Source organism: Lepisma saccharinum, chromosome 6, assembly GCF_977018435.1.
Source record: "Lepisma saccharinum chromosome 6, izLepSacc3.1, whole genome shotgun sequence".
NCBI lineage: Eukaryota > Metazoa > Arthropoda > Insecta > Zygentoma > Lepismatidae > Lepisma > Lepisma saccharinum.
Window position 1 is genome coordinate 15,201,843 of NC_139234.1, and position 72,089 is coordinate 15,273,931.

The following is a 72,089-nucleotide window of genomic DNA, read 5'->3' on the forward strand; positions in this document are numbered from 1 at the left end:
GTTCGGAGGAAAAGATTGTAATTCGTAACTTTCGATTTGCTCCATGATGTGTATGGTTATTTATTATACGTTGATCTCCACGATGGCAGTGGTCGTTGCACCTGCGAAATCCACCACCTCTCCTTTCTCGTTCGTCACCACCAACTCTATGTCGTCTATGCGGTTGCGACATACTGGAAAATAGATCGGCGAAGAGGGTGTGTAGATGATCGGTTCCATGAACTCGGAATTTGGCTTGAAAGTGGCTATGATTCCCGTCTGTTTGTGACTTCCCAGCAACCCCTCCCCGTCCGAAGATTTCGTGATCATTCCTTCCGCCACGTTGCAGTGTACGTTCAGAGTCTCTATGGCTAGAAATTTAGGAATGTTGGTTGCCGTGTGCTTGATGCCAGCTTCGAGTTTCGTGTCGTTCTCGAAACCTAAAAGTTCTCCCATGGTGCCCAGGTCCACCGTCTCCGTCGCCGATAGGATTTCCACTCTGTGCGTGACCGAATTTTGAGAAAGGTACGTGCCTTTGGGTAACTGAGCTTGCAAAGTGGAAAGATTATATTGGCCCGGCGTGACGACGATGTGTTCGCTTCCGACGCTAATTTTGTTGTTGTGCTGCGTGACGTTAGGTATGAGGTACATGCTGTAGAATGCACGCAGAGCTACGGATTTAGGATAGACGATGTCGTCGTGCAGCGTGAGTTTCAAGATCGAAGATTCGCTCGTGAGATGGAACACGCCCATCGTGTTTCAGGTTCCACAATGCTTTCTGGAAATCTTCGATCGTAGGCTTATTTATTTTAGAGAGAAACGCGAGCATGGAGAGACAGAGATGACCGCAGTTCTCGTCTCCGAAATTTTGAATGCGTTCGTCGTTGTAGTATATAGAAGTTTTGTTTGTTTTCAGATAATGGACTAAATTTGTAGGTGGAACGCCTCCGAAAGAATCGAAAACGAATGCTTTGTTATTGTCATCGTTTTTGTGGTAACATATCCAATGCGTGCCTGGATTTTCTTGACTGTCCAAGTTGACTACTCCACATTCTCTACTTTTAACGGTTGAAGGTAACGAGTCGGACATGAAAACTCCTCTGAAGTTTTTGATTCGTAACGGTTCGATCAGAGATTCAATGTCTCGGTTGGTGAGTGCTGCTGTTTCTTTTTTTTAAACTTTTTCATCACGCCCTTCCCTTTCTTCTCCATGGCCAGATTATGACGTTTCTGTTCTTCCAATTCCGCCTTGTTTTTCTTCGAGTCGATGACGGTTTTCGCGATGGCGGCGCTACCGCCGGCCAAACTTGCAACGGCCCCCAATGCTGCCAGGATCGCCGGGATGCTGAATATGAAACCTCCGATCTTTTGCTGTTTCCGCGAACGCTGCAAGCGTCTCAATTGTGGAGTGCTGAGAAGTAATTTCATTCCGTGTCCTTTCGTCAAGCAAGAACGCTTCTTCTCGCGTTGTTTCTTGGTGAGTAACCCATCGAGGGCACCTAGATTTTTTAGATTGGAGTATGGTATCTGGTACACAACACCCTTGGGCTTCATGTTTCTTTTTTTTTTCACGGTATGTTATTTATATATATAAATGTTCCGAGATTTTTTTGATTCGTGTAATTTTTTTTCAAGGTATGTTATTTATATATATATGTATGTTCCGAGATTTTTTTTGTTTCGTGTAATTTTTTTTTTCAAGGATATATACTCCGCGCAGCATCGTTAAACAAATTCTATTACGTGCTTCGTTTTCTTACCAAGAAGTTCCTTTGTACCCTTGTACACGATTCGAGTTTTGTTCTCGATTAAAATAGCTAGCTTCTCGTCGGATAACATGTTAGCGTATCGATCTGGTAAAAATAGACTGTATTGTGCGTTGAGCAACAGACGTACCTTGGGACCATACTGGGTAGAAACGATTGAACCGGAAGTTATCGTGTAAGGTTTGTCGACTTCCAATTCCTGAATTTTTACATATTCGACTGACAAATTTAGCATTTGTTTCAATGCTTGGAGATCACTCATGTTTTTTTCACTCATATCGAAGAGAAATTTTAGTGTGTTATAGAAATTTAATTTTTCACAATGTGTGTTATTTATATATACCGAAGATTATTATTTTTTTCACGATGTGTGTTATTTATATATCAAGTTTTCGACAGAGGAAGAAAGTTCGTGCTTCGGAAAACGCGATGATGTGCGTGATAATATCTTCCGTCTCTTGTTTAGATCTACGCCCATCATCCGTGTATCGTCTTCTTCCCTGCCTCGCCTCGTGCAGTTCGTCCATCCTCTCGTTTAATTTTTCCCCTGCAGCCGAAAGAAGAGTGTCGAGATCACCGCACCTCATGCCACTGATCTCCCGAAGACGGTCCTTGACAGCCATTTCACAAGGGATGCGAAAATCCGGCGTTGATCTCGCTATGATTAAAAGTTTATTAACATCTCCGTTTACTGCGTGTTTAAAAATTTTACACAACAGTTCGTGTGGCAAATTAGTTATACGAGACATGATGTTTTTTTACTGTATGTTATTTATTTACACACCCCACCCAAATTTTTGTTTCGTGTTCATGGCGATGGTGGTGCCCAGTGCTGCAACTCGTTCACCCAACGAAGCGTCTCTGCTGACGAATCTTTCGAAAGCTGCGCGCTCTAACTTTCTGTCTGCTTCGTGACGTGCATCCAGATCCGTGCGAGTGGTGTTGTAAGCGATGTCGTGATCTTTGCATGCGGCGTCCAACGGATTCACACCCTTGTCTCCTCTCTCCAATCTTTTCTCGAGTTTGGTACCCGGTCCGCAGTACTGGTAGCCAGGTAAATGCATCTCGAAAGGTAACTTGTTGATGATGTCGTTCACGAGTCCCTTTCCTTCGACCACGTTCCAGAATCTCGGAGGCAGCGTGTTGATAATTTTAATGAGGTACCCTATGCCCTTGTTGTCGTTCACGATGAAGTTGGAAAGTTTGGCACTGATCATGTCCACGATGCCAACCTTCTCGTTGTAGAAATTACGATTGCCTGCATTCTCCTCTCCTGCAATAACCAACAACCTGTCTATGATTTTTCTCACGTCGTCCACCCACACAAATTCTTTGGGTAACGTGTTGTAGAGTTTGACGCCGCTGCCTGTTTTGACCTGGTTCCATATCGGTTTGATGAGATTCCTGTACTTCTCGCCGCTGCTCGATTTCACCCTATTCTGCGAGGCGTCGTTGTTTTGGTACAAGGCATCCGTCATGATCAAAATTTCCTTGTAACTCTGGTAATCTTCGTCGGTGTAATCCTTCGGCTGCTTTTTGGCAACGAGTTCCCACAGTCCCACCGTACCCGGATACCTGTTCCAGCTATCCCTATCGCCTAAATTGACTTTAATGTCGTTGCCTTCGAAGGTCACCTTCGATTTCCCAATCTTCCACACCACACCCTCGTTGGTTTCCATGCTCGGATACAATCCGAACACTTCATCCTTGTCGAATTTCCCCGTGCTCAGGTAGTCTCGTGCCAAAGGCCCCAACTCGATTTTATCCGAAGACGTGCTGCTTATGGCTCGACGTCGTGGTACTTCCTTCAGTTCGAACGGCGTCGAAGGAATGCTCGAAATGGGCGTGGGTACGGTGTAACTTTTAGCTGCGAGTGGCACGAGTTCGTTGATCAAATTTTTATTTTGTTCCGTGACGCTTTTAATTTCTTTACCTAGACCGCTGATGGCATCGATCACAGGTTGATCTTGACGTTTCTTCTCTTCGTAGAATCCGCGATTCTCGGATTTCCAACCTTTGAAGCGTTTCGCGAGGTAATCGCGAAGCTTAAGATTTTCGTCTTCGATTTTTCGTTTCGTCATAACGTTATTTATACACGTCGTTTCTCACAACGTTGCAACGTTTAGAAAGTCGTTGATTTTGTTTCTGTATTTTCCGTCGTTGGGTTTCCTCGTCATGTCGATCGTCGCGAATCCGAAATCGTCACTGTTCCAACAGTGGGAGCAGCGTTCCGAAAATTGATTGTAGTTCATGTCTCCGCCTACGTAGTCATCCTAGGCGTGCTTGAGGTTGGTGTGATCTTGACGAAACAAACATATGAAATTAGCGTTGTCGCGTACTAACTGTTTTGGAATTTTGGAAAACGTTTGAGCTAGGTAAAAGCAATCCATTCCTTTGTGACGACCTTGCGTGAAAAAGTTGGGAATTTCATTTTGATTTTCCAGGATGACGTCGTCGAACACAACGACTGAATTTTCACGGCAATCGTCGAGTGGAATGATTTCAGATGCGAACGTTGCAATGTCCAGACCATCGTACAGTTTCATCAGTTGCTGGTATTTGGATTGCTCCAAACTTTTCGAGAACACGTACAGGTGCCTGTTCTTCCAATCTAACCAATTCGGTGCGAGGAGAAAATTGTCCACGAGCAGTGTCGTTTTCCCACACCCCGAAGAACCTACGATTAGACATCGGATGTTGTCGGGAAGCAACCCGCCGTTCTTTTTTTTCGTTTGACTTTCCGAATCCGGTAGACGCTTCACCACGTTCCACGTACTCACAAGATCACTTCGTTCGCGTCGATCCAACTCTTTTCCGGAAGTCCCAGCCATTTGACAAACAGTTTGTCACCTTTCCTACGCAATACTTTCTCGATGAGGTACGTGTTAGGATGTTTCGTTTTAGAGAGTTCCTCTTCATAAAATCTTCCTTTCAAAATCTCGCCGCTACTATCTTTTATTATATATGTGTGTCGGTTTCCGGGTAAAACTCGAACCACCGTAAAAAGTTCCGTGCTCCAATTTTTTGTGAATCCCTTCTCGAAGGTGCGTTTGAATTTGCTGATCCTCACCTGGTCTCCAATTTTGAATTTTGATTTCTTGGTAGTCGTGGGAGTGTACTTTGGACAGTAAACTGTAGAAATTAAACGTTGCTCGTCAGATTTCGTAACGTCAGCCGGCTTCATGCCTATCGTTCTGTGTACCGTATCATTATAGGTATCGACGAGTTCCGGCAGAATGTCGACCCATTTGTAATTTCCCCGAAGCGTGAATCGTTTCCACATGTGTGTTTTCAAGGTTCGATTAAATCTTTCCACGATGCTGGCTTTGATGTGACTGAAAGTCGAATAATGTCGAATGTCATGTTTTTTAATAAACTTTTGGAATACGGCGTTGTAAAATTCTTTACCGTTGTCCGTTTGCAAAAACCGTGGTCGTCTGTTGCTTTCGCGAAAAATTAATTTGAATGCTTCCGTGACGCATGTTCCCGTTTTGGCTTTCAACGGCAGAGCCCATGCGAATTTCGAAAATGTGTCTATGACGGTGAGGAGGTACTTGTTGCCCTTGTTCAATTTATGTACGTTTTTCAAATTGCCGCTACTCATCTCCACGAGGTCACTTTGCCAGAGGTCATCGATGCCCTTGGTTACCACCGCCAAACGTTCGTAGTTGCGGCGTGCAGGTTTATGCAATTCTTCGACGATGGCTTGCCTAGACATTTTTTAGAGCTTACGTTTGAAGAGAAGCACGAGCGTGATGGGATTCAAAGAAGGTGGCACCTCGCTCGTGTTTTGAATGATCAGCTTATCGCCGGCACTCACGTCGAAAACGGTAAGATCTTCGTCTTCGTGTATTTCATATATGTTGCGCGTTTCGTTCCAACGTGCCAGAGGAATGTTTCCTGCTTTCTGGACACCACGATTCGATATCAAGGTCATGGTGGGAACGCTAGCTTTTCTGCCGTGAGACCAGTACGAAAATTCGTTTATCTGAATCGTGCCATCGAGGAGAAACTTGTAGTACGGATGATAAGGATGTAACATGTACAGTTTGTTACCTTCGACGAACGTGGAGATTCTCTGTTGATTGGGTACGCTGTTGATTTCGATGGCTTGCAGAGAATGCAGTTTAGCGAATTTAGTATCGACGCTAACGAGGTTGCTGTGAAGCTGTCCCAGTGTATTTTGTACGGGCAACAAATGCTCGACTATGGTATCCGTTACGGTAGAAAATGACGGTTTGATTTTCACTTCCACGTTCAACTGCTTGTAGTTTTCGTTGAGTTCTTGCAGCTTGGCACCGAAAGAGGCCAGCGTCGATTCCTGCGTGGATTCCAGCACTCCAATTTGATCTCTGATGTTGACGACAATACTCTGAAGGTTCTCAACTTGATTCAATTTCGAATTCTTCTCGGTAAGATCGTTCACGATGCTTCGCATCTCGGTAAACTGCGTGTGAAGATCCGCGACGCTCTGCGAAGTGGGCAACGTCGACACCAGCGAACTGATTTCGTCTCGAATCTGTTCCACGTTCGCCGTTTCCGTTTCCAGTCGTTTCAGCATTCGAGATATGTTTCTTTTCAAAGCGTGTAATTCTTTTGAGGTGGGGAGATTGGCCACCCTACTCTCGAGATCGCTCAACGAACTTTTGATGTCGCTCGATTCGGATAGTGCCGTCACCGCCGTTTTCAATTTTTCCAAATCTTCGCTCGAAGGTACGCTCGTCCGTAACGATTCCAAGTCACCCTGTATGTTGTCGAGGACGTGATGAAAATGAGCAAGATTCGTTTCGACGTTCAAATTTTCTAAATATTCAATCTTCTGCTGAACCGTGCTTAACGTGTCTTGAATGCTCGTCAACGCACTCGCTTCAGCATAAATATTTTTAATCTCTTCGTTGATCAACTCCAGAGACGCTTGAAGCGTAGCGATGGTGGTTTGAATGTGTTCGAAATCTTGATAGGCCTCGAATTGAATTTTTATGTTCGCGACGCTTTTGCCGATGACCTGCAGTTCGTCCGACGATGGTAGGTTCGTCATTGTATCTTCCAAAGTCTGTAACTTGGATTTAATTTCTTCCAACGTGCCGGTGAATTCTTCTTGTAATTTGGAAACGACGACGTGCAAGCGTTCCGCATCAATATCGTTCACGACGGTTTGAAGTTCAGAGAAATTCTTTTCTATTGCGGAAGTTCGTTCTTCGATTTCGAGTTTCAATTTTTCCAAATCTTCATTTTTCGATTGAAATTGCTGTAATTTGGCCAAATCATTTTGAAGCGAATCTACGCTCAACTGTATATTTTGAACGCTGTCGTAAGAAGGTACGTCAACATAATTTTTTATGAGCGTTTTCAGTTCGGAATTGATTTTCAGAATGGGGTCGAGACATTGCGTTTGGAGCGTAGCGATTTCCGACTCTAAACTTTTGTTTAAGGTCGCCTGCAAAGCGATCAAATCGCTCCTCAACTTTTTAATTCGGACGTCCAACATGAGAATCTCTTCTGCGTGGTCTACACGCTTGGTGTTGCCGAAAATGTCGTTAGGCATTTTTGGTTAACGGTTATTTATAATAGGATAGACGATACGTAATTCTACGAAGAGAGGAATGAGTTTGTCGTAATCTCCTAGGAGTTGAACGTAAAGATAATCTCCTGCAGAAACATTGTACGTAATGTTAGAAAGCATCTTGTCGTGCTTGATTCGAAAAATGTTCTTGCCGGTAGATATTTTGATTTCGCCTACGTTTTCCGGATTCACGGTGATTTGAAGTTTCCCGTCGATCGGAATCTCGTAGAAATGTAAATTGTTATTGAAGACGTAAAACATCTTGCCGATTTCATCATCCAATTTCGTCCATATACTGTTGAGGTGAACAATTAGTAGACCATTAAGTTTAGATAACACGGAAGGTAGGAGGTTATTGGAATTTGTTGGTGCAGTTTCCATGATGGTTTGTTTACGGAAACCAAAGAGATTCATTGTCCCTGTTAGTTATTTAAATTTTCTATATGAGGTGCCCCTTCGTAGATCGAATGAAGAAAAGAGAAGATTTTATCTGCGGCGGTCCGCAATTCAAAAGGCTCGAGAACATGTAATTATGTCATTATATTACGAGGAAGAAGAAAAAAAGTAAGAGTTGAATTTAATGAGCCTCGTGTTTAGAGCGAGCCTTAACGACATAATAACGAGTTCCAACTTTTCATCGTCTGAGGGTCCCTCTTTTCCTCCGTATGTTTTTTGAAGAATGGCAAAAGACACAGCGGACTTCATGGCTATGCGGTTACAGTTTGACACACACGTCACATTTATCGCTTCCATTGCAGTGGCCCCACTCTCTCGTATGTATTTGACAATCGAGAACACATAACTTGTTGTCTCTGGCATCCAATGCTACTTTGGTTACGCGCGTCGTGTACAGCTCGTGTAATTTATTCGCAATGCGATGATCTGTGCTGAGTTTTCTTTCACCTTGAAACAGACATTCTTTGTAGTCTTCCATGCTAAATTTAGCAGTACTTGTTCTTCCTACCCCTTTCGCTTTCTTGATCTCTTTCTTATCTGCAATCTTGACGCAGTACATTTTGGCACGAAGCCCCGCAAATTCGCTAATGTAATTACCAGCCGCTTCGTCTTTGAACTTTCCTATGGTCATTTTATTTTCCGCCGAATGCAAGTGATGGCCTGATGGTAAGTTACTGAAATCAAAAAGATGCTTCATCTTAGTCAGATCATGTTCGAGGCTGGGTGTTTGGATTAGAAAAATGAAGCTATCCGTGTCAATGTAACATATTTGGATGTTATCTCCGTAAAAAGGTTGAAACTGATCGTAATAGAATTGGTACATGTGCAATTTTGATAGTTCAAGGACGGTGGCACCTATGGCAATCGGCTTGTTGAGCATCACTTGCTTCTTGTTCTTCTCGACGAATACCAGATTCTCGTCGAAAATGGTGAAGTTTTTGAAGTAGGGTGACGCGACAATCTTTTCGAATTTCTTTTCGTCCGTGACCAACGTTGCGTCGATGTAATTACGCACGTTCTCCATCGTCTTGCCGTAGATGGCGTTATTGAACAGTTTGTACAGATCCTTGTCCGCAGGCGATGCCGATTGCGCTCTGCGTCGTGTGTTCTCGGCTATGTAGGGTTCCAGCCACCTGCTCTGTCGGAACTTCAATCCTCTATGTACTTTCTTCAGCTGCAAGCCGTGACTCACGTAGAATTGGAGGAGTCGGTAGTGCAGAACGTAATTCCTCTTGTTCTCCACGCTTAGTATGAGTTTTGGCTCCGATGATCCTCCAGGTGGCTTCATTTTGGTGGGGGCCAGGGCCAATCCGTGATGTTTCTCGTGAAGCGTTTCGGGATAATCGAGATCCACTTCCAAGAAACAGCCCCATTCGTTATCTTCGCTCCAGTTGAGAAAAAAATCCTCGCAGGAGAGTTCCTCTTCGGTCATCCACGCGTAGTCGCTGATGGGAAGACACTGGGACATGGAGTGGCCATACAGGTTGTTGACATCCCAGTAGACGATGTAGGTGTTGGGCTTCGATGCATCGTAACCAGGCGTATGAGGATTGTTTGCCTGAGCATGGCGTCGGGGACATTGGACGATGCCACCGCGTATCGCACTCTCCATGAAGGCATACTGTTCCTTCTCTGCGATGAGTCCCAGTTCCACGTTGGTGTATTTCAGCATGGATTCCCAAGTCAATCCCGGCGTCGTGAAGAAATACGCAGGATCCAACTTGTAGATCGAAATGCATCTCTTACGAAACGACTCGAAAATGTCCATGAGGAGAGTCACGTCCAATTTCAAATACAGGTCGTGATAATCACGAAAAGTTTGGCAATTGAAGACCGTCCACACACTACGAGCGTGTTCGTAGTCCTCTTCGGAACAGACGTCCTCCGTGAGATGAGAATAAAATGCCTCCCGGGGTGGAAGTTCCGTCTCGTCAAATTTGGCGAAATCGTTGACGTACTCGTAGGGGTAGACGCCCTTGCGACGCAACAGATTCAAATTTTCATCTCTCCCCGAAAAACATTTTTGCTTGGTGGCCACAAGATCTTCGTCGCCAAGTTGAGCTGCAAGGGTGGCCAGGCTGGAGGACAGGAAATTGTAAGAATCCAGGATTCTAACTTCCACACTTCCTCCTTCTTCGAGAGGGATCCACACTCTCACCGCAATATACTTCTCGCTCGCTCTCGGAATGATCCTGATTCGAGTCGTTATGTTGTAGAGCTCTTTGACGAACAGATGCGTATCGTATTTTTCCGTGTAATGCAGAAACACGGCAACGAAATGCGACTCCTTAATTTTAAGATTGCAGGAATTACAGATCGTGCTCAGGAATAATCCATTCTGATGGTCATGGTGCACGACCTTGTGATTTTCGGGGGTGAAAGCCTGGTTACACTCCGCGCATCTTGTCGCCGTGTCATGTCTCCGCTGTTGTTCCGTCGTGAGAGCAGGTGGAGAAACGTAAGAGCCTTTCAGGCTGGGTGCAAGTTCTCTCGCGCATTCCGCTATCTTCTTAACAAAATGTTTTGCCGCATCAGGTCCGCAATACAAGATGACATCATTCAATTTTTCTCCGTAGATGGAGAAACTGCAAGGCTCGTGGTGAAAAATTTGGATCGTGCTTGAGGTAGAGGGATCAGGGTTGCAAGACGTCATGGGAACTTGGAAGCTTTCAAAGTCGGCATAAAGGACAGCGGGATGGTGGAGAAGAGCCTGGTGTTTCTGAAATTTCATCTTGGTTCCGGGTTCCGGCATGACATCTTCGGGTTCTGCATTCACGGAGCCAAAACACTTGTGCTGTTCTTTCGTCTTCTTTCCCACGCGAAAAATTCTCAAACATCGATCGCAAATGTCGATCTTATCGTGATCTTTGCTGATCTGTCTTCCTACTAATCGTGAGAAATTCCGTATCAAACTGTAACGGCCATCTACGAGCAAGAGTCGAATTACATTATTCTGGCTTCTAGCAGGTCTTAACACACGAATGTTGTCGCAATCGTCAACCCCAAACACGGAAATATCGATATCTTCTCCTTTTTCCTCTCTATAGTTTTTTAAAAATTGATTGATCTCATTCAGGGGCACAGGATAGGAAATTCCTCGCATGACATTCTTGTATTTCTTCTCGTATCGTTTGTAATTGGACAGACGTTGGGGGTCATTATTATTAGCCGGGTGTAATGCGGCGATGACAGACCATAGGAAACTCTTCTGATCATTACTTTGTATGTTTAACACGGCTTTTTTTTTAATGTCTCGTGCAACATTTTGCTTTTGCTTTTTTTTGATTGTTTCTTTTTGAGCGCTGCGTAAGGGGTTGAAGTTGCACACTCGAAGCTCTAGCATGTGGTTGCGACCGCAAAGACTCCATCCACTTCCGCGACCTTCAAAGTCTTCTTGTTTTTGTGTCAGGTGCTCAAATAGCCGTGTCACAATTTCCTCCAGATCCTCGTGATTGCCTTCGTGTAAGCCTTCACACCCTACGTAAAAGCTGAAAGTGCTTGTCTTGGACGAGACAACTTTCTCATACAGCAGGGTCAAGACGAGATGAATTTTAATTGCAACATTAACGAGGCAATCCCGTAATTGATCGACTACCAGAGATTTCACATTGTCGAGGAAGGTGCTCGAGTCACATTTTTCATCACCCCCAGATTTATACATCATGATGCGTGCACTTTTATTCAAAGCACCGCCGCCTTCATGCGCATCAATGCGAGATTTCTTTGCCGGGGGGGCTACGACATCATGTTCCGGTAGACGACATTTTTTCAAATGCCTAGCAATATTAGGTTTTGAAATTAATTTTCCACAGTTTCGACATGCCACTTTCCCGCAAAGACCGGAGGGACCTGCTTGCGATTCCATTTTTTCCCTCTGTTATTTATATATACAGAGAAATTTTTTGTGGGGTAGGGGGGTTGTGGTGGTGGTGGTAGGGGAAAGCACACTGAAACGGAAGTAAAAAAAGTTGAAAAATGCAAGACATTTTTTTCCTTCCACATATATATATATTAGACGCAAACAGTATGTGTGCGTGTGTGTGTGTGTGTGTGTGTGTGTGTGTGTGTGTGTGTGTGTGTGTGTGTGCACTGTTGTAGGAGGTAAAAAATATGCGACATGTAAGTGTGTGTGTGTCAATTTTTTATGACTCCTCTGAATATATGTGTGTGTCAGACGCAAAACAAAATATAAATATATCATAAAAAAAATAAAAACTTACCTTTCAAGAGAGATAGAGAGACTTCAAAATAAAACTTGTAGCTCACTAAAAAAACGTCCACGATGATATATGTATGTATGTATATACTGCCAGACAAACAAAAAATACTGAACTGCCACGACTGACGTTCACTATGATAATAATGTACAAAAGAGGAAACTGCTACGTTATATAGGAACCCCCACAACCCACGCGACCCCCCTCTCCTTTGGTGAAAACACAATGAGCGCTATAGTCAATGTCCTAGCAATAACCCCCCCCCTCCCGTTAACCAATTCACTCAGGCATGTGGTACAAACGAACAATTCTATACTTTTTTTTTCAACAAAAGACTTTTCGATGCGTACAATATCCTGTGGGGGACAAATAGTAAATGAACGGGCGTTGACAGTTCCACCCATGCATTGTTGTCGATCATTTCCTCGATCTCTATATTCCACACGCCCCCCGTCAGGGTGTGGTGTGTGAAACAGGCGATCCCCCAACAGCTCTGTGAGAACCAGCACACAAAAACTCAACCATGCCTGAAACGAAAACGGTGGACGCTTTGTTTTGTGCTTGTGATTCCATAAAAATAATACGCGAAAAGGTTGAAAAATTCCATGTGCAACAATACAGCTTTGTTGTCAGTCGAGCATAATGTGGATAGATAAATTTCCAAAACGGATGCTGTTGCTGTGTTCGCTTCTGCCACATCCGCTTTTGATTCGATTGTTATCGTGGGATGTGGTGGATTCTTTGTTTAGGACCGTGGGAAAGCTGAAAAAATAGAATCTCTTCGGGCGGAATAGAGGATGCAAGCTGAATGGGTTCGGGGAGGGGGGGGGTTGCGGTTGTTTGTTGTTGCGGCGGCGACGGCAGCGGCGAGGGGGGGGGGTTGTATTCGTCGAAGCGGGTAACATAGCGATTACTTCTTGTGCTTGCAATTCTTTCGAAAACAACATGACGTTATTTCCCAATCGAGCACACGTTTTCAAGAAAGATAAAACTTGCGAGCGGAATTGCGAATCGTCCCAATATGCTGGCTCAGAGCAAAAAAAAAAAAATAGGTGAGGTTTCGAAGCCACGGTGAACGTTCAACACCTGTCGTTGTTTTTAAAATTGCATTATTGTATGATGTCAGTTTTGGAAACGCTTGCAATATACTTTGCACGTTGCATGAAAACAATAATTTCACCTCGGACGAAACAATTATTTCTCGCCGTGTAAGCTCAGCTAACGTTTGAGTTGATGCTCTCAACGAATCGAAAATTGATTTTAATTTTTCCAAACCACTATCGAATGACATTCGGTAATTTCGAATTTGCGCAAATGCTTCTGGGTTGGTTCGAAAAAATAGTTTGGTCCGTGATGAAAATATTACATTGAGCGATGAAACACAATTTTTTCACGGGGACGGGAAAAGTTCTACCGAGCGTCGCTATCCACGCGAACATTAGAAATTGCCTGAATGCCTTGGGGGCTTTGCACATGATTATCGATTTTCGTTTTAGAGAATAATCTATGTAAGATTCTAGCATTGAGAATGAACAACGTTGATTGAATTTTTGACAACATTCACAGTACAAATCCAAAACTCGTGATGATTTCGCCGCCACCACGCACCCTGGCGAGGTTATAGGGGCCAGGAATCCTAAAAAAACAACAATTATTATTTGTTTGTTTGCGTCACAATACGGAAATAATGAGAGGCGCCAGCGCACGCGCGTGTATGTGTGGCACATCGTTTCCCGAGAGAGGTTTACAAAGGTCACGATATATAAACATTTGGCCCCCCCGGGACTTGGAAAATTACGATAAGGTGCATTCATCCTTGAAGGATGAGAGGATGAGAGGATGAGAGGATGAGAGGATGAGAGGTTTACAAAGGTCACGATATATAAACATTTGGTCCTCGGGACTTGGAAAATTACGATAAGGAGCATTCATCCTTGAAGGATGAGAGGATGAGAGGATGAGAGGATGAGAGGATGAGAGCTCATCTTTCACTCATCACTGCTTTTCTACGCCCGTAAAACATCATCAGCGCAATAAATGAGGCGCGGAACGGGGAGAGAAAGTGAGTTTTCGAGGTTTTTGTGGTCGTTTGGTCAAGAAATCAGAGTTGCGGTAGAAGGCATATTTGTGACACTACTAGGGTGACCATAATATTTTGACCCAAAGGTCACTTTACTCCCTCCTGAAAAATTGGTTAGGCCTAATTAGCTATAAAATTATTGTCATTAACGTATTATTATTATTATTATTTATAGTAACCGCTGTAGCTCAGTCGGTGGTCGGCCTCCGTGGAGGAGTGGTTAGCATAGTGGTCCCGGGTTCGAATCCCGGCTAGGACTTGGATGTTTGTGTTGTCCGTAAATTTAGAAAACCGAGAATATAGAGAAAAACTGATATGTACGAATGTTGAGAAAATGTGTGTGAATGACGGGGGATACCACCGAATAGGGGTATTTCTTTATTTTATATATAAAAAAGTCGGTATGGCGTCTGACTACCATGCGAGAGGCCCGGGTTCGATCCCCGGCTGAGAGAACCGGGACTTTTTCCACCTGTTTATGCGGCTCCGGCGCTCGACCAGTGTTGTATAAAGTGGATACCTGGAGGAAACTCTGGGAGGTAAATGCGGCCAGGGGCGTGGTGCTGATCACATCACTCCAGGCTTCGGCCGAGATACGCCTTCATGGCGTGGTGCAAAGCACAGAGGAGCACTTTACCTTTTTTTATTATTTATTATAGTATGGATCACATAAATGATACATCATGAACAATATCTATGTAAAATATGATCTCTCGTTGTCAAGAGCTATTAATTTTTATAATCTCGGTATGACTACTATGCCAGAAGTATTTTGCAGAAGGACCAATCTTCTTGAGAACAACTTTATTCTTTACTAACCGTTAATAAAGCTCCCCGAAAAAGTTGCATCACATATTAATATCTAACACAAAACGCGGGATTTGACATTTGAATTTCCGCCAAGACACAGAAAGTCATTCTTTTTAAGAATCTCTCAAATTTAGACTTGGTTTTCAAGCTAATTTCTAGACTTTTAAAAAACGGGACAAATAGTGTTTCTTGTATAATATCGACGGGACAACTGGGACACGCCTATGAAACGGGACTCTCCCGGTCAAAACGAGACGAATGGTCACCCTATCTTAAAGAAACGATTTTATTTCGAGCAAAGTGAAACAAAAATTATTTGAATTTCACGCTATTCAGGTCATTTTCATTTCTTGTGCCGCGAGGTCGAGTAAAGATTGTTGCAGTCAAGAAATGATTGTTGCGCCGGTGCATGGAATTCGCCGCCCCCCGTTTGTACTTCAGTTATGAGCTATTATTTTTCTTCTTTTTGCTCAGGCCAATCGGGACTAGACCTACAGTTTAAAGTGGGATCCGAACCACTTGTAGCTCCACCGAGTATCGAACCCGGAACCCCTTGATTACAAGGCGACGACGCTACCACTGAGCCATCGGGGAGGCACACACTCTGTACTCGTTATTTCGAAAGTGGTAATGGAAATTTCCACAAGCGAAGTTGAAATATTTTTTAAAAAAAGTTTTTTGAGAACTGAATTTGAAAATTCAGGCGCCAGTTGAAAATGCCTACATTTTACATTCCCAATTTCGCCTTCAAATAAACACTCAAAGAATCTGTTAATTGCATAGGAAAGGCAACCTTACTTTCGAGTAAAAGATTCCGGAGAACTTTGCGGTGGCGGAAACGCATCACCCATCCCATCTCTTCACCCCACCCCTAACAGCGGTGCTTGGAAGGGAACCAGCGAAAAAGAAAGCCCTTGCCATTGGTAACAGCCTTGCTGGGATACAAGAGATCTGACCAATAAGGACGTTTGAAACCCACGTGACTGTCACCGAAAGAGCTCTCCCTCCAATTTGTGCTGGAAACAGCAAAAGAAGACGGCCGCGCCATCTACTGGCCACCGATGGAAATGCAATTTCAAAGCGCAGCGAGGTTTAAATGTGGGGTAATCCTCTACTCCCTAACTCCTCTATGCTTACACAAAAATGTTTTAAGCATTCTTCGAATAATAAACCTAAAGGCTTGTTAGGTTAGGTTCTGTAAGCATTAAAACAATATCGTTAAATCATAAATGCTTTCCAAAAAAAAAAAAGTTCTAAATTACCTGTACATTCACTCCCACTAGTCATAAACTTGCATTTTTCTCGTCTTCGTCTGTTCTTAAGATTTGTAACATCCTCTTAGCAGCAAATTTGACGCTTATTCTTACTGCTGACACGTGCGTGGCAGCAGACTCGGACTAAAATCAAACAGGTTTTAAAACTTACCTAATGATAATATCGATGTTTCTTTACAGAGAATTTTGTGACATCTGCAGCTAAAACCCATAAAGAAATAGTTCCTAGTTATATCAATCAAAACCTTACAATAGGTGCCCGAATAAAACCTGAAGGATGCAAACAGATCTTATTAAACGTGTATTACAACAAGCTATCATCAATAGACATCTAGAAAGAAGACTGATTCATCATCACGAAATGACTTTAGGTTTTATTTGCGTCCCTGTGCAAGTATTTTGTAGTACACAGTCAAGTAAAGTAAAGTGTTCCTCTGTGCCTTGCACCACGCCATGAAGGCGTATAGGGCACAGACTAGAAATGAATCGTATAAGGGGTGTGGAGTTATAGTGGAACCACGAGCAAAACAACTTGCGCAGATCCGCGGCTCCTGTGCACCGTACCCCCGCGAGTAGGGGAGGGGGAGAGTGGACAATGCTTCCTTATGGCTCGAGGTGGAGGGAAGAAGGGAAAGCTGCGCGGGGACTTCTCGTCCCAAGGTTTTTTTCCTTGTGGTCGATCTATAGGGCCCCACACCACAGACTAAGAAGTATGGGCCCACACTTTCTTGATCACGGTCGAAGGTGGGTATGATGTGATCAGCATCACGCCCCCGGCCGCCGCCTTTACCCCCCTCAGAGTTTCCTCCAGGTACCCTCTTTATATGACGTCGGAGCCGCTTGAACAGGTGGAAGAAATTCTGGTTCTCCCCCACCGGGGATCGAACCCGGGTCCCTCGCACTGTAGACAAATTTTAAAAATCTCAAAATTAATATTCGCTTTTAAAACCTTTCTTCCTGCACCATACTAACATTTGATCACGTTCGAACAACCCTTTTTTATATATAGAATTTCCAAAAGAGCAATCGGTTGCAAAATTAAAAAATAATACCCTTTTTTGTTCTCACGAAGATAAAAAATATAAGGCATACTATAATAAATTGATAAGCTAAATTTTGATATAGCTCGTTCTTTTGTAGGTCTACTGGTTAATTTTTAATTCCAGTCGAAACTCGAGTGTCTATATAATTTTTAATCCAATAGTAAGACAAAGGAGAAGTTAAACAGAGAGCATGGGGCCCCCAAGGGGAAATGCCTCCTGAGATAAGACCATGTAATTCGACTGGTGATATTTTATTAGAAATAATACTGTCTTCTGTGATTTGCACACTGTAATTTATAGCAATTACTGCTCCATCGAAAGGGTGTGTAAGGGGTGAACCTTCCATATAATACACACCCAATTGTCAACCTCACTTCCACTTAGTACACCCTGGACTGAATTTTGGAGACTAACGAGGGTCTGGCGTCTAGACCTACGCAAGTATATTAATCCTCGTAAGACTGTGTGTGTGTTGTCCTGTGTTTTGTCATTATGTATGCTGAGTGACCCTTTACAGCCTCAGCTTTTAACACAAGTAAGAATATGTTATTTCTCCGACATTACAATTATGTTAGGTTAGTTATATTTTAGCTACGGTTAGGGGATGGACCCCGTATAATGTGACGGGTGCAAAATAGCGTAAGTGCTGACGCACCCAAAATTTCCGATGCAATCAATCAATGCCATATCGAAGAAAATAAGGAAAGAACGTTTTCACCACAGCCATTAGGATCATCGTGACTGCCCTAACTAGGGGTATGAAGGACGAACATTTTTGGTCTAGGCGGGGTTGGAAAGGGACTGAAAAAAATCGCCATTTCCAGACCAATTTCGGGTCGGAAAACTTTCGAAATTTACGGACGAGGTGGAAATTTCGAATACTACACACTATTCTTTCCCCCCTTAAGTGATTATCTTCTCTGCAATAAAACCCGCTAATTTCAAGATATTTTTTAACATTTTAACGCAAAAAATACCAATAAATAACCACTTCCGATCCTTTGGAAGCTCGTCTGTTCGGGATCCCGAAAAGTCGGAAATATCACATCACTCCTCCCCCCCTACCTTCGACCGTGATCAAGAATATGTGGGGCCCTAACTCTACACCCCAGCTACACCTTCATGGCGTAGTGCAAAGCAAAGGGGTGCACTTTAGTTTACTTAATACATAGCCTTTGAAGCTTGAAAACATGGATCATAGGTGCCATGGTGGTGATTAAGTGGTATCTGTTTGATCTCTAGGCATCGTGAAAAGTACAAAAAGTTAAAGCATAGGTTAAAGTATTGTTCATCTCATCACCAAAGTGATAGATGCTTACGAGAAAGAAAGCAAGACGAATCCAGTTTATATTTAAATAGTGGACTCGAGTAGGAATTTGTCAACAGCGCCAAGGTTTTCACTCAGTTTTAATTTTATGGTTTGTAAAATAATAATACATATTTAATAATAATAATAATAATTAATAATTATAGTAATAAAATATAAAATACAAGTTCTATGACTGAGGGACAAGATATGAAAACTTACTCTGCCCCCCTGAAAAAAAATATGCGGGCGGCCTTGACAGAGAGCTCCCCATTATGATTTTAAACACATATTTCCTCGCATGCCTGTTCAATAAACAATGTACAAATTGTACATGAAATTATACGAAAGAATTCTGAGATTCTGACCTTGAGAATATGTAACATGAGATACATTATCAGGTGGTTGATAAGAAATTTATTAAACGCAATATAATACCCTGATAAATCACCTGATAACATATAAATTAGTATTTTACATAAACGTTTAAGTAATTAATCCTCTGTCTTGATGATATCAATGCTCGCATAAAATAAAATATCTAACTTCCTACACCCATTGTGCAAATCAAGCAATACATCTATGACATTTTGTGTGATAGTCCCATTATCTGATAAGTTAAATACTACTTCTGTTCACAACAATAACACACAGTTTGGTATCTTTACAGACAGACTGCACCCTCCTTATTGTGTCATGTAAGTTGTAGTATAAGCATGTAAAAGTATGCAAGTTTCTCTCACAAGAAGTGGTCCTTACGCATAAAGTTCAAGGTTAAAACGTAGAAAGATCCTTGCAATCAATTATTGTAATTTTCTCTGTAAAGAATGAAGAAGAAAATTCTCTTCTCCATATTTTCTCAAGCGGACTATGCTTCGGTCGTTATTACAAGTTTCTCTCTTGTAGTCTTTCTCTCTCATTATCTATCTCTTTCCATCTTTCTTTATTACCTGTTTCTCTTTTTTCTCGTGCTTTCTTCCTATCATTATTTTTTGTTCCCCTTTCCTTCTTTCCTAACTTTTCCATCCTCTATTTTGTTCTCTTCCATTTTCCTTTATTTCTCTGTTCTCTACACCTCTCTTTTTCTTTCTTTGCTATTCTCTCTTCATCTTTGTTTTTGTTTCTGTTTTATTCTATTTCTTTATATCTCTCTGCAAGTGTGTGCATGATTCTAAGTCTCTCATAAGATTTTGAAAATTACCCATGGGAGTGGGCTGAAGGGTGGGCTAATGTTATTTTAAAGTAGACTACAATCCATAATCGCCCCACCCCCATGGTAGCGTCGCCCCTGTTCTGGTTTACGTATTAATAAAGGTGGGAAAAGAACAGACTACACGAGTATATGTGACAATCTCAATCAATGTTTTCTTCTGAAGACATCAATATCTTACTGTAATATTGTAATACACAGCGCTTCGTAAAGAACAAGTTCCTGTATTCAACAACTATATTTACAATAAATATTATAAATCGTAACATTTTGGTCTTAATTTTGTGTTCAATGAGTTATTCATAAATTTACTTCCGTTACAGAGCATATGCTACTTGAAGGTACATTTTATAACATTTTCAGCACATATTTAAGCGCATACTTGGTTCTTCTTACGCCATAGTTTCAGCATATACGTTTCTTAATTTTAGTACACATGAATCTGCACCGTAATCATCCCTGAAGTTTAGCTAAAATAAAATGTAAGATTATTTACTATTATGCATTTTTATCATTTTCCCAAACAGGTTCTATTCTAATTGGATTTGTATACTGCTGTTGGTGTACAACGCACTTCCAACAAAATGCTCCATTACCGTTGAACGAGTGCCATATGCAAAAGAGACTCCAGCGCCATCTGAGAACCTTCTTGGGAACTATTCAGAAGCTGCTGTTGCAGGAAACGGCTATCCATGTGCATTGATAGGAAGGTAAGTTCCACTTGGATCGATTGATTTGTTTTTTTTATACCGCTTTTCTGCCTCTTTTGGCTAATCGCGACGATGAGGTTGAGTAATGATAAGATGAAATTGATGAAGGGACACTCACAAAGAACACCTAGTGATTTATCCACACACCCCCTAACAGCCTCCCAAATTTTGACGAACACCCCCCAAGCAGAAAAGTGAATGGACCTTTCGATCAACTAAAACCGAAGTGTCAAGGAAGAAGGGTGAAATGTGTAGCATGGCCACATACCCCACACAGTGTTGACAGTTCAGCGTTCGAATACCTAAATAAATATTTCTTAAATACGTTACAGATTTGTAAATTTAACCCCTGAGTTCAATGAAATTTACATTTTGTTGCATTTTCCTTTCGATCCTTTCAGCTGAATTGATTGATTGATTGATTTAGTTTATTTTACTTCGCGTTTTGTGCCTCTTGGCTAATTTGCGAAGATGGGGATGAGTGATGAAATGATGAAATTGATGAATGGACATTCACAAACAACCAAGCCCGAGCGGGATTCGAACCCGGGACCCTTGGCGTCGCAGCGCGATGTGCTAACCACTTTTTTTTTCTTTTTAAACCCCTACACAGAGGTATCCCCCACCATTCACACATTTTTCTCACATTTACACTTTTGTCAATTGTTACACCTTTCTTCCTTACTTATCAAACTGGACAAACACAAACATCCACGCCCGAGCGGGATTCGAACCCGGGACCCCTAGCGTTGCAGCGCGATGAGCTAACCACTCGGCCACAGGGTCCGGCTCTTTCATGTGAAAAATGTACGATAAAAGTAAAAGAAGAAATTGAAAGATACAGGTTTAACTCCTTACAGTAAATTCTGTTACTATGGATAGCAACACTATCTTTCTGTAACTTGGGCGAGATGGATGATTTTGCAGTGGTGGAGAAAAGAACAGTCAAATGCCTTAGGTCAGACTCAGTGTAGCATCTCAGTTCGTGTGTTGTTCTGCTTAGTGTAACAATGTCTGAAACTTTACTACAAAACTGGCTGAAGAAGGTAAAGAAAATGAAACCAGACAGAAAGAAACCGAAAGTGGCGAGTAGAAAAGCAGTGACACTATATGTAGGCGAGCGCGCACGCATCCATGCACTGATATTTCATCGATGAATTGGACAGCCCCCGAGATGAACTCTGAGTTACACCTACGACAAGAACCATACAAATTCAGTTAAAAAATATTGCGCAAATGTTTTTAATTTCATTATAACTAGCTTAAGAATTGCATGATTCCTGGTAATAATATGTTCAAGCTTTGTGTTTTTGATTCTGGAAACATCTATGAACAAATTGAATTAGGGCGAACATTTTAAAAACGGTCCAAAATATGCGCCTAACATTCCCAAACTTACATCCCCCAAAATGTTTCCAACACCCCCCAAGGGAAAAATCCTGTATAAACCCCTGAGAACACCCATGCCCAGGAAAGGATTCTGTCGTATGCTGATTGAACTTTAACGCCAGACCTGATTATTAAATGTTGTCAGTGTTTAGTCTGTGCGTCATTCTTGTTATACATGTCTAATATGATGTAGCCGTCCTGTGCGACGCGACTTCGTATCTTCATACCATAATGTAAGTTATTGTGCTGATTACGTTACTGTGTTCCTGAATTATACATTTACGTTTGTGTTGCTAATACTGTTTTATTCCTGACTCCATTTCTTGTGTAATTGAAGAACTGAAAGAACCCGATACTCAACAATGGCGACGAGGATGGTGGAACATACTTACTTCTCGTAATTCTACACATTTCTCGTTATTGTTCTTCAAGTTGTCTGTTGGAGGTAAGAATCTCTATATACAATGCAGAGGTTGTCTCAATTTTCCGAATTCTGCAAGGAGCAGGAAAGTATTAAGCAATATTTCGATAGATTCGAGCATTTCTGCAAAGGTTCAGACATTCCCGATGATAAGGCTAAGCATATTCTATTACTCGTAGCAGCAATAGGGCACAGAACGTATGCTGATTTATACAATCTCATACAACCAAAGTCTATATCAGAACTCAGTCTTGCTCAAATTCAACAAATGTTGATCCGCCATTATGAGCCCAAGAAGAATCTCGTGCTTGAAAGGCATAAGTTCTTTCTTATTAAACAGAAAGATAATCAAAACATTCCGGATTTCATTGTGAAAATCAAAGAACAAGCCTCAAAATGTGATTTTGGTGATCTCATCGACTCAATGTGTCGCGACGTATTTATTCTTGGTATGAGAAGTGTGCGCGTTAGAAACAGACTGTTATCAGATCCTGATTTGACCTTGAAAAAAGCAATAGATACGGCCATGTATCTCGATGAGCTAGAATTAAATGAGGGAATTATTAACCAAAGTCACTCAAAGAATACTGTGGAACATTCTGGAACTCCAACTGAATTCACTTCGCAAATACAAAACAGGTACAAGGACAAATTCCGAATGAACATCAGACAAAATAGAACTGATTCAAGGGATATTGGTAACAAATCAAACAATGATTCTGGTAAACCGTGTGGTAATTGTAATTATTTTCATCCTAACGGGAAATGGCCAGCTTTTGGGGCTACTTGCAGATATTGTAAAAAGAAAAATCATTTCTTGACTGCCTGCAAGAAGAGAGAATTTAACAATTCTAGTAAAAGCAAATTGGTTTCTGGCACAAACATTGTGCTTAACACAGGTATCAATGAAAGATCTATTAATATGCAAGCTAATTCAAAACCTTCCATTGTACCTAACAATCACAGCAATTTCAAACATATGGTCCGAGAATCATCCATTGATTTTTCAGATTTTAATGTGCCGTGCATTCCCATAGATCACAAATTTGCAGATAATCAAGAAAAAAATCTAAGAGCGAATTTGTTGATTACAGCGCCGCTAGGGTCCAATGTAATGCTCAGTGTCCAAAAATTTTCACTACCTTCATTACTAAAGAGAGTGAATCTGTTTGGCAAACACAGGGATCGTTGTTTATCGACTTACAAGTCAACAATTCTAAGATTCCATTCCTAGTGGATACAGGTTCTGTTTATACTTTAATTGATAGCAGACAATTTGAGTCTTCATTGCGAGGTTGCACTATATGCAATTTTCCTATCGTCTTGAAAGCAGCAAATGGCAACAATCTTGGTGTATTAGGAAAAGTTAATGTTGAAGTTATATTTCGAGGAATAAAACATAACTTAGATATGATTGTTGTAAAGACAAAATTGAATCGTTCGATTATGGGTTTATCTTGGATTGATGTTTTCATGCCTGAATGGCGAAACATCTTTGTTTCACATACTCCTCAGACGGTTGCAACTACTCTTGAATCGTCATCAATAAAGGAACTGGTTGCGAATCTAAAGAAAGATTTCCCTATACCTTTTGATGGTGACATGTCCAAGTCGATCAAGCGCTTTGAGATAGATTTGCCATTAAAGGACGATGCTACACCAGTGTTCAAGAGATATTATGACGTCCCGTACTCGCTAAAGGAACCAGTCAAAGATGAATTACAGAAGTTGGTTAGCGACGGAGTCATTGAACCGATCAAATCATCATCGTGGGCTTCTCCTCTTGTTGTTGTTCGTAAGAAAAACGGTGAATTAAGATTATGTGTATCCTACAAGAACACTGTAAATCCGCAACTCAGGAAGATGGGACATCCGTTACCTAGAATAGAGGATCTTTTCAACAAGATGGTTGGTTGCTGTTGGTTCGTTTCATTTGACCTTCGAAGGGCTTACCTTCAGTTACGCCTATCTCTTCAGGCTCAGAAGGTTCTTGTCTTCAACACGGAATTCGGGTTATTCAGACAGTTGAAGCTTCCCTTCGGAGTAAACTCTGCCAGTGCAATTTTTCAAGCCACGATGGAGCAGATATTGATGGGTGTAGACAAGGTTTCCATTTTCCAAGACGACATTTTAGTGGGAGGAGTTACTCTTGAGGAGTGCTATGATAACGCACTTAAGGTGCTAAATCTTTTCTCCGATTATGGCGTCCGCATAAATGAACAAAAGTCTGTGTTCTTTGTACAAAATGTGAAGTATCTGGGACATTCTCTTTCACAGGAGGGAATTCGTCCTCTGAAAGAAAACATTGATAAAATAATTCAATGTAAGCCACCCACTAATGTCGGCGAATTGAAGTCATTTCTCGGTATGGTCACATATTACGCTTCATACCTGCCAAACCTAGCTGACTGTGTTGCCAATTTGTATGATCTGTTGAAGAATGGGGTACGCTGGTCATGGACAGATGTTCATCAGAAGGAACTCCAAGCTGTCAAGGATCTGCTATCTAAGGACTTAGTACGTACCGTGTGTGATCCTCACAAAGACTTATACCTCATGTCGGATGCATCTCCTACCGCCACGGGAGCAGCCATAATGCACAAGATAAACGGAGTCCTAAAGCCTGTCATGTGTATGGCCGCTACTTTATCCGCTGCGGAAAGGAACTACACTCAATTGGAAAGGGAATCACTTGCATTAGTCCGTGGAGTCAAATACTTTCACAAGTATCTTATTGGACGACATTTTGTCGCGTTCACCGACTCAAAACCTTTATCTCACCTGTTGGATCCTAGAAGTAACTTGCCTGCTTTAGCCATCAGCAAAATCAACAGATGGAAGTTAGTATTGGAAGAATATGACTTCAGAACTGTTTACACGCCGCATGTTGAGTTGGCTGATGCTCTATCTAGAATTTGTGTTGCAGATGATCCAGTTCATGATTATCATGATGATTTCGCATGTCAGTTGACAGCTGAGCCAGTTGTCCTTAATCTCATTGAATCTTCGGTGTTGACGCGCATTTCGCTGGAATCACAACGTGATCCTGAGCTTTCTAAAGTCTTCGAATATGTTCAAAGGAGATGGCCACAATCCATAGGGAGAAGAAAAGGTCATCCTATCAGGAAAATATTCGACAGGCGATATGATGTCCACATACAGAAGGGATGTATTTTCGTGGGCGAAAGACTAGTTGTACCTGAATCTTGTATACAAAGTGTCCTGTCTCTGTTGCACAAATTCCACCAGGGAACATGCAAAATGAAGGAAATAGCTCGTTCATCGTTCTTCTGGAACACGATGAACGAAGATATTGAGACAATAACAGGCCCAACGTACCAGGTACCGCATTCGAAACGTGGCCTATTGCATCGCAGCCTTTTGAGCGTGTTCATCTTGATTTCTTCCATTTGTCAGACATGAATTTCCTGTTGCTGGTTGACGCTTATTCTCATTGGATATCTGTGTGGAGACTGAAGAATATGCAATTTGACACCATGATTGGTTACTTAGATGAATTTTCTTCATGCTTTGGATATCCGAAAACCTATGTTACAGATAATGGCCAACCATTTGCATCTTCAGACTTCAATTCTTATTGCTCAAAGAAGAACATCAAGCTTCTTCACTCAGCTCCGTACACCCCTCAATCAAATGGTTTAGCTGAAAGGAATGTTGGGGTGGTGAAGAACTTACTAGAAAAGAACTTTTCAAATCGTTCATACATCATGTTGAGAGAGATGGACATGTTCGTTCTTGAGCTTTTAGGCAGATTAAGGAATACTCCAGTGCACGGATGTAGGCCAGCAGAACGTTTGCTCAAGTTTCGGCCAAGAACGGACATTTCCGATTTTGACGCACCTTATGGTTCCGACAATCAGCCTATTAGTCCCGTTCCGTTTATGCCGGGGGAAAAGGTGCTTGTTGAACAACGCAAGAAACAATTCAGCCATGGATCCAAATACAAAATCGGAGAAATTGTTAAATTGATGGGCCGGAAGATGGCGAAGGTGATTGTGGATAATGACACGATTGTTGTTCATCTCTCGAAGATCAAGAAGTATCCCGACAAGGTCGGAAAAGACATCCTTGTCCGAAAAAACCCAGTGCTTGTTGGAGAGGAAGATTATCTCCCAGTGCCTGCTTATCAGGATCCAGTGGTACCTCCGAATGCGGCCTGCGACAATCAACCGGTTAGGAGATCGCAAAGACCAAGACGACCGCCTGACCGCTATGGACAAACTCCATGAAACGCGAGTCTCTTCAACCTAAGGGGGGGAGAGTGTCGTATGCTGATTGAACTTTAACGCCAGACCTGATTATTAAATGTTGTCAGTGTTTAGTCTGTGCGTCGTTCTTGTTATACATGTCTAATATGATATAGCCGTCCTGTGCGACGCGACTTCGTATCTTCATACCATAATGTAAGTTATTGTGCTGATTATGTTACTGTGTTCCTGAATTATACATTTACGTTTGTGTTGCTAATACTGTTTTATTCCTGACTCCATTTCTTGTGTAATTGAAGAACTGAAAGAACCCGATACTAGAAAAGAACTTTTCAAATCGTTCATACATCACGTTGAGAGAGATGGACAAGTTCGTTCTTGAACTTTTAGGCAGATTAAGGAATACTCCAGTGCACGGATGTAGTCCAGCAGAACGTTTGCTCAAGTTTCGGCCAAGAACGGACATTTCCGCTTTTGACACACCTTATGGTTCCGACAATCAGCCTATTAGTCCCGTTCCGTTTATGCCGGGGGAAAAGGTGCTTGTTGAACAACGCAAGATCAAACTTTGTGTTTTTGATTCTGGAAACATCTATGAACAAATTGAATTAGGGCGAACATTTTAAAAACAGTCCAAAATATGCGCTTAACATTCCCAAACTTACATCCCCCAAAATGTTTCCAACACCCCCCAAGGGAAAAATCCTGTATAAACCCCTGAGAACACCCATGCCCAGGAAAGGATTCCAACCCGTAGCCCCTGGCGTCGTAGCGCGTTTTGTATGGCACAATGGTTAGGAAATCGAAACAAAATAATTATATTGACCAATTTAGTGAATGTAAACCTTGCAGTGATAATATCTCCTACCAGAATAAACACTGCGGTTTCATTCTTGTTGCAGGGAGGTTCTACAAAATGGCGGAACAGCTGTCGACGCTGCTGTGGCTGCTTTGTTTTGCGAAGGAATTATCGCCCCAGAGAGCATGGGCCTTGGAGGTGGATTTCTCATGACCATATACATCAGAGAAACGCAAGAAGCATTTTCACTCAACGCCAGAGAAATGGCGCCTCTAGCAGCAAGCCAGAATATGTTCAAGGGGAACGAAGAATTATCACAAAAAGGTTCGTTTGTAACTTGCTTGCGCTTTCAACATGTTACTCTACGACCATATTGAAAATGACAGTGGCATATAAATCATACACTAGTGTTTACATGAACTAGGTGTTTATACCCACTAAGCATATGTTCCAATTTTATTACGATATTAATGGTATAACATTGAGAGAGAAATTCAATTTATAGAGCATATATTACAAGACTGACGTATTCGAAATTAACTATCTGCAGTGTCAAGTGCACACAAAAATGTAAGTTTCCTCATTATTATAACAGTTGGGCTGAAAAGTTCGTAGGCTAACATAGTAAAAAATATTTTTTTGACAAAATTCGATTTTATTATTCAATATAGTTGCCTTCGAGGGCGATACAACGATTATAGCGGTCATACAATTTTTCGATGCCATTTTTATAGTACGATTTCTCTTTAGCCTCAAAATAGGCCTCAGTTTCGGCGATTACCTCTTCATCAGTGCTAAATTTCTTTCCAGCGAGCATTCTTTTAAGGTCTGCAAACAGGAAAAAGTCACTGGGGGCCAGATCTGGAGAATATGGTGGATGGGGAAGCAATTCGTAGTCTAATTCATATAATTTTGCCATCGTTTTCATTGATTTGTGACACGGTGCATTGTCTTGATGAAACAGCAATTTTTTCTTCTTCAAATGGGGCCGTTTTTTCGTGATTTCATCCTTTAAACGCTCCAACAACGCTATGTAATAATCGCTGTTGATGGTCTGGCCCTTTTTGAGGTAATCGATGAATATAATACCATGCGCATCCCAGAATACTGATGCCATAACCTTGCCAGCCGACTGTTGCGTCTTTCCACGCTTTGGATTCGGTTCATCACGTGCAGTCCACTCGGCTGACTGTCGATTGGACTCTGGAGTGTAGTTATGGAGCCATGTTTCATACATTGTAATATATCGACGGAAAAATTAGTGTTTATTACGGTTGAATATCGCTAAACATTGCTCCGAATCATCAAAACGTTGTTGCTTTTGATCGATTGTGAGCACGCGCGGCACCCATTTTGCACACAGCTTTCGCATGTTCAAATATTCATGCACAATATGTCCAACACGTTCCTTTGATATTTTTAAAGTCTCAGCTATCTCGATCAACTTCACTTTACGATCATTTAAAATTATTTTGTGGACTTTTTTGATGTTTTCGTCGGTAACAGCCTCTTTGGGGCGTCTTCGATGCTCATTTCGCCTCGTTTAAATTTAGCAAATCACTTCTCAACGGTTGATTTTCCTGGTGCAGAGTCCGAATAATGTTTATCAAGCCAAGCCTTGGCTTCAACAGTATTTTTTTTCGCCAAAAAGCAATGCTTTATTAACACACGAAATTCTTTTTTATCCATTTTTTCACAATAACAAAAGCTGCTTCACTCACAATGCTATATCTCACGAACTAATTATCCGGCAGCTGTGAAATTTATACACGTATCTTTTGAAGGTTAGTACTAAGTAAAAATGGATTTAATTCTAATAACGCCATCTATGAGTCAGCCAACGAACTTTTCAGCCCAACTGTTACATATTACTTGAAAAATATACGTACATTCATCTCTGTTATGGAAGAAATTAGCATTTGTACAAATCTCAGGCTTCCTTGGGTTAACATTAAAACTATAAAACAACCAGTCACGTATCTAGAAATATATTTCGGAGTGGATCCGAACGAAGTGTCTCACAAAATAATAATAGTAATAATAAATTTAATTTAAATCATTATAATAAATAAATTAAAGTAATATTAATTATAATGTGTAAATTAATATTCTCGAATTATTACATAAATAGATAAAAAGAGTGCACAAGAATAGAGATATAACAGCACGTGTTCATTATCTAGCGTACGTGAAGTTAAGATTGCCAAAATATGTGTGAAAAACAAGTGCTGTGGCAAGGAAATTATTGTCAAATAAGATAAAGAATTGAATATTTAATGAATAGCAAAATAGGATGTTAGATCCAGTTAACGAAAAGTAAAGTTCTTGATTAATTTATTTTGCATAATATTATAAGTAGTAGTGTGCATAAATCTTCTTTGGTACTTCTAATCAAAGCCGTGTGATCTCAATCTAATCCTAGCCTTCCAGTAAGTTCGGAGGAAAGAAATATCCAGTGACGTGCCGTAGACTATAAGTTTACGTCTACATGCGTTGTCTACAAGTAATCTACGCGTAGATTACATTGGGTTGTAGTTTACATAGACTACGTGACAATCAAAAGTGCCCTAAAATTAATTTTCAAGGGTTTCATGAAAGGAAAGTGACATTTCAACTATATTGGTTGCTAAGGAAATGAAAAGAATTCTATTTACAACAAAATGTCTCTTCTCTTCTATTATCAACTATGGAAGAAGATAAATAGTATGCAAAAAACAACAACAGATGGCAGTCGTGAGGCAAAAAGTGGTATTTTCCCCATAAAACACTAGAATGCTTCCTACATTAGGTTTCTTCCTAGGTGAGAAATTGTTCGAATTTGGAAGAAAGAGTATGAAATGTTCTCACACATCAGCAACTGATACGCAGTATAATTTTATTTTACTTCCACAGCGCCCTTTGCTAAGTTATCGCCTTTTGCCATGTTGTTTACATAGATTACGTAATCTACGTGTATAAAATAGTCTACGTGTAGAATGTAGACTATCGTTGTTTACGCGTAGACGCACATCACTGGAAATAACCCTCGATTATACAACAAATGTTAAACAAGCACATTTTCATTATTTAATGTTAGTACTTGGTAAGTTTTTCCCGACCCCCTAGAGGACCCACCCCATAAATGCGTCCTTGTAAACAACAGGGTAAATTTCGTGCCAATACTTTCATTGCTATAACTTGCAACTTCTAGGAACAACATCGACTCCCCCTAAGACAACGTCCTAGGCTAACACGTTCTCTACTCGTGCAGGTGGTCTGGCAGTTGCAATTCCTGGCTCTCTGAAAGGCCTGTGGGAAGCCCACCAACGTTTCGGCAGTCTTCAGTGGAAGGATCTTCTTCAACCTACCATAGAGCTATGCAGTGAGGGCGTTCCTGTCGGCCCTCATCTGGCACAGAGTTTAATAGAGAAGGAATACGACATCATGGAGAGTGAAACATTAAGGTATGGGAACTTTTTGGCTTTGAAAGATTTAGAACCACAATCATGAATTACTCATTGTATAAAGATAGTTCACATGCTTTGCAGAACTTGTTACTCTACTCTCTGCTACTGTAGATGCTTCCATACAATTGAAGAAATGAAATACCTTAATTGTTTTAATCTATTGGAGATATGCATATTTTTATTCTCTTCCTGCGAGGAGTTGGCTTCTCATTTACCAGTGTTACCAACTTCAGAAATTGATTTCTAATTGTAGGAATTGCTTTCTTCTTGTTTCGAGATTGAATCCATGATTATTATAGGCTCATTTATCTTTTTAACATAGTTTTTCTTCTGTTTCTTCAGTCCTTTGCCTGCATTCTTGGTGAGTGTTCCAAAAGAAATTTACATTTGAAACTGTTTTTCCCACTGGTCCACGAGACTTGTAGGGAATTCCTTCAAGTGAACAGGATGTACTGGTAGATCGTCTCTCAAGTGACTCTGACGAAAATGTACAGGATGAAAAATTCTGAGCAATGTTGTTCAAAAAGCCGACACGAAATACCTAGAGTGTGCATTATGTGCAAGAAGTGTAAGTTTGCTATTCATATCCACTGCTGGTACTGTATCAGTTACATTTTAAGAAATGAATTATTGTGAAAAATGTCGCTTGTTAATAATTTTAGTCAATTTCTTTCCCCGGTATTCATTGTTTCTAATAAAATTCGTTTTGCAGATTGCATACTGTACTTAATACTCGCATCAATATTTAGATAGCCATATGTAATATGTAGAATAGAATTTATCGTCATGATAGATTAGATAGGAATAGAGGTGGTGGAGTACTTATAGCAATTAAGCAAAATATTATGTCTAAGAATATTATTCTGCACGATAATTTTGATTCTTTATGTGTCAAAGTAAATCTAAAAAATGTAGTTTATTATATAGTTACCGTATATTTCACACCAAACAGTGGTATTGATCAATACACAGCATTTTACGATTTCTTTGAAAATAACGAAGAATTGCAAGGTAGTAATGTAATAATTGCTGGGGATTTCAATCTCCCGTTAATAATTGATTCTTCATACGAACTTCAAAAAGGGGGGCCTTGTTATAGAGCATTAGAAATTTTTTTGAATTTGTACTCCTTACACTCTATTAATTATGTTCGAAATGTTAACAATAGAACATTAGACTTAGTACTAACTAATGATGATAGTACTATGGTAGTAAGTAAAGAGGATCTACCCCTTGTTAAAGAAGATCTACACCATCCAGCTCTAATTATGAAATTAAATCTAAGAAAAAGAGGAAATAATACAAAAAATGAAGTGGTATTGGATTATAATTTTTGTAAGGCTAATTTCCCAAAATTATATGAAATGCTGCGCGATACAGATTGGAATTCTCTATATAAATTAAAGGATGTGGAAACGGCTATTAATTTATTTTATGATAGAATAAATTTTGTATTTGACTCAACTATACCAAAAAGAAAATTTTACAGGAATAATAAATATCCCTGTTGGTTTACAAAAGAGATTATAGAAACGTTAAAATTAAAAGAGTATTATAGGAAATGTATGAAAGACACTGGGAAATCCATGAAATGCATTGAAGAAAATAACATGTTATATAAAGAAACAAGAAAAATAGTTAAAACAATGGTACGAAGGGCTTATTCTAGGTATGTTAAAGAAACCGAAGAAAATATTAAAAATAATACAAGATCTTTCTGGAACTTTATACAAAATAAAAGAGGGAGATATAACTGTACTAAACAGACTATGGTTTTTGAAAATAGAAAATTGGAAACAAGTCAAAGTGTAGCAAATAGTTTTGCGTCTTTTTTTCAAATCTGTATATGCGAAAGGTATAAGCTCATATGATATTCATGATGATGTTAAAATGAATGTATCATATTCTATATCAAATCATATAATTACTGATAAAGAATATTTTGATGCTGTAAAGAAATTGAAACCTAAGAGAGCTAGTGGTCCTGATAAAATTCCACCCTATTTATTAAAGGCATGTGCAGAGAAACTAAAGAAGCCACTCTGTTTTATATACAATTTAGTTCTAAAATATCAAACTTCTCCGAATATCTGGAAAACAACTCGAGTTTGCCCAATTTTTAAGTCAGGAGACAACTGTAAAATAGAAAATTATAGACCTGTAGTAATTCTCTGTGCGCCCGCCAAAATATTAGAGCAAGTATTGTACACAAGAATCTGGAATCACAGTAAATGTTACATAAATGAAAATCAACATGGTTTCATTCCTGGAAGGTCAACAACAACAAATTTAATTAATTTTGTTCAAGATGTTCATGCAGCATTTCAAAATCGATTACCTATACATACGATCTATCTTGATTTTGCTAAGGCTTTTGATTCAATTAATCACAATATTTTATTACGCAAACTTTCAAGTTTCGGGTTGACTAGTGATTTTCTGGCTCTCATGGCCTCATATCTTAATGGTCGAAAACAATATGTAACCTATAGACAATCGAAGTCGTTTGAATATATTGTGAAGTCCGGTGTACCACAAGGATCGAATCTTGGTCCACTACTTTTTGTATTGTTTATAAATGACCTACCATTACAAATTGAATATTCTAAATGTCTCATGTATGCTGATGACATAAAGATTTATAAACAAATTAATAATGATGGAGACATTAGGAAACTTCAAAGAGATTTAGATATGGTGTATGAGTGGAGTATAAACAATGACCTTAATTTTAATATCAAGAAGTGTTCTTTTATGGAGTTATCAAGTAAAATAAATACCTCTAAAATCTCCTATTTTATGTGTGGAGAAGAGCTTGAAAGAATAAATTTTATTAAGGACCTAGGCATTATTATGAATCGTAATATGATGTTTAACAAACATGTATCATACATGGTAAACAATGCATTTAGATCATTAGGTTTTCTTATAAGAAATACGAGGAGTCTATCTAATGTAGACAGTATTTCTCTCTTGTATAATGCATTAGTTAGAAGTAAGCTTGAATATGGTTCTAATGTTTTGTTTACACATTATAAATCCCAGGAGTTGGTAATTGAGAGAATTCAAAAACGATTTTTAAGATATTTGTATTACAAAAAGTATAATGTACCATCATACTATAATAACTTATCATACAATGACCTACTTAATGAGTTTAATTATGAAAGTCTTATTAATAGAAGGGAAATAACACAACAAATATTTCTGTACAAAACAATGACTGGCATCATAGATAACCCTACTTTTCTCCAAAAGATATGTTTCAATGGAAAGAAATGTGGCTTAAGGCTGCGGCAATTGATGTCTTATGATATTCCTAAAACAGAAAGATTCAAGAATTCGCCATTATTTAGAATGTCCTTTGCATACAACAAAATATCTATATTGCAGTCTAATCTTGATTTTAGTATCTCAATCAATGAGTACAAAAAAATATTAAGACAAGTGTTTATAACATAAATTATATTGGGTGAAGCGCTTCTAAATTGCTAATTGAGTGTTATTGAGTGTTATATGATTCTATAGTATAGTTTAGTAATTTATATTACATTATATTTGCGTATGTGTTCTACCTGTCTTATGTCTCACTGTATTATATTATGTGTTTCTCTTGTTTATGTATTTCTATTTTTATTTGTATTTTCATTGGCTACCTTCTGTAAAAGGAGAAAATTTCTCTGTTGAAGGAAATAAATAAATAAATAAATGTATTTAATGTGCAATATCACCTACAAGTGACATCTCATCAACGATTCACTGGATATATTTTCTTCCATTTTTTTCTTCATACATGGTTTTGTTGGAATGAAATAAAATAACTGAAATATATTATTTTTTAAAATTAATTGGTAACAGCAAACACCAACTTACTACTGTAGTATTTTTCCTCGCAATATCAAGGTCTTTAGTGACGTCACATGAAAACCTATATATTTAATATTGGTAAAACAAATGTTTTTATGTACACCAATAAAGTTCAGTGTTATTTCGTTGCAGTGAAATATTTGTGAATCCAAACACGGGCGAAATATGGCGATCAGGGGAAAAAATGTTTCGTCCAAAACTGGCTGAATTCCTGCAACGTATAGCAGAGGAAGGGGCCGACGTGTTTTACACGGGAGATTTGGCTCAGGTTTTCACTAGCGATGTGCAAAGGCTTGGAGGAATCATCACTATGGACGACATGGCAGCGTACAGGTTAGTTATTCGTTTCAAATTTTATACAGTTATTGAGTAATAATATATACAAGGCATTTAACTTTTTGAAAGAATTAAAATACTCGTTTTTGTGAAAATGGCTACCCAATTTTGATTACACTCAAGGGCGTAACATACGTTCCGCAAAGTAAAAACAGTTCGTCACGTAAAACGTCATTTTGATGAACTATGTCTGGATGAAATATATAAGTAAATCCCGAGACTTATTTTTGAACAGCAGTATTCAATGCTCGTTTTGAGGACATATGCCTGAAAACCGGTTTTGAGGGCATGGAGAATATCAGTAGTTCTATTTCCGAACTGTCTTCCTACAGCTTCAGATGAAGAACTTCATAGTGCAGCGATTGCCTTCTGGCGACATAACGAGTACGATGATGATTTATCCTATGAATTTCCTGATCATGTTCTATTCAGGAATGGACTTAAATCTTAAATTTACCTCATCACCTTTGGAAAGTGTCTTGGCGAAGTTTGTTCTGGTTGATAACTCTACACTAGCATCCATTGTTCCCGATATTTGCACCGCCTTCTGTTATGTTCTTACGGTTCAACACACCAAAACTGCTACTTTTGTTTCTGTACAAATTCCATTGTAGACAGGTGTAATTTGGCAAGGATTCGGAAGGGATCTGGATTCGGTGAGCCCATGGACAGAAACCGAGATAGACAATTTCAACTCTAGACGAGTCCGAGACTAGGACAGGTCTCGTCTGGTTTCAATACCATCAATAATAAACTTTCTTTCTACTGTTTTCTCACCTACGTACATCACCGTTGTTAAGTTACTGGCACAAATATATAACCAGTAGAGTAATCTTCGTTTCTTGTTGCAGGGCTACCTGGGAAGACCCCGTTGCCACTGCATTAGGCGATGTGACACTGTACACCGCCCCTCTTCCGGGCACAGGTGTCGTGTTGTCCTTCTTGCTAAGTGTCCTGCAGGAGATAGTTCCCGCACAGGACCCTGTCGTCACGTACCAAAGGATAGCGGAGGTCATGAAGTATGCTTACGCCAAAAGGACCTTCTTGGGCGACGATGATTTCGCCGATGTCCAAGAGGTAAGGCGCTGAGTAAGGTCCCGGACGCGTATTTACATAACCCACACGAAAATCGCAACTGTGACTGTGGCTTATGACTGCAGCAAATAGTAGCACGTCTCTTACATGACGCAACGGCCCATTCGTAACGGCGGCTGCTTCAACCTCCATGAGGGATGATAAACTGCGAAACAAGCTGTGCTGCTTTTTAGACGTTTCCTTCTGATTCAGGGATTCATCCAGAATTTCTCATCTAGAGGGGTGTAAATTCGTATTAAGGGGGGGTAAGTATAAATTTAGAGCCCAAATAGCCATAAATTGAGCCTTTGTGAAAAGAGTTAGGGGGTTGTTGAGTAAATTTGGGGGTGTTGGGGTGTTCTGTTCTGATTCATTAGATACGGTGTGTAAAATTGGTAAAAACATCAAACTTAACATGCCCAACTGAACAAATACAATCAACCCCAACAAAAATGTAAATTACGATGTATTTTTTAAAAATAAATTGTAAAGTAATCATACCTCAATCAATGCTGCCGTAGACATATCATGAAGAATGCCATTGCAGGTAGTGGGCAACTTAACATCCTTGGATTTCATCTACGAGATTATTAACAGTATCAACGATACGCAAACATGGAACACTCCGGAACATTACGGTGCTTATAGCGGCATAACGGAAGACCATGGTACGGCTCATCTATGCGTTCTTGCACCAAATGGAGACGCGGTGTCCGTCACCAGCACCGTCAACCTTTAGTAAGTATGATATATCTCATTATGTGGTATCTCAGGGGAGGGGGATGGGGCTATGTAAACAGGTAATAGGTATTTTAAAGGAAACTCCTCTCTTATTAAAGAAGAGAAATGCAGACGTTACCATCATTATTAACAGTAAATATGGCAAATTTGACTGAAATGCCGCCAAATTAGTAAGAACTATTTTAGATACTTCAAATTTATAAAAGGCATTTGAATGTTGAAGATTTTCCTTGTAACTACATAACGATCAATGTCTTGTCTCAATTTTTTAATTGCATACGTTTATTTCTTAAAAAAAACAACAACAGGTTTTACTCGGAATATTCTCAAAAAGACAGAATAACATACATAACTCAGGAGTTGTTTGAGCTACTGTTCTCAAATTTTCAACAGAAGTGACATTTGCATGCTTTATTTTTGTTGCTAATTATTAATTGAGATGGTACCGATTCAACAAACACGGTATTGAAAAAATGGAGACGAGGTCAGACCCTTCGAAACCTCCATAGATGATTTCGAGAACACTGTAATGTATGACTCAACTCTGAATTTTCACATTCTAAAGTTTGAATTGTCTATCAATCAATTTCGTTGAATCCTCGCTTCATAGTTTTGGTGCGAAAGTCCGTTCCAGAGGCACTGGCCTGATCCTGAACAACGAAATGGACGACTTCTCCTCCCCAAATGTCACGAACGCCTTTGGGGTCACTCCGTCGCCTGCCAACTTCATCCAGCCGCTTAAGAGGCCCCTGTCGTCGATGGTGCCGACCATTTTTGTCGATGTCAATGGAGATGTTAGACTGGTGGTAGGAGCAGCTGGGGGGACAAGGATAACGACAGTTGTGGCTCAAGTTAGTATCGCATGTGTATCTGTACTTGTATTGGTATATCCGTACAAACGAGGACTTCCGCCTATTAACACATCAGCAGCAGAACTTTTATCTTGACCGTTCATACGAGGACGTCCTCGGAACGAATGATCTGTGTCTGTGTGTGTAGGCATGTGCATATTTACGACAGTTAGCTATTACCTTATCATGTCCCTCTTCTGGTATATCTTTCATGAGTACAGCTCTGTCATTCTGTCAGACTGGTATCATCTCGATCATTTTGCAACTCCCTTTATCCCTACATATAAACATGACTCCTTTGGTAAAGGTCCTCTCTCATTTACAGAAATGCTAACATTCTCATAAAATGCGTATGTCATAGTACAAAGATATTGTCACCTGTAAAAGTGTGTAGCAAGATTAAGGATAGTATTACATAAGGCTAGTGCACATCTTCTAACAGTAAAACCTGAAGATATTCTGTTTTTCGGAGTGGGATTCGCATAAATATCTGATCTTTTGTACTGTTGAAATTTGTGCAATTTGAGGTCAAATAAATTTGTTTTTTTTTATTAATTGATTTTGTGTTTTAAGTCCACTTTATGCACAGAAGGATAATCGGGACTGGAGCTACAGTTTAACGTGCCTATGTGCCTCCACCGGGCATGAAAACCGGGACCCCTTGATTACAAGGCGACGACGCTACCACTGCGCCATCGGGGAGGCCTAATTTTTTTTTGTTCTGTACAAGAGCATATAAATAAGGAAAAACTTCTTGAAACTAAAATATTTAAATCCTCGACTTATAAATGCTGTTTTATTTTCTAGGGTAGTAGTTATCGAATGTGTCCTTAACTTTGGTGTGAAGTGTAACACACGCTCTTTGCTATCACATTCCAAATTCAAAAAGATATTTAAAATAGGATAATTTGTCTTGAAACACTAACGGTGCCGTGAAACGAAAACGTAACGTGTTTCTTAAATTGGATATCGCCGGAAAATAACTCTTGCCAATCAATACTTCATCCGGCAATGAATATTTTCTTTAACCATAGTATTTTAGTCTCTCATCCCCCCGAGATATAGTCACTGGCTAGAGGCGTAGAGAACGTGTTCGCTTCATGGCCTCCAGCTTCGCTCACACCTATTATCTCGGGGTGATAGAGAAGGCACCGGGAGATTGGTAGATCCTCAATAAAAATAATGTTGTCTCGTAGCACACATTTAATTCTAGGAAGGATATTCGAAGTGATTGTATCCGGTAAGGCAATTGCCACTCACTCACCTTGCTCAGCCGTAAGCTTCGTCTTGTCGACTCCAGTTCGATACAGTCCAATTGTACACTTTACGGTTGACAGTCGATGGTAACAATAAGAGCAATGAGAGCAATACGCGGGATGAGACGTTGCGTCTCGCACTTTTATACTCGGAGGTGCATGACCCCCGAGTTGACGCAATGCTGAGCAAGGGTCGTGCATACGTCACTCTTGCCCTACCGTCTACAGTATATAATAATAATAAAAAATAGCCACAATAAATATCTAATTCGACATAGAGACTTACTTGACCAATTCCATTTAAACATATATAGGATGTTAGTATGGTATTAAGAAATTATAAAGATCTCTTTTATCACTCGACCTGCCATCTGGTGGAGCGTTCCAATGTCAGGAGAGTCCTAGAATTTTGAATCCATAGAAATATATTTTTGTCTCGTCAGATTTCTGATGCAAATTACTTTTGCTCTTTCTTTGCAGATTGCCATTAACAATTTGTGGTTAAATCAGAGTATAGCAGATTCCATGAACGGTCCAAGAATTCATCATCAACTTGTACCCATGAAACTTTCCTACGAACAGGGATTCCCAGAGGTACGTAAGTCGAGTCGGCTGCATGAATATTACCTTCGTTAGTGTTTTGTTTCAATTCTTGAACCTCCGATTCCGTAAAAGAAAGTGAAGGTGGAATTTTACTAACAGTGTAAGCCGAGAACAAAAATGTTGATCAATCATCATGCATATTTTATTGTTAGTTGTTTACGAGTTGTTGCACGGAGAAGTTGACATTATCTTCATGTTCTTCGTAATTACTTATACCAGTGGCTCCCAACGTGTGCGCCGCGGAGCCCTGAGCGTTGCAAGTGTTAAATAAACCTACATTCTGATTTGGGCGCAGCGGAAAAATCCTCAAACACTAAGAGCGCCGTGAAATGAACAAGTTTGGGAACCCCCGACTTATACAGTGTGAAAGTGTCGCCCCCCTGTCCCTTGTTTTAATCCGGCCCTTTGGATTACTTCCTGCTTTAATCCTTCAAATCTCTTCTTTCACCTCACCCTTGGGTGCCAAGCGAGCAGATTATATTTGCGCCGGAATTACGAAAGGGGGGTTTCACATAACAATTTATATTTTTTAGTCCCTGATTCGTTTACACATGTACAGCAAGTGAATAAACAACTGGTTTTAAATGGACAGTACCGTAGTTCTTGGAATCATAACATTTCTAGTAGGATATATTGGTTTATTATACGTTGTTATATATATATACATATTTACATACTGCATTATACATATTTACATACTGCTTCCATGTGTGCATTTACTTAATCAACCAATTTCCTTAATTCAACATAATTGCGCACCTATGGCTTACACCTTCGGCACTTCCTTTACCGCAGAGTTAGCATAACTATCTCTGCGGGCCTACCCTCAGCTTAAACGATATTCCGTTCATTACAAATGCGTTTCCTTACGCCTTCACTCTTCCTTTTGGATATCAATTATTCAACACGGAAATATCCACATATTCAAGGCTTTTTCTAAAAGGGGACTTGGGACAGCAACATGGGTTGGCTTACACCAAATGATACATTCTTATATTAAGTCTAGCCACCAAAAGTGGGCTAAACTTGAGGAGACGTTCTTCTTCGTCGATCAATGGGGAAACACTGTTCTTTTGCTAGAGCCCACTGGCCTCTTTTATAGTCGGGGTAAACGTCCGTGGACGTGGACCCCGTAGCGTTGGAAAATTCCACTGTAACGGTCTTTTGAAAGACAGCTAGCTCCCCCCAACCGGGGAGATAAAAATCAGGAGAATCTAATATCCAGTAAAACACAATCCAATAAGCACATACACTTACATGCGATAATAACATAAAAGTACACTCATGGAAACATATTACTTAACCCTACACCTTGTAGCTGGCCAGCAATTAATTAATACAATATACCAAAACCAGAAATGGTCAATCCGACCATTACAACAGAGTGTTTCAAAAGTCGCGCAGCACAAATTTTGAAAATTTATATCATGAAGACAGCGTTAAAAAATTTCCAGTACTATTCTACTTTCTTCCATTCTTTATTCTACTCTTTCTTCTGCTGTCTACCCTTTGATCTTCTCCTCTCTCCTTCTTTGTCCTATATTTTGTTATTCTTTCTCATATGCTTACCCGCTTAAGTACAGTGTTTATGAATAAAGCCTTCGTTATCTGTTGAACTTACAAATTCTGTGATTTTTTAATATTTTTCAAATATTTCTTTTAAGTTGCGTTTTATCTACTCATAGCTTATGCGTAACAATTGTTGACTGAAAAGACGCTGGTGAGACGAGAATTTCAAAAGTATCTTCTCGTTGTCTCGTGAAATGTATCTCGACCTGAATCAGAATAATGATGAAGCCAATTCCTTTGTTATACCAGGCAGTGGGGGTCGCAAGTGGATTTCTGGAGCGGAGGCTCAAGGATAGAGAAAATATTTTCAAGTGGGCTCTGCTTTGGACGTCATGACTATTAGTTTATTTCCTTGCACACATACACACTGTCTCTCTTCTTCTTCTTCTTTTGCTTTTCATTCTTTCTTCATCTCTACCTATATATTTCTTTCATACTTAATCTATTTCTCTCTCTCTTTTCTTTCTTCCCTTGTTTCTGTATCTCTTTCTTACAATATTTTCTTTGTATCCTTCTTTCTTCCCCTTTTCATTCTTCTGTTTCTCTCTTTCTTTTTATAAGAGGTCTTCAACCTCTCTCTCTCTCTCTCTCTCTCTCTCTCTCTCTTCCTTTGTCTTTCCCACTTCCTCTCTTTTCCCTTCCTCCACATATCTCCATATATCTCTGCAAATTCTAGCTCTATACTAGGGGTTTCCAACAGGCGGCCCGCGAAGCCAGTTTGTATAATACATTAATTTCATGCATTTTTATTAAAATACGTTCTATTTATGAACTTCCTTAAACAACTGGCGATTCTAACAGATATCACAGTTCATCTGAACGAACTGAACTTGAAACTGCAGGGAAGAAACCAGCTGGTTATCTTCGTAATAAACTGAAGATTTTCAACGTTACTTTGGAGAGGAATAACCTGGTCCATTTTCCAAGCTGTCGGCGGCTAGCAGAAGATGAAGAAAGACTGGACTTCTCTGAATTCAGTGCAAATATTAAAGAAATAATGGATGAGTTGGACTCCATACTTAAAGATTTTGAAGAACTTAAAAGCAGCATCCAGCTATTTAGCAATCCTCTTGGCGTTAACATCGAAGAATGAGAAGCTTCTCTCCAACTTGAATTGTGTGATTTGCAAGGCGATGTGTTCCTTCAAACTAGCCAAGAAAAGGGGCCAGAGTTTTTCAAATACCTTTCAAAGGAACGCTTTCCAAATCTTCCTAGTTTTGGGCAAAGAATGACATCGATGTTCGGCAGCACATACACGTGTGAAAGTGCTTTTTCTTCAATGAAGTTCATCAAGAACCGCTCCAGAAGGCGACTGGCAGATTCTTCACTGCTTTCTGAGACTTTCAAATATAGAAATTCAAGTGGACATTCCAACTTTAATAAAAGAAGCAGATCGGTCTCAATTTTCACATTGAACACTTACTATGAAGGATTCTTATTTGTATGTGTGTTTTTTATTTCTTTGAATTCATCCATAAGTATTGGGTTTTTGTGAAAGAAATTCTAATTATACAATTTTGATTTGTGATTCCATTGTTTTTATTGTTTCATTTTAGAAATTTAGGTCATGCTTAAGTACTACACTTTCAGTTCAGTACTTACAGTTTTTGTAATTTTTAATCCACCCCGAAATAAAAGAATGCGGCCCGCCAATCAACTGTTGGATATAATTTTGGCCCTCGGACCTTTTGAAGTTTGAAACCACTGCTCTATACCATAAATTAGTCCTCACCAGGGTGCGAAATCATTGAAGACTGGTGGGGGGAGAAAGATCGTAATCTACACACATGCGTGCGCATATTATACACACACACATATATACGTATATAAGTATCATATGGCATACATGCATATGATGTCATTAAATGTAAAATAAATTACTAAATATTGAAAAATCCATTATTATTAAATACATAAAAGGGAATTAATTTGTTACTTATGTTTTTTATATCAGATATTTATGAAGTAGCAAACTAATTCCTTTACTAACTTGTTAAGGATGTCAATTAATTACAATACAAAACAGTTTTAATATTTTTTGTTTAGTTTCTGCTTTGTATTAATATGAAGCAATTAGATTTCATTCTTCCATTTGTCTTGCTTTCTTATTTTGCTTCTATTGTGCATATATTGCCATTGGTGTAGGTCTGTTAATGATCTTTTGAAAGATATAGTGTGTGTTTTCAATATTATCCGTAGTGATGTATATTTGAAGTCAAAACTAATTTCTTATTTTCTTTTTCATTTCGTTATAACAATAACTCTATCCCCCCGGAAATTTTTGGTGGTGGGGATTTTTGAGGGCAAGATTGTTGGTGGCGGGAATCCCCCCGTTCCCCAGCATTTCACACCCTGGTCCTCACCCACCTAAGTGACACCCGTGATTGGATGTTACATGATAACGAAATTTTGATTTAGTTAAATTTTCGATCTCTCTTATATCCTTGTCTCGAATGATATGAGACAGTGGGAGAATAAGTATCGTTCGTCTCGCAATAATTTGTATCTAGTTAAAGATCTCTTGAGCTCCAGACGGAACCATTCAAACAAGATGGAGGAAAATAACATATTGTCACATACTTCGTCTTCCACATCTTGACTATGTGCTGCTTTCCTTACAGGAGTATGTTGAAGCTCTGCAAAAGATGGGTCACGTGACCTCGATGGACGAATCCTACCAATCGTCAACCAACGCCATCAGCAGACAAGACGGAAGAATCTATGCAATGGGAGATTTCAGAAGAAACATGACTGGGGTGGTCGACGGTTTCTGAATCGTGGATTAGATATTTTGAGCCACTCGATAAACGCTTGTGTAAAAATGATAAATCCAAGAAATACACAGAATTAAATCAAGAAGACAAAAATATAGTAGTGCATTTATTTATTAATGTATTTACTTAAAAGTTTCATATACAGTGCTATGGAATTGGAATGACCTTCCGTATGCACTTTTGTGCTAGAATTGTGATAGTAGTTGATGCATTTTTTCGTACATTGTTTGATTAGAGTTTCATTTGATGTTTGTTATTTAGCGTCGCTTTACTTCCACTTTGGGTTAACTGGGACGATGAGGATGAGTGATATAGGTGAAGGAACACTCACAAAGAACACCTATGCTCAGGCCAGGATTCGAACCGGGGCTATCCTAACCACTCCGCCACGGAGATCATGACTTTCGAATGTTGTGATGAAGAACAGAAACATGCAAAAGGAAATTAACTGGAAAGTGACCATCTCAAAACCGCGACTGGAAAGGACGACACTGAACGCCCAAAATTTGGGATAAATTTACAAATCCCAGTAAAAAACATTATTATTTAAAAATGGGTCAATTTCAATGGGTATTTCATTTATTTATTTATTTATTTTCCTTCAAGAGAGACAAGTCTCCAATTACAGAAGGTAATATCAAAATATTACATTTTCATTTTCAACTTGTATGTACGCACGTACACATTCTCCCTCCTTCCTCCTTTACATACACACACATATTCACAAACATAAGACAGATAATACATAATATATAAATATACATACATCTTGGTGACAGGACAGGTTTACTGCTTAACTGTGACAACAGAAATTTTCAGATATTTACACATTTCATCTGAATACACAAAACAATTATCACAAACACAGGTACAATATATCATTACTACAAACTTCAATACGACAAATCCAATTCTCATAATAAACGCATTATTAAGAGAGATACCCCTTTAACATATTCATAAATTTGGTTCGTGTCATACCGAAATCCAAGTCCACCAAATGATTTGAGATCTTGTTATATTCAAGGGTAATTTTTTGTAGTGGGGAACCTTTATACATTTCTGTTCTTGGGATTTTGCATGAGAGTAAACGTCTATTACGTAAATGACCCTGTCTCACATTAAACCATATTCTCTCTAGTATAGAACTACTATCAATATGTCCAATTATTATTTTCTACAGAAACATTTGTTGAGAAATTTCACGTCTATTTGACAGGCTTACAAAATCAAATTCATTTAACAAATCATTGTATGGTATTTTAAGGATTATTGGCGATATTCGATACTTCTTATAATATAAAAATCTGAGAAATTTCTTCTGTATACGTTCAATCATATTTTTCTGGGAGTCACAGGTTGGCGCCCATACGGAACAAGCATATTCTAATTTGCTTCTAACTAAACATTTGTAGAGCATAAACAAAGAGCATATATCATTTAAACTTTTAGCATTTCTTATTAGAAATCCAAGATTCCTATAGGTATTCTGGGTAATGCAAGAAATATGCTCAGTAAAAGTCATATTATGGGTAATAATTACTCCTAGGTCTTTAATGGAATTTACTCATTTTACAAATTCACCGTTAATAACATACTTATCATTTCGCACATTATTTCGTGCTCTGGTAAATATCATGTATGAACATTTCTTAATATTAAACCTATCATTCTCTACATTCCACCTATGAACCATGTTTATATCAGTCTGTAATTTCCTAGTATCCGTAATATCCCTAATTTCTCTATATATTTTATATTTACCTGGTAAATCATTAATATAAATTGCAAAGAATAGAGGACCCAGATTTGAATTTTGTGGAACCCCAGATTTAACATCATAAATAAAAGACTGCGCTTGTTTATAAGTTACATATTATTTTCGATTAAAAATGTAAGATTTGAAATGATTTACATATTGTGTTGATTAATTCTGTCAGAAGCTTTTGCGAAATCTATATATATTGCATGTACACTAAGTCTCTCATGGAACTCATCATGTATATCCTGGACAAAATTTATCAGATTTGTTTGTGTTGATCTACATGGCAAGAAACCATGTTGATTGTCACTTAAAAAATACATGATTAAATATGCGATTGTATAGGATGGACTCGAATACTTTCGCCGGTGCACAGAGAATTGATATGGGCCTGTAATTTTCTATTTTTGAAATTTCACCAGATTTTAAGATGGGGCATACACGCGTTTCCTTCCAGATATCAGGAAACATTTGTGTTTTCATTATTAAGTTATAAATTCTAAGTAGAGGATACATCAATAACTCAGAACATCCTTTCAAAATGTAAGTTGGTATTTCATCTGGGCCGCTAGATCGTTTGCCTTTTAACTGTTTTGTAGCACTTTCATATTCTTTATGACTAAATGGCGAAATTACTAATGTGTATGATATAATGGACTGAGTGCGTTCGTCTATTATACATGGTTCAGATGTTTCAGCATATACAGACCTAAAATATTTAGCAAAACCATCAGAAATATCTTTTGCAGATTTGAGAGAATTTTCTTCAAAATTCATTGTGCGGTTACAAGCACCATTATTACTTTTCTTATTTCTAATAAAACTCCAAAACTCTTTAGTATTTGATTTCAAATTGCTTTCCAATTCCTTTATGTAGTTGTAATGGGCACTACTTATCATTGTTTTTAACGGCTTTCTAGTTTGCCCAAACAATGTCTTATATTCTATTCTAATTTTTTTTTCTGTAATACTCTTTTAACTTTATCAATTTAATGATATCATTATTAAACCAACATGGGTATTTATTTGTTGTCTTTCGTCTTCTTTTTTGGGACTGTGGAAAGAAATACTTCATGAACTCTATTACAAAAAAAAAAATTAACCGCCTGATTTACATCAGTCATATTATTTAATCAGTAGCGAAGCGTAGTCTTACGAAGGAGGCAAGCAATGTTTCAGTACAACAAAACATGTAGTACAATGGCACGCCAAGAGGGGGATTAAAGGTTTATAGCCTCATTGGCCCGGTCGCTGGATTTGTCTAAATATCATAATAAAGTAATAAAGTGACGGTTCTAAAAATAAACCATATGATCCTCAAACGTCACATTTACTTTCGAAATTCCAGGTAACGTTATTCGTATGGTAGTAAACGTCTTACATATGCGAACTTTCCGCATACGACTAATGGGGTACGTATTTTCTTATTTATTTATTAGTACTTTTATTTGTTCATAATTTTTTTAATGTGGACAAACGGTGACCAAACGGATTTAGGTAAAATAACTCATTCATTTAATTTACACTGCGTGATTGTAATTTAGGATTTGTGGGCACCCTAAATATCGCATTCGGAGTCAAACATTAAAATAAAAAGTTAAACACAAACTTTAAAAATTTCATTTCAAACCAAAGAAACACATGAATAGACGATGTACTCACCACAATAAATTCCAAACTCCTTTGCATATATAGGAAATTTCCCGCTATCGAACAATTCAACAAATCTTAGGGCCTCAAGTTTCTCAAAACGTGAAGACACTCCCATGCTCTTTCCACAACTGGAAAGCATCCACGCAAGATCACTTTGGAAATCTCTGAAACGACCGAAAGTGATACCAACCTATTTCCTTAATTTTATCCCTCATGGGAAGGAAAGATATATCAGTATGGAGATAGAAATTAAGCGGTGGAATCAGAATCATTACAGCAGAAAGAGTATATTCATAATATTTAAGTAATAAAGTGTCATACAGAGGCGGGGCCGGGGCCGGGAGAGGGTTGGACCCCCTTTGGCTCAGTATTCCTAAGAAAAGGAAAGTCAAAGGCAGGAAAAGATGACAAAATGAGGAGACTACTACAAAAAATCCTGGGAGCACCAATTGTGTCATAATAATAAAACTTAAAACATGTTCTTGTGTTCATAATGTGTACAATGTATACGATTTAATTGTGCTGTGTAAATATCAGTAGAGAGTTCTTTTTAGATAGCTTTATTTTCACCCCAAGTTTTATTCAAAAGCAGTCAATTTATTGAATGTGGTTGTAAAATTTGTGAAACAGCTCACTTGAATTACTGTGTAAATAATTTGGCAGTTGCAAACACTGGTGCGGTCAACACTTTTGACGTAATTTGAGCTGGACCGAGCTGGACACAGGGTGCAGACCAAGGTCCGTCGAATCTTCCCTCTCTCCCTGGGGAAACTCTTCACGGGGGTGCAGACATTTCACTTCCTGGAAACACAAACCCCCGCCCTTTACCATCTCGCCCGAACTCCCAATATCCATTTTTTTACGCGTTTTACAATTCGCGAAATCTAAAATAAATTGTAATATAAAATGATATATACCTAGGTATATGGAATTTTGAACAATGATAATAACTTATTTTAGTTATTTTATGACTAAGAATTATTTTTATATTCGCGATCTTGTTTACGTGTTCATGAAGACAAATATTCTTTACTCGTAGTTTTTTGTGGCAATATATCCTTCTGCTTTCGGTTGAGCTCGGCTATTTTCGGGAATAACGCAAGCTCAGCAAGCAGAGCTTTTGGTATAAGCGTTGTGGACGGGTTCCACTCGAATTTCACTCTTCGCCATGTGACTCCTTCGGGTGCGTTATTTTCCCGCAGAGCAGCCGCAAGCATTGAGGCTGGTGCTTGCTACAGAGCTGCTGAGGGAGTTTGCGGCCGTAATTTTTCGCGAAATCGAGTGCGATGGAAACGAAATAAGGCTAAAACATTAAGTACATTAAATGATATTCGAATAATGCAAGCAGTGCTTGCATTGCTTGTACTATATCTTCGCCTCTGTATTTAATACAGACCAATCTAGCACTCCAAGCAAATGATACAACTGCATGAAATTGGATTTTTTAAAATTGTAAGAGTAATAAGCTTCATATGTTATTACATCAGTAGATTCCTTTATAGTTAGGTGTACAGTCAATGAAGGATGATGGTTATCTTCTTTAACAAGTGGCATTTCCTCACTACATATATTCACATTCTTTGGAATGTTAGTAAGAATAAGGTCCAAAGTTCTATCGAGGCTATTTTTAATATTGTTTACAGAATGAAGGTTATAAAAATTCAAAAAAATTAACAAAGCTCTACAAGAGGGTCCACCATTCTGTAACTCATAACCTGAACTGGTAATCGTGGGTAAATTGAAATCTCCAGTTATAAGTATATTCGAGCCATGAAATTCCACGAAAGAATCAAACATATTATAAAATGACAAATATTTTTCTATACCGCATGCAGGCGTAAATTACACTGTAGTAATGTAATAAATCTTATTACGTGTACTTATTTTAACAACCAATGTATCTACCTCACAATTCAAATTTATTACTTCCGATTTCAGTGGTTCCTTTATTGCTATCATAACTCCCCCCTTTTAATTTCCAGGTCTATCGCGACGGTACACTTTGTAATAGCCATTAAATAATTCATTACTATTTACACTCTCATGCAGCCAGGTTTCAGTAACAATTACAATATCAAAATTATTACTCAAAACATTAATAAAAAATTCCATAATCTTAGTATTTAGACCACGGGCATTTTGAAAATAAATACATATTTCATTTATACGACCCTCGAAAGTTACATTAATTGGGTGACGGCTTCAAGTGATTTTAATAATATGATGTTATTATCATGGTCTACCCATAAATAAGCCTAGTTTTTCTCGTATTTTATATTCCTAGCCTGACTAAGAATGCGCTTTCTGTAAGGAGTGAGGCTTTGGTTAATGTAAAGGATTTCACTTTTGGTATAACAGAGATGTACAGCATTTAAGTTCCTTTTCACTTTCCTTTCTGTATAAAGGCATCCTTGTCCACTCGCCTGACAAATTTCACGATTCCACTTGAAGATTGATTAGAGGGTTTGCGCAACGTGTGACAACAGTCTATCATCTCATCCTTGATTTCTATGTCCAATGCTCGCTCAATCGTTTTTACTACATCCGTCGTATTTTCATTCGGCTGTTCAGGAACACCGTATATTTCTAATGCATTGCGGTGACCATACTGATCTAATTCATCTAGTTGCTCCTGATTATCCTTCAGTTGTTTTTTTAGAGTTACATTTTCCCCTTTCAACTGCTCAATTTGTAGCAAACAAGTACTTATTGACTCTGCCTGCTTTTTGATCAATGATGCATTTTCATCCAGCTTTTGATGAGCTAACTCAAGTGATTTACTTAGTTCGCGTTCACAGTTTATATTTGCTTTCTTCAAATTTTCCATTTCCTGCTTTACAACTTCAAGTAGTTTATACATATCAACAATAGTTGGCACTTCCGTTTCACTTACACTTTCGTCCTGTAAACTACTACGTCTAATCTTCGCACATTCTTTGCATCTCCAAATTTGTCCCGCACTCCGTATATTCTGCATCTTCCTCTTTCAAATGTGCACATTTCAATATTGATAGCTTTCAGTATTGATATAATAAATAACACTTTTTTCTGAATCGATATAAAATCCGAAATTACGGTCATATTAGTTACAAGATAGCCGAATGTGGTTACTTCGCTCATGAAATGGATAACAAAACCTGTAAAGTGCTCCAAGAGGGGGGGGGGTAGGTTTAACCCCCTCCCCAAACTTCTGGCATGTTGGATTAATGGGAGTTCAGAAACTAAAATTTGTAACACATTTTCCCTGTTTTCCCCATTTATAAGAGTTCAAAAACTTCCAATTTTGATCCTGCTATTGTAACTTCCTTTTCTCTCCCGAAATTGACATTTTGGACACATATTTATCCCAAATTTCCCCATTAATTAATTTCTAGGAGTTACTGCACAAATAGACAAGTAAAAGTATTACAAGGACGTAGAAACGTAAAAATACAGGTGTAAGCAATTTTACGGCTTTCGAATTAGAAGTGATCAAACTTAGAATTGCGTGACGTTTGAAACACTGCATATTAGGTGTCTCGCTTTAGTGTAAAAAGAACGCTTTGTAATGATTTTTCACAACGCCGTAGAGTTAGGCAACAACATAACGCCATGCGGGCTAGCGAGCATTTCAGGATCTATGTGCCCCATTTTTTTGCCGATGTCTGTGGGGATCTGACCCCTGTGTCCCCCTCCGATTTCCATGAAATTTGGCAGGTGTATAGAGGGGCCCAAAGGAAGAAGTACATGTTTTGTGTTTCAGCTAAAAAACTGTTTTAGGTGCCCCCCCACCGCTCAAATGTCAAGATGAGGAGAAATTGAAGTGTGGATCTGACCCCGAAACCACGTAATATACACATGCCAAGTTTCATGGAAATCGGAGGGGGACATAGTGGTCAGATCCTCACTTCAATTTGTCCTCATTTTGACATTTGAGGCGGGTTTTGCCCCCTAAAACCGTTTTTTAGCCGATGCAAAAAAACACGTATGACTTCCTTTGGGCCCCTCTATACACCTGCCAAGTTTCATGGAAATCGTAGGTTGGGCACTTAGATAACCTCCCTTGTTAGTGTGCTTAATTATCATTACAGCGATCCACTAGCCGTTAGAGAAAATGTTATATTATTCCGTAGGCCTCACTCTATCATGATATTTTTGGATCTCTTGAATGTAATTGAAATCTAAGTGAGCTGTATTGTTTGTTACCTTGGAAGTACAAACTGGACACTAACCTGCAACACGTAACAGCAGTACACGACAAATGCAATTAAACCAAACGCTAATCGAATTTGGAGAATTTCTTACACAAAAAAATGTGTAATTATTAACTACTCATATAAAAGTATAAATTTCAACTTAAGTGCAGATAATATTGCTCTATTAGTGTGTAATGAATTTTTTATCGGCGCTATTCACCGGATGTTTACATTTCTGTGCTTCCTTGGCTCTGGCGGGGACTGCACTTCCGGTTTTGAAAAGAATAACACTGAATTCAATGGTGTAAAAGAAGTGCCTTCGGAAAAGGCGACAAGATTTGTGTGGCTTTTGGTTTCAACATGAGATAGAGAACAAACAATTGTCCTCAGATATCTACGCATCCTTTTCAGACAGACCCGATACGGAAAAATCAGTGGATTGAGGCAGTAAAGCGAAAAGATTGGACACAAACACGAGGCAGTAGGCTCTGCAGTGGGCACTTCATAAAATCAAATGAAAATATTTTACGTGTTTCGAAAATTATAATCGTCTTAACGCAAATGTGTTGATTAAATTTAAAAGTTGGAACTATTTATAAGCAGCAAGCGCTCTCTCCATGGGCGTCGGTATATCAGTCGACCCCTCCTCGCCCCCTCTGGAAATTGGCATCCTTCATTTCAAGTTGCAAAAAAGCAGGAAGTTTGTTATTTTTATTGTTAATAACAGAAATAAAGTTCACTTCGTTAGTATTCGAACAGAGTAATCAATGTAAAATATGCATTAGATCGAAAAAATGAGTGAAAAATACAGGAGCCAGGATATTTTTTCGTATTCTACCATTTAATTCAAAGAATAAATGGTTGCATAGTTTTCGGAATTCGAGAAATTATAATTTTAGATGAGGTCACACAATATAAACTTTGTGAGTATTTTTTCTAACTTCTAAAGTCCTTTCTTGAGCGACACTTGCAAAAGTTAATAACAAAATACAATAACTCTCCATGATTTCAGTATAGTAACTACGAAATGTAAAAGTATTAAAGGAAAATATTTGTACTGGATATTCAATTGGTTTGTGGATCAAATATCATGAAAATAATAATCATTAACAATAATAATAAAATTAGAATAAAATGTATTAATTAGGTGTATATTATTAGTGTATAACAATAATTTTGACCATAGTAATTATTATTATTTATTTTACTGTTGAAATCGAAGTATTTCATTGTTTATAATTAATGTAAGCTTCATATCAACCTGGAGGTATTTTCAAATACGAAAGATCAACATTGCATTGGAAAATATTAGTATTGTCCATTATTTCTGCATCCAAAGAATCTGGGAAATCGCCAATCTTTCTAGGTACCTTTGTTTCTCTATATCACTCAAAAATTTCAAGTGATCCATTTTGTTTCCGATCTTTTATAAGAAAATAAGCTCGGTGACGATCTGAATTCCACTTATTTACATTGGAAAACTTGCCATACCGGAAGTTCTTTCCCCGCAATCAATAATCGAATTGTCTGATCGATCATTTTTTGTTTACTCAGGAATAACCCCCATACTAGAACTATGAAAGAAAATATTCATATTTAAAGTAACACATGGTAAGAACGTTACTTCCGGACATCGTGTGGACAAAACGTGACAGGTTGCCTGCATTGCTCGTGCAGAGGCAATTCTTCAGTTTATCGCGCTGGAGTCCCTATACACAGCGCTCATAAGCAAAACATATCCACTCAACACTCTCCAACTGTATGCTGAACTCAACTTCCCGTTCTATTCGGAACCGGGTTTTTCTTTAAAAATTGTCAGGCCCCCTCTACATTGAAACGAAGGTTCTTTTGTGAGATAACAGAATGAAAGCCTTTAAGGTTAATCCAAGCTTTGAATTACCGTCTACGGAGCATGAAGCAAGTAGTTTCGTTAAATTCCGTCTAGACCATATTTTGGCTAGGTCTTAACTTTTTGCCTAAATCTTGTGACAAGATTCTAATTTTGGGACTATTTTTTGACAAGATTTCAATCAGTTGGCTAATTTTACGGTGAGAAATCATATTTTGGCACAGCTTTGACTCATATTTTGGTGAGATCTTTTAGCGATCTGACTGGGAATCCACTCTAAGCAGCTATAATCTAGGCTCGAAAGTGGATGATGCAGCTGCATGGACTTCTAATCCCCATCTTTTGGAGAGAAAATCCTTACATTGTGTCCATGGCCGTATTTAGAGGTTTTTTTTTAGGGTTCAACCCCCCCCCCCGAACTTTCTGGCATGTTGGATTAATCGGAGTTCAGAAACGAAAATTTGTAACACATTTTCCCTGTTTCATAAGGGTTTAAATCCCCATTTATAAGAGTTCAAACCTAGGATATCCAGCTTCGTGGCACATTACATTCACTACCCTTTACCCAGTGGTCGATATAGTACATAAGCTACATTTAACCTATATGCGGTCCAAGGACGTATTTAGGGGGGCCCGGACCCCCCCGAAAGACTTATCAAGTATTAAAATTAAATAATAAAGAAATATATTCGTTTAGCTTATGTTGTATAATTTCTAGTGATGGGCACCATCGACTAATTTCCACCATCGACTAATTAGTCGTTAGTCGAAACAAAATATCGACTAATTAGTCGAAAAAATTAGTCGACTACTTTTTCGACTAATATTAGTCGAATTAGTCGTTTGACTAATATTAGTCGAATTTCGACTAATTTTTTCGACTTATTAGTCGTTCGACTAATATTAGTCGAAGTAGTCGTTTGACTAATATTAGTCGAATTAGTCGTTCGACTAATATTAGTCGAATTAGTCTTTCGACTAATATTAGTCGAATTAGTCTTTCGACTAATATTAGTCTTTCGACTAATATTAGTCTTTCGACTAATATTAGTCGAATCAGTCGTTAACGACAAGTGTTAGTCAAAGTGGAACTATATATTTTTCTTATTATTCTCAAATTCCTCCACTCTTGTGCTGAGCTGAGCCAGGCTAAATTGGACTGTTTATAAACGAATGTTTATACACACACACACACACACACACACACACACACATATATATATATGTATATATATGTGTGTGTGTGTGTGTGTAGGCGCACAGAGAATAGACCCGGGATCTCTTCATTACAAGGTCACGCATGAGAACATTGAGAACAGTCTCTGTGGCCCGAAACGTTGAGTTGTGTACTCACGATGTCAGTCACCATCAAGGTTCCGGCTTCAAATAAAGAAAGAAGACATAGGCAGGCCCATAGACGGGAATTATCATGTGTCTTGGGTGGGTGGGGGGGGGGACATATCCTAATTGGAACAAAGAAAAGATGCGAAATGTTGTTTGTTGGAGTGTCAGATGTGACCGATAACTTTACTATAGTAGTATTACAGTTAGACATACAATTATAGAGATGCTACATTAAAATCTAAAGTAACGGAACAAATCAATCTCACTGATAGATACCTCGCATACGTCGTACAGCTTCATGTTTGATGTTTACATATATTCTTAGAAGTATTCTAATAGTATTCTAATAGTACTGTATTCCTTAACAGTGTTTTCAAATTTCCTTTAATCAACAGTGGAGGCGAGTTCTTGCTCCCATACTATCCAACACATATTGGTCGAAATTTTTAAAGGGGTGTGACCATTATGTGAAGCTTTTAAAAATATAGTTCTGATCAGTTAAAAATTATTTATTACGATGTAAACTGCCTTTGGTGCAATATTAGGATGAATGAAATACTAGCAAATAAGTTGAAATTGAATAGTCTAAAACGACAAACATAATTTATTTGTGACAGTAAGCCTTTTTTCGGTATGAAACAAAAAAGTAAGACATTAGTTGTTATTGATTTGTGCATTATAGTCGAAATATTACACCTGAGAAAATTTACCAGAGTATTGCGAAACTGTGTCGAAAGATCATGCGCCGCTATAATTGGTTTCGTTCTCTAACGCACCAATGCGACGATTACGAGATGAGAGATTATAAACCATTTTTTTGACTGAAAAACCAGGGTGCGACGGTTAGTTAGAAGAAACTCGGGACAAGGATTAAAAAGATTTGACTGTCCCAACTAAATCTGGATGTCTGGTAGACTTGCATCAATTGTTATAAAACTACCTGGGTTCAATTACCAAATATGGCAGACTGGAGCCTGCCTCTCTCCGCGAACAACCCATTCATTTATGCAAGGACGAAATAAAATTAATTCGTCAATTAGTTTGATAGGTTTTATATAGCATCACATTAAAACATTTCATAATTCGAAGGGGTAAATGCCCTCATCGCCCCTTGATTACGCGGATCTACATGGCTTTCTTTGTGAGTTTCGATTCACTAATTTCTTAATCGTCACTCATCATCGTCGTCGTGTTTACTCAAAAGTGGTAGAAAAGCGACTCTAAATAAAAATTCGAATACTATAAGAGGCTTCAATACACCCTTCTCAAGTAATGAGTTGCTGTTTTAAGTCCACTTTATGCACACTAAGGCTAATCGGGACTGAACCTACAGTTTAAAGTGGGATCTGAACCACTTGTGCCTCCACCGGGTATCGAACCCGGGACCTCTTGATTGCAAGGCAATGACGCTACCACTGCGCCATGTGGGAGGTCCTCTCTCAAGTAATGATTACTTTCCGGTTCGAAAATAAGGTTTACAACTTAGAAGCAATATCATAATGTAAAATGCATATTTTGTGTAGTGAAACAGCAATAATGAAACAACTTGAAAGAACGTTACTCATACCTGATGATTATTTGTTACAAGTTTCTGCAGTAAATAATCCTATGTCTTTCGTTATAATTTTCCAAATTTTTAGTCGCTTTTGTGTCTCTTTATGCTAATCAGGACAAAGAGAGAATAAATGGTGATTAAAGAAAATTAATGAGTAGAAACTTACAAAGGAACACTCCCATGAAAGGATTCGAACCCGGAGTCGTGATTGGCGGATAATGTGAATGGCCACTCAGCGCAAAGTGAAGATCAACATACAAGGTTGTATTATAGCGAGTGCAGCAAGTTTGAGATTGTACTTTACAGCGTAAAGTTTAGTATTTGCTCCAAGAACATAATTAGTGTTCATTTTTATTAAAATTAATTTTCCCTTGCCTTGCGTGAGAACTGGTTGATTTTAAACTATATTCTTAAGTTTGACATTAGTTTTAAGTTTAAGAATATTTTCATTACGGTACAATGCTTTTAAGATAAGATCTCTAGTTCACATGAAGGCCATACATTGAGATTTAAATATTCCGATATCTTTCTTGCACCACTAATGATACCTAGGGATGGTTAGGTCTTTCAATTCCAAGAAATTCTCCAAGTCCTGAATGCGTATCTCTTGAGAAAAGACACCATTGTAAACAACAAATAGCCACATGAATGACTACAGCAGGGGCACCTTTCGCTTTCAATTTGGCATGCTGTGAGGCGGTACCGGAATTTTCCAGTCACTCACCTTTCCAAGAAATTAAATACACCTAGGCCATTCTCCCTCGCATCACTTCTTAGCGATAAGCCCTCTCTACTTCAGTGGTTTACGCTTCGTCTGGAAACGGAATCAGAATCAGTTGTGTTCGATTTCCACTGATATTAGTCGGAAATAAAGTCGATTTCGACTGAAATTAATCGTGTGACTATTTCGACTAATATTAAATGTGAGAAAATTTACTAATGTTGCGAAGTACTTACTTAAAAAAATAATTCTCTGCGTCCAAAGATCATGTGTCGCTCTAACTGGTTTCGTGATCTGATGCGTCAATGCGTTAATGCGACGATTGCGAGATGAAATATTATGCTTTCATAGTGTTAAGCCTTGTCAATCAAGATAGAATCCTCCCCCTCCCCTCAAGTTTTGGCACCCAATCCCATCTATGTTTGAGGGCCTCCCCGATGGCGCAGTGGTAGCGTCTTTGCCTTGTAATCAAGGTTCAATACCCGGTTGAGGCACAAGTGGTTCCGATTCCACTGTAAACTGTAGGTCCAGTCCCGATTAGCCTTTCTGTGCATAAAGTGGACTTTAAACATCAATCAATCAATCAATCAAAACCATCTATGTTTGACTATCAATTAACCAATCATGATAATTAGATGTATAGAAAATGATATATTTTTAAATTAAGTATGTGATAGCAATGATACTTATAATGAAGAGCATGTCTGAACTCCACGAACTCTCCCTCAGAGTGCCCAGACGTAAAACACGGAGCAAGGAAACTTTCCACACTGCAACGCCCAGACTCTCGCTCATACAACGTTCAATATTCCAAAGGCTACCGAAACAATTCAACAACATCTCAAACCAAGTAGATATATTCACTGCATATTCGTCTTTTATCACCAACTTGAAAAACATTGTACATAAGTAATGCATTGTGTAAATAATCTGTTTACCTTGGTACTGTCTTGTCTTGTTTATTATTTATATTTTGTTTATTTTCTTTTCTTTATTATAATTTTTTAATTTTTTGGTCTTGTTTAGTGTTTAATGTGTTCGTTTTAACACCAGTGTACTTTTTACTGTTGTTTCTTTTCGGTTTAAAATGGCTTCTGCTGTACTGGAAATTTCAATAAATAATTAAATGAAAAAAAAGACATTTTTTCATCGTGAATGCAGTTCGAAGAAAGTCGGGACGGGGATTTAAAACAAGGACACTCTGGGCTGAATCCGGGCGTCTGATAGATATGCATCAATTAAACCTTTAAAGGTTATAATACTAAAATTATAAAATAACCAAATATTGTAGACTGCAGAGTCCTGGAGCCTACCTCGCTTCGCGAACAACCCATTCATTTATGTAAGAATAAAATCGAATTTCTTGCAAAATCTGAAAAATCGTCAATGTTATTTTCGTAGGTTTTACAACTTCATATTAAAACATTTCATAGTTGGAGGGGGTAAATGACCCCATTGCCCCACCCCTTGGATGTTCTTTTTGATCAATTCGTCCTCATCGTCGTGGTTACCCAAAGTGACATACATCCTCTATCTTTCTTTATTATTCTCCTCATTTTACATCGCTTTTATGCCTCTTTAGGCTAATCGGGATGATGAGAATGAATTGTGATTACAGGAAATGGATGAGTGGAAACTTACAAGAAACACCCATGTCCACCACAGGATTCGAACCCGGAGCCGTAAAAGGCGTGAATGTGAATGAACCACCCTGCGCGCTCTGCCACCGATGTTGCTGGCAAATTTGTACCCCATAAGGGGCAGAAAGGTAAATTAACATCTAGCGACTGCAGCAAGTTTGAGATCGTTCTGGACAGCGTATATTTTAGAATTTGCCCCACGAACATAATTAATGTTTATTTTTAATTAAATTAATTTTACCTTACCTTGCATCAGAGCAGGTGGATTGTAAACTCTCTTCTTATATTCGACCGGTTTTTTAATTTTAAGAATATTTCCATTCCAGTAAAATGCATTTATCATAATCCCTCTAATCCATCTGAAGGTCAGAAATGGATAGTTTTGCTTTTAAAATGTTGCGGTGTCTTTCTTGCACCAACAATGTGCACTGGCCTGTGAATACCAAGCAACTCTCGGGTCGGAACTATGAATGTGTATCCCTTCAGAGAAAACAAAAATAGCGACATGAATGACGGTAGGCATCGCCCCCTGGAGGTAGGGGGGGATAGAGCTACAGCAGGGTCAGCTTTCCCTTTGCATACCAGCTCTGTCGCGGCATCAAGGGATAAAAGATTCCAGTCACTGACCTTTCCAAGAAATACCTACCTGCTTTGCTTCCCTTCTTGACAATAAGCCCTCTGCTCAAGTAGTCGATTGTTCGTCTGGAAATGAGACATGTTCGGTCATTTCGACTAATATTAGTCGGAATGTTCCCGACTGAAATCAGTCGAAATGTTTCCGACTATATAATATTAGTCGGAATGTTCCCGACTGAAATCAGTCGAAATGTTTCCGACTAATATTAGTCGAAATGTTTCCGACTAATATTAGTCGGAATGTTTCCGACTAATATTAGTCGAACGACTAATCCGACTAATATTAGTCGAACGACTAATTCGACTAATTCGACTAATATTAGTCGAACGACTAATTCGACTAATATTAGTCGAACGACTAATTCGACTAATATTAGTCGACTAATTTTTTCAGTCGACTAATTTTCATTAGTCGATAATTTTTTCGATGGTTTTAATAATCGACTAATCGACTAATATTAGTCGACTAATGCCCATCACTAATAATTTCCTCTGAACTTATTGGAAGACGGATTATATTGGGATGATAGGGCTTGAGAACAGGAAGGCCGTATTCAGGGGGTCTGGACACCCCCCCCCCTATTCTCACCCGAAAGCCTCATTAAGTATAAAAATTAAATAATTGTATAATAATTGTATAATTTCCTCTGAACTTTTTATAAGATAAGGATTACGTTAGTATCATACGGCTTTGAATGACATTACAAAGAAGATTTATGTACACTTCTACTCAAAGTAATATGCATAAAATATTTTAACATCGTTTTGGTTATTCGATAAATATTCAATTATTCATCTATCTGACATTAATTTCATTGCCAGGGCACTTGTTTCTTTATGTACTTTATGTAAATTTTTCCGATCTTAACTACAGGTAAGCTACGTGATGAATATGCACTGTTACAGATATCTCTATTCGTATACAGTCTTTTTATCTATTCGTGTAATAATAATATAATATTAATTTATGTATTGTAATTAATTAGTATTAATTTGATTTAATATAATTAATGTAATTTAAACATTATTATTATTATTATTATTATTCCAGAGACACTTGCCTCGGACACCCCCCCCCCCCCCCGAAACATATTTCTAGATACGTGCCTGATGCGGTCCTATAAAGCACATACTTGTATATAGTGCTGTTTGGTAAGTATAGGAACAATATGAGCATCAAAAGGTAAGATCGAATTGTTTCATAGAACCCCCCCCCCCTCTCCCCGAATTGACATCGTTTATTGCAAGTTACAAAACAGCAGAACGTTTGTTAGTCTTGTTGTTAATAATGGAAACAAAGTCCAGCAAGTTAGTATTCGAACAGAATAACAAAAGAAAAACTACGTTAAATCGAAAAATTGAGGTTACAATACAGGCACCAGGTTACGTTTTACCATTTAATCCAAAGAATAACTGGTTTCCACAGTGTTCAAAATTCCAAAAAATAAGTTTTATGTGAATGGTGAAACAACATAAACTTTATGACTAAAATTTATTTCTCTTACTTTTAAAGCTTTTTCTTGAGGTATCTAAAATTTAATAACAAAATATAATAGCTATGCATTTCAGTACACACTGCATGAAACGTAAAAAGAAAAAGTTGTGCTGCATATTCACACTTCTGATGGACAGAGTAGAAAAGTTCCCTGAAGGATATAAGGACAGGAATAATGATAATAATACGTTTGGAATCATTTAGTTATTTATTATGAAATTTTAATTATTATTATTAATTAATAATCATTATTGTTATTATTTCTATTATTCAAATTTCTTGCGACGCCCATGGGAACAATTATTTGTGAATCCCCCCCCCCCCCACCACGAAAATTTTTCCTGGCTATGGCCATGATTGTGTCATTCTGACTGGGCGTTTAGCTCCTGTACTTGTTTTGTAAATGTGAGGGGATGCGATGATGCAATTGAAGGGAACGTGATGGGTATTTATATTCATATTTATGATAGACGCAGACCCATGATGTAAAGACTAACAGTTGGATGCCCGCGCATGGCTCTCAAAGGGAGGTCACAGCTCTGACGTCATCACAGTGACCAAAAGCCAAGAGGAGATCTACGTATTTCAGAGGGTGACAAGCCCTGTTTCCGGTTATTCTTTTCCATATTCCACTGAATTTGAGAGTTCTATGTTTCCTACGTTCATTACGAGAATATAAATACATTTCGAAAGCGAACATGCGTAACTGTACCCTTTATTTATGCCTGTAGTAATCATTGCAGAGAACCCAGAAGAACAAATGTCAAGTGCGGCTTATTTTCCTGTGAGTTTCAAGGCTGGAAAACAAGGCAAAAGTACGTAACAACAATCCAGCAACCTCATGACAACGAACCTCCTCCTATCAAGAGTAGTAGCCTTTAGTTTTCAGATTTGAGAGTAGTAAATTACTGCCTTCGATTTGGATGATGAGGAAACTAGTGATAATTTATAGGTGGATAAGGTAGGGGGAAGGTAGTGAAATGCGCGAAAACTGTAGGATTAATTTTTTTCAGGTTATACATAGACTGAGGAAGGTTCAATTCTTGAATTAGAATATCTTTTGAGGTTTTTGGCATGCTACTGAATTACATAAAACCGTTCCTTTTACCAGATAATTTGCCTGACCAAAAAGGGTGTTGCTCTCGTTGCAGGTGTGCATGTACATTAGAAAGACTATATAATGTTGCACGTAGTTGGTGGCATTAACGAGCATGATGATTTTGCTGATCTCTCTCTTTCTCACATTTACTCACTCGCTGTGTGTGTGTGCGCGTGGGGAGTGCGCGCGCGCATTTTGGACCAAATTACAATGCAGCTCCAAGAATGGACAAAGTTGGAGAAAACTTTGAAAAAGCGAAAGAAAAATTTAAGTTCATACAAAACTTCAACTAATCTTCACACAGAAGAAGATTTGTCTCAATAATGAGAGCGACTTATCAGAAAATAGTTTTAGAGTTCTTGATCGCTCTTGTTAGTTCAATCGAAGTATCTTGCATATTAAAGTCTCAAAGTCTGTATTCATAAGAAAATTTTGTTACTTAGAAAAAAATCATGAAACTTCTACAAGACAGAAGTCAAAATTTGACCCGAATTTGGCCCAACATTTTTGAATGCAATGACTGTCTCTTCTACTTGTTTTCAGTCTCATAACTTCTATAAATATATTATAACAGGTTCTTATTTTGTTCAAATTAATATTGCTCATGTAATTTTGTTACAAGATATGTATATGCAGATATACCTGCTAATTTTAGAGATCAACATTAACGAATAGGAAATATATATCATACAATTTCTGCTTCTAGTTTTTGTTGCAGATAGTTGCAGATAGTTTATGCACAGATAGGCTAATCGGGTCTGAATTTACAGTTCAAAGTGGGATCAGAACCACCCTCAATGTGCCTGGCCGGGATATCGAACCCGGGACCCATTGATTACAAGGTGGCAACGTTACAACTACGCCATCGTGGAGGTGTCGAAATATGAAACTCACTTGCACTGTTTTACATGCAAAAACATTTTTCACTTTCACCTTGTCTAGTGTTTTCCAAATAATTTGTTCTTAATTAATCATCTACGTTGGAATTAACCTAAAATAAAGAAAAGCGTTAAAAATAAATCGGCGTTTCTGATTGCCTCCTCCAACCTTAATACTTTGAAACTACTAGACTGAAAAAACTAGACGTGATGGGTAAAAATGGATTTTATTTTTGGAATCAGCATGCTGAAATTATTCAGAGGCAACGGTCACCTGCGAGACATCCAAACCCATGCACGCCGGTGTAATTGGATGCCCTTCGCAAGGATCACTTCTTACACCCCAGACAGTGAATCGAAACCGGATCCTTCGGTAACTAGGTCGCATGTGCACCACTCAAAACGCTAATAGAAAGCACAGTAGATGATTTGATTTGGTGTTTTTTACGTCAGTAGTATAAAAGTATATAATATAAACCCGAGAAATGATGAGCCCCCCTCAGGCAGATTTGGCTACACTTAAAACTAGCTCAAGATGAGCATATGAGCTTATTGCTCAAGTGTGGTACTCTGTATAATCCAAGATTTTTGTAAAAATGCCCTCGGGAATTTCCTGTGAAATGATGACCCCCCTCAGATTGATTTGCCTACACTTACAAAAGCTGCATCTGTGAGATTGTTGTCCATAAGCTTGTTAAAAATATGCCCCTCTTGATATTGTTTTTGCTACACTTAAAATTAAGCCACCCACACCCACCCACATCTACACCCACACATACCCCCCTCACACACACACACACACACACACATACACACACACACATGTAATGCAAGAGCTATTGCATCATGCTGTGCAACAAATTATTATCCAATATTATGCAACAAATTATGATGCAAGAGCTATTGCATCATGCTGTGCAACAAATTATTATCCAATATTATGCAACAAATTATTAGGCATGTATTGTTTTCTAATTGCTTAATTATGACATAATGTGATGATGTGTTATATTCTGATTGGTTTATTGTTTCAGAAGTTTTAATCCGTGCTTAGGGTATATAAAGAGATTTTGCATTACATATCAGCCAGTATTGTGAGAGTGGCTGAGGAGTACAGATGTGTTGTTACAGTGCTTTTCATACTACACGCCTGTTTGGTTTAATATATAACATTTCTTATTATTCATATTAAATATATTTCTGGTATATTGAACAAAAGGGCTTATATTTTGTATAAAAAATCTGATATTTGTTACATCCAGCTTGTTTGTTGTAATCCACTCATATTTAGAGTCAGGCTTATATCTGTCCCAGCCTGTTATACAAAAATCAATACATAACACAGTGTTAGGTCATTGCCTTTCTAGGACATGCATGTCTGTGCAGGTATTTGTGCTAGGTCAGTGTAGATCAATATTTATTCTCTTTTTCCACTTGTAGGCTATTAGCTTTACAACCTGTCATAGTAAGCATAGAGTTTTGATTAAAACCCAAGAAATTTTATATAATAAACCGAGGATAAAAATTAATAATAATATTAATAATAATTAATAATATTAACATTAAATATATACAAGAAATATACAAAGCACACTGCTGAACCCAACTTATATTTTTTATTCAGTATAAAGTTTTGAATTGAAGCCCAGGACATTTTATATAATAAACAACAACAAAAATGCCGAATCAAAAATATTGTAATCAATGCAATAAGAATATATCCAGCCCCAATTGGGCCAGGCACCAAAGGAATTGTGTTCTAGACAAATGCAGAACTCCCACTAAAATATGCCCTAAATGCCATAGAAAATATAGCATGGAATACTTCACTTATAAACATAAGGGTACTTGTTTTGTACAGTCATCAACATTGCCCCCACAACCATCTACATCTGGTCTGAAAAGGAAGCATGAAACACCTGTTAATGCTAGACCGGCAAAGCAACCACGCTATGCATCACCTATCCATAGCAGTTTTAATGGCCAACTTAGGGATTACCGGTTTGTATCAGATGTGGTATTAAGAATTTTTTGAACAGTATAAATCCTGATGTGCAGGCAATTCTAAATGCACAAAATGGCTCTTATAAGCTGTCTCTCAAATTGTTTACACAATATAAGAAACCAAATGGCACAAAATTTACACAGCCCCACATAACAGAAACTGTACCTGTATACTCAAATACAAATTCAGACAAAATAATAAGCAGTTTGATAGATCAATTGAATATTAAACACTCTGAATTTGCTGGAAAAGAGTCAGGATGGAGCCTATGCGGATCTCCACACAAGCTCTATGTTAATATTTCTGAATTCAGCCCATTACAAGGATCTACATATTTGCCATTACCTGCCAATATTAAAAACAAAAGAGCCGTGGTTAACATAGAAAATAATGATGAGAAATGCTTTTTGTGGTGTATTTTAGCTGCTTTGTTTCCAGTTTTAAGGCATCCTGAGAGAATAAGTTATTATAAACAACATGAACATGATTTTGATGAAGCAATGGAGGGTTTAGAATATCCAATGTCTGTTCAGAATATTGATAAATTTGAAAAAAAGGCCCGGGATATCAATGGTAAACAATTATCTATTAATGTATTTATTTGTTCTACTGGCCGTGGCAATTGCTTGATAGCACCTCTCAGAATCAGTATATTTGATGATGATTCTGCTGTTCCGATTGATCTGCTCTTAATTGAAGGGGATGACACATATAATTACACTCTGATATATAATCTTGAAGCTTTAGTCAGAAAACAATTAGACAAATCTAAGACAATATTCAAGTTGTGCAGAAGATGTTTGACTGTATTTGATGGTAAAAAAATAATAAATGGGGTTTGTAAAGTAAATGCAGAAATTGCTAAAAACAAGTTAATTGAGCATCTGAAATACTGTGGCAACCATAAACCTGTTCATATGGTGATGCCTAATCCAAGTGAAAAAGCCAATTTTAAAAAATTTGAAGCCTTGTTGGAACACCCAGCATATATAGTCTGTGATTTTGAATCAAATCTCAAACCTCTTGCATTCTGCAGCCCAGATCCTGATGAACCTTCAATTACACCATACCAGTTACATGAACCTTCTAGTTTTTATTATGTTGTTGTACAGGATGGTGTTGTTAGTAAAAAATATTTATACATGGGACTAGATGCCATCAAAGAATTTGCACATAGAATAGAAAATGAGTGCCATGACATAGCATCTAATGTCTTATTAAAATCAAAACCCATGTTGCCTTTAACAGAGAAACAGATTGAAGATTTCAACAATGCAGAAAAATGCCCGGTATGTGATTCTGAATTTTCAGATACAAATATCAAGGTGCATCACCATTCTCATACAGATGGTAAATTCTTAATGGCCCTGTGTAATAGCTGTAATATTAAGATCCAGAGACCAAAATTTGTCCCCATATTTTGCCATGGTGCATCCAATTATGATTTTCATCATTTGATCAGGTACGAGGGGTTTGACAAGCAGAATTTAAATATTTTAGCAGAAAATAATGCAAAATATATTCCTATTAGCAAGATAATTAAAGTTAATGGTGTTCCTATTCACTTAAGATTTCTTGATTCATACAGAATTCTGTCTGCTAGCCTGGCTACACTGGCCACTCAATTATCTGATGATCAATTCAAAATCACATGTGCTTTGTTTCCAAATCAGGACCTGAAATTAATTAGGCGGAAGGGTGTATATCCATATGACTATGTTACAGATTTTTCTAAATTTGATGAGTGTTCTCTGCCACCACAACAAGAGTTTTACAGTAAAATCAGAGGATCTGGAATCACTGATGATGATTATCACCATGCCCAGTTGATGTGGAACAATTTAAAATGCAAGTCATTTGGTGATTATCACAAGGCATATTTAAAACTTGATGTGACCCTCTTAGCTGATATACTGCAGGCATTCAGAAAATCTTCCATGCAAAATTATAAGCTGGATCCAATGTATTTTTACAGTGCGCCAGGCCTAGCATGGTCTGCAATGTTTTTGAACACTAAAATGCAATTGGATCTGATCCAAGATCAAGATATGTATCTGTTTATGGAGCAATGTATAAGAGGGGGCATGGTGCAATGCTCTCAGAGATATGCCAGAGCTAATAACAAATATATTCCTGATTATGATCCAGCACTGCCATCAAATTATATACTGTATGTAGATGCCAACAGCCTCTATGGTTATGCTATGATGGATAAACTGCCATATGCAGGGCTTGAGTGGGTTGAAGATTTCAATATTGAAGATCTTAAGGATTTTGATGACAGTAACTATGGCCTATTCTTAGAGGTTGATCTGACAATTCCTGATAATTTACACAACACATTTTCTGTTCTGCCCCCAATTCCTGAGGTTGAGTGCTCATCTGGCTCTAAACAGAAGAAATTGATGATGACTCTTGAGCCAAAACAGGGTTATGTCATATATTACAAAAACCTCCAGTTCCTGATGAATCATGGTGTTCAAGTGACCAAAGTTGGAAAAGTTTTGAGGTTCAGGCACTCAAGATGGTTGAAGCCATATATTGATACAAACACAGAGCTTCGAACATCTGCAATGAGCCAATTTGATAAGACCTTGTTTAAATTGATGGTAAATTCAGTGTATGGCAAAACAATTGAAAATGTCAGAAAACATATTGATGTTAAAATAATTACTGACCCCAGCCGGAGCAAAAAATTGATAGCAAAGCCCAACTTCAATTACAGAAGAATTTATGATGAGCATATGGCACTTTTTAATATGAAAAAAACAAAGATTAAGTTTGATAAGCCTATTTATGTAGGGGCTGTGATATTGGAATTGGCCAAATTACACATGTTAAAATTGTATTATGATGTGTTGAAGCCTTTTTATAAGGATCGTGTAAAACTGATGTACATGGACACAGATAGTTTTGTTCTTGATATTCAAACAGAAGATGTTTATCAAGATATAACACAGCCTGAATTGTTTAAATATTTTGATACCAGTGAACATACAGAGATTCAACCCCACAACAAAAAAGTGCCTGGCAAGTTAAAAGATGAGACACTTGGTGATGTTATTGTGGCATTTGCTGGGTTAAGGGCCAAGATGTATAGTTTTGAAACATGTAGTGGTGTTGTTGCCAAAAAGGCCAAGGGCATTGGCAGAGGAACTGTGGACAAAGAGCTTGAATTTGAAGATTACAAAAATTGCCTCAAATCATGTAGCACAATCAGAACATCAGAATCCAGAATTCAGAGTGTGGATCACTTGTTGACTACCAATATTGTAAGAAAAGTGGCTCTGGACCCACATGATGATAAGAGATGCATTTTATCATGTGGCATACATACTCTACCATGGGGTCATTGTTATTTGAAAAATGGCAATCAATGCCCAATTACAGAGCATGATTTGAAATAAATAAACATGCCTATGAACTTATTTGGGTTCATAAAACAGGCTATTATGGACCTGCCAACACCACAACCCTCTTCTGATATAATATCTAAACTAAGTGCTTTGTTAATTATTCATCTGAACAGCATACTTACAGATGTTGATGATGAAACAGGTAAAACATTGTACATATTTAACAATAATTTAAATTATTAACAATTACCTGTAGGTGGACAATTGCAATTTATTACAACCCCTGAGGGTAATGTCAAGATTTCAATAGGGAGAAATATTTATAGAATTAAGCACTCAAACATGGTTTCTCGCACTGTATATACTGTTTCTGCTGGTGACTGCTTATATATTGAGGTCCCTGGATCCTATGACAAGCTTATACCTTTTTTTATAGAATTAAGAATCAGATATTCAATAATAAATAACCACTAAAACAAAATGCCTAATGATATATTTGGCCATACAAGACATGAAGATCACAGTGATGAGATTCTGATGCTTGATGTCAGAGTCAAGAAATTAAGAAGTGATTTGCAAGCTTTACAAACCACACTCAATGCCAGTCTTCAACTAGAAATTACAAATTTACAATCACAATGCATGGACCCTCTTCTTAAAATTGATTCTGAACTCAAATTGCTGCTTCAAAAATATACTGACTTGGCCACATTAGATAATTTTCAAAGTTTAGAAGAGGCTGTAGCAGCTCTTCAAGCCAAATTTAAGACTCAGGCCACCAACTCTGAGCAATTGAAACAACAATTGGAAGAGCAGATAAATAATGTCCAGACACAGCTCCAAACAATTGTCAAAAGCATAAAACCACAAGATGATTTTGATCTAGTGATTTCCACTCTAAAGGAACAGATTCAATCACTGGAGTACCTAATCTGGACCCCTTGAACAATGCCATAGCCGAGGTTAAAGAAAAAATTGAGACACTTGAAATTTTTATGAACAACTTGCCATCTTCTGATGCTTTGAGTGCAATAACTCGGAGTGTTGCCAACATTAAGCTGCAACTTGAAACATATGAAGATTTTGGAAAAATTCAAAGTACCATAACCCATCTTGAGGGTACAATAGCAGCAATGCAAAGTCATTTGACAAATGTACAAGAATCTCTAGAATCCCGCCTGCCTGGTATTGTAGACACACTTGTCAGTGTCCAGCAACAGATCACAAAGCTTGAAAACCTCAACACTGAATCTGAGCTATCTCATTTTCATCACTTGATCGATGATATCCAAACAAAACTTGAAATTTTACAACAATCAACACCCACTCAGGCAGATATAGCCCTGCTCCAAAATGCTATGCAAAGTGTGGCTGATGCTTCTGAATTAAATAATGTAAAATTGACACTTGAATCTTTGCAAAATACTGTATCAAATCTGCCTACATCACAGGAACTTAAAAATATTAAGAGAGCTGTGAATCGCATATTGAAATCAGAAGATATCAAGAATATCCAGACAGAGATCAAACAACTCACTCAGACAGTGGCCACTCTACCAACCAATCAACATATTAATGAACTGCATGCCCTGTTTGAGGATATCAGAAGACAGGCCCATGATCTTACTGCTCAAAATTCAAAATTGGCAGTTGTTGAAAATTTACAGCAAATTGTAGCTAATATCAAGCAACAGCTAGGGACCATGGAATCCAATCAAGCAAATGCTCTGTCTGTTTTTGCCACCCAGCTACAAGAAATTGTGCAACAATACAAGAAACTTGTTGTGGACATAAAAATCAAGCCAGGCCATGATGATGTTGTTAGGACTATCAATGAGCACCTTGAATCTGTAACAAGTAGATTGCTTACAGCAGAAAAAGAAATAACCGGCATAATCGAGAATCCTAAACATACAGTAATTCTTGAATTGTACAGCATCCCCAACAAAGAATATGATTCACCATTTACACCAGTTGGCAAAATATATATGCTGTCCCCTGCATAATTTTATTACCAGTTTTTTGTTGGGGGCACACTGAGACCAATCAAGATCAAATATTGGCTACAACCACAGGCACACCACTACCCCACCTTATCAATAACAAATGCTGACAATAAACCAAAAATCACCAGTGTAGAGTTAGAGGATTTTACAGATCCCAATACATTAGAAACATCTTATGCTGAAGATGATGGCTCTCTGGAATTCCATATACAAATAGGAGACAAATTATATTTAGAAAATCCTGTAGTATCAGCTGCTGAACACCCCATAGTTGCAATATTCTTGTTTTCATATTATGTCTAGACAAATTATTGTTGATGAATTACACAGACAAGCCAGACATAATTATAAGAGACTGCCAGTAGTTACAAAAGGCATCGATGATTTATGGCAGTGCGACTTGATTGAGATGGCAAGTGGACAGCTGAAAAACTTAGACAAGATCAACAAGGGCAACAAGTATCTACTCACTGTCATAGATACATTTTCAAAATTTGCCTGGGCTGTGCCACTCAAATCCAAGACTGGAAAATGTGTTACAGAAGCCTTCAGGACAATCATCAATCAGAGTGGAAGATCACCGCGCTATTTGCAAACAGATAATGGCAAAGAATTTTATAATTCTGTGTTCCAACAATTTATTAAAAGCCAGTCAATACAACATTACTCGAGTTACAGTGATCTCAAGGCCTCAATTGTAGAGAGATTCAACAAAACCCTAAAAAATTTTATGTATAAACAATTCACCCTTCAAGGTAATTATAAATGGTTCAGTATTCTTCCAGAACTTCTACATAAATATAACAACTCGGTCCATTCCACAATCAACATGAAACCCTCTCAGGTAACTTCATCTGATGAGAAAAAATTGATCAGGACTGTTTATTATCCTAGATACCAGCCAACAACAAGAAAAGCCAAATACAAGGTGGGTGATCAAGTAAGAATCAGCAAATATAAGCACTTATTCAAAAGAGGCTTTACAAGAAACTGGAGCACTGAATTATTTACAGTGGTTCAAGTTAAACCTGGGACCCTTAACACATATATAATAAAAGACCACCGAGGAGAAATTCTCAAAGGCCGGTTCTATGAAGAAGAACTCAGCAAAACTAAACAGCCTGACACATATATCATAGAAAAAATCATCCGCAGAAAAGGCAACAAGCTACTTGTCAAATGGCTAGGACTCCCAGAACACAGCTGGATCGATGCAGACAAAGTGATAATATGAGCACCTGGGATGTTATAAAGAGGCTGCCAGAACGTGAACAGCAGATTAAGAGAAATGGCAAGTTGCTGCCTGAAAATATTAGATGTCTTATTGTTGGGCCATCGGCTTGTGGTAAAACTACACTAATGATTGATAATTTTTTATTGGCACCCAACTGGTTAGACTGGAAAAATAGGCACTTGTATGTCTTCTCTAAGAGCTTGGAACAATTAAAATATCAGCAACTGATGAAGCTATATGATGGATTGGATATAGCCACTTTTGAACCAGATGTCAAGCCACTCCATGAATGTCTCGATAATTCTGTTGTTGTGTTTGATGACATTATACTGGATAATCAAAACAAGGTTAGAAATTTCTTTACACAGGGCCGACACAAAAACATTGATTGCTTCTACCTGGCACAGACTTTTTCTAAAATTCCGAAGCAACTGATCCGAGACAACAGCAATTTTATATGTGTGTTTCATCAAGATCATACGAACCTCAAACACATACATGATGAATATGTAGGTGGGGACTTGAGCTACAATGATTCTTCCAAGTTTTGCAGTAGGTGCTGGAACCAGGACAGTTATGGGTTTGTCACAATTGATATGACAAGAAAACCCAATAGTGGCAAATACAGAAATAAAATCAACAATTTTCTAGACATTGAAACATATATAAATAACCATGAAAGGGCCAATCATTGATGATCTTAAATTAAGAGATTATCTTGTAAAAAGATTTAAGGGATGGAAATCAGAGAACCGAGGAATTTATGAAAAACACAAGCAAACAGAACAGCCTATTATTGATGCTATTAGTGAATTAGGTAAAAATATCAAAACTGTTACAGAGCAAAATCAAAATTTGATCACAGAGCTTGTACCTGTAGCTGCAAGGAACATATTAGATTATCCAATCACC

At 38.3% G+C, this 72,089-nt stretch overlaps 1 protein-coding gene and 1 non-coding gene across 2 annotated transcripts; one reads left to right on the forward strand and one right to left on the reverse strand.

Annotated features, from left to right (window-relative positions):
• The first annotated feature begins 19,100 nt into the window (after nt 1-19,100).
• On the forward strand, nt 19,101-43,799 carry LOC145989246 (scoloptoxin SSD14). Its single transcript, XM_083124564.1, has 10 exons — nt 19,101-19,192; nt 20,232-20,414; nt 27,356-27,576; nt 30,503-30,695; nt 34,698-34,898; nt 35,753-35,978; nt 36,523-36,713; nt 37,327-37,567; nt 39,304-39,417; nt 43,617-43,799. Coding segments are annotated over exons 1-10 (1,725 nt in total). The 5' UTR covers nt 19,101-19,190; the 3' UTR covers nt 43,770-43,799.
• A 12,111-nt stretch (nt 43,800-55,910) lies between these two features.
• TRNAA-UGC (transfer RNA alanine (anticodon UGC)) lies at nt 55,911-55,985 on the reverse strand. The gene has a single exon. It is a non-coding gene; the product is annotated as a tRNA-Ala (tRNA).
• Nucleotides 55,986-72,089: the final 16,104 nt, after the last annotated feature.

Excerpts from the sequence above, each read along its gene's own strand:
- LOC145989246 (XM_083124564.1), top strand. Across the intron at positions 30,696-34,697 it reads ATGGAGAGTGAAACATTAAG|TGAAATATTTGTGAATCCAA; the intron begins GTATGGGAACTT and ends ATTTCGTTGCAG. Across the intron at positions 35,979-36,522 it reads ATTTCGCCGATGTCCAAGAG|GTAGTGGGCAACTTAACATC; the intron begins GTAAGGCGCTGA and ends ATGCCATTGCAG.